This window comes from Balaenoptera physalus (genome assembly GCF_965194825.1).
Source record: "Balaenoptera physalus genome assembly, chromosome: X".
Classification (NCBI taxonomy): domain Eukaryota; kingdom Metazoa; phylum Chordata; class Mammalia; order Artiodactyla; family Balaenopteridae; genus Balaenoptera; species Balaenoptera physalus.
The window spans coordinates 49596208-49667519 of record NC_138903.1 but is presented as its reverse complement, the minus strand read 5'-3'; the positions used below and the strand labels follow the sequence as shown (position 1 = coordinate 49667519).

At 36.8% G+C, this 71312-nt stretch overlaps 1 protein-coding gene across 1 annotated transcript; it reads right to left on the bottom strand.

Moving 5' to 3' along the window:
• Positions 1–11195: 11195 nt before the first annotated feature.
• FOXR2 (forkhead box R2) lies at positions 11196–38320 on the bottom strand. Its single transcript, XM_082445011.1, has one exon. It carries the CDS (start codon positions 15537–15539, stop codon positions 14589–14591), a length of 951 nt encoding a protein of 316 aa, XP_082301137.1. The 5' UTR covers positions 15540–38320; the 3' UTR covers positions 11196–14588.
• Positions 38321–71312: the final 32992 nt, after the last annotated feature.

The window sequence follows — 71312 nt, the reverse complement described above, 5'->3', positions numbered from 1 at the left end:
AGTACTATGTTGAATAGAAGTGGTGAAAGCAGATATCCTTGTCTTGTTCTTTATCTTAGAGGAAAAATTTCAGTCCTTCACTATGGAGTATGATGTTAGCTGTGAGCTTTTTGTATATGGCTTTTATTATGTTGAGGCATTTTCCTTCCATATTTAGTTTGTTAAGTATTTGGGTTTTGTTTATTTTCTCTAATATTTTTCTATTCTCTATTTTGTCTCTGCTATAATCTTTATTGTTTCCTTTCTTTTTCTAGCTTTGAGTTTAGTTTGTTCTTCTTTATTTCCTTAAGGTGTAAATGTTGATCATTAATTTGAGATTATTATTCTATTTTATATAAACATTTACAGCTACACATTCCCCTCTTAGACTGCTTTTGCTCTATCCCATGGGTTTTGGTATGTTGTGTTTTTGTTTTCATTTGTTTCAATATATTTTTAAAATTCCCTTGTGATTTCTTTTTTGACCCATTGATTGGTTTTATTTATTTATTTGTTTGTTTATTTGTTTGTTTGTTTTTGGCTGTGTTGGTTCTTCATTGCTGTGTACAGGCTTTTCTCTAGTTGTGGTGAGCGGGGGCTACTCTTTGTTGTGGTGCATGGGCTTCTCATTGCGGTGGCTTCTCTTGTTCTGGAGCACAGACTCTAGGTGTGTGGGCTTCAGTAGTTGTGGCATGCAGGCTCAGTAGTTGTGGCTCATGAGCTCTAGGGCGCAGGCTCAGTATTTGTGGCGCACAGGCTTAGTTGCTCCGCAGCATGTGGGATCTTCCTGGACCAGGGCTCAAACCCGTGTCCCCTGCATTGACAGGCAGATTCTTAACCACTGCGCCACCAGGGAAGTCCCCATTGATTGTTTAAGAATGTATTAATTTCTACTTATTGTGGATTTTTTCAGTTTTCCTTCTGCTACTGATTTCTAGTTTCAATCCCTTGTAATCTCAAAAGACACTTTGTATGAGGTTAATCTTTTTAAATTCATTAAGACTAGTTCTGTGGCCTAACGTATGGTCTATTCTGGAGACTGTTCCATGGACACTTGAAAAAAAATGTGTCCTGTCCTATCATTGGGTGGAATGGTCTGTATTGTTCATCCATCTTTATACATTAAAAGAATGTCCACTGTTTTCTTTGAAAAGTTAATTCATTTTGTTTTTTGATATTTCACTAAATTTCTTATGGATTGACATTATTATTTTGTTTTGCATTCTGAAGAAAACAGCAAGTTGCCATTTCAGTTGGCAACTGACCTTTTATTTTTGAAAATTATCAGTAATAAATTAACCACAGCCATTTCAAGTTTTTTGTCATCTACAAAAGTTTTTGTATTATTCTGTTGCTTCACCAAAAATGTTTCCAGTCAGATGAGTTTTTTATCTTTAATAAAGAAAATCTGTCTCAGAACACAGGCTTATGATAGCATTGCTTATGTAACTTTGACACTATTCCAGAGGATGTCAGGATTTCCAGAATTCTAGTAGAGAATCAGATGGGTTAATGAGAATGCTAAACCCAAGATCAATCAGAAGAATAATCTACTGCATTGGACTCAATTAACATTGGGATGAGGAATAATTTTGGATTTTGTTTGGAATATTGTTGATATTTAATGTTCTATCTTCTGGATATATAAGAAACTCCTTTCCCTTTTCTTTTTATAACCCATAGCAATTCATTAGACTATACTTTTATAAACAGAAATAAAACATTTGTAAGTGATATCTTTTTCTTTCTGCCTAACTCCTCCAGAATTTGAAAATTATTATTGCCTAGTCTTATTTTCATGGCAATATAATTATGTGCATTATATATTATATATATATAATATGTATATATTATGTATATTATGTATAATATATATATATATATATATATATATATATATATATATTATGTTCAAGAAGAACCTGTCTTCCTTGTAACTAGTATATAATTGGAAACAGTGGTTATGTAACCAAGACATTGACTAGAATGCCATATTTGAGAATGATGTTTATATAATCAGAGATGATCAAATACTTATAGGAATCTAAGGTTGACTTTATTGAGCCAATTCTTACAAAGCTCTCTTTGGAAAACTGACCTGGCATCTGGTTTACATGGTTCCCTGCTTTTCACATAAGAAAGGTCACTTCCTGGCAAGTCTAGGAAAGTTTTAGTGTATTTGGGGAACCATGAAAAGAAGAATTTGCCCCAATTTATAGGTACTACAGTTGAAATCTTGTAGTGAGTTCTTGGTTTGGCTTTCTAGCCTCAGGAGAGTTTTAAAAAAGTCTAATCTGTAATTTTAGCAAAGCAAATCTAAGAAAGCTTATGTGGTATAGTACCAATTCTTGTTCCAGCTATGTAAATAATTAGACTAAATCTAATGTGATAGATCAGTCTTATTTTGTGAGCAAAGATAATCTTTCTTTGAGACTATTTTGATCAAAGAGAGAGGGGTGACACCTTTTGAAAAACATTTTCTGCTTCAGTGAAAAATGATTCATTGTTTATAGAAGGCCCTTGGGTTGTTTATAATCCAGCCATGTTCGCTGCCTTTGAGCTATTTTGCAAATCTTTGTAAATTGTAGGTAACTAATAGATATATGTAAATTGAATACCTTCAGGTTCAGATTTAATTACCTCCCCTCCCAGTTGGAAAACCACTTTGCCTCCTTTTATAATTTACCTCAACATTCCTTTAATCCATATGAATCTGTGTTATATTGACTTTGCCTTTGAACAGGTTATAACGTCTGCCATGTTTCCCCATTGAATGAGTAAAATAAAATACCACTTGTTCATTTTTATATTTGTATGAGAGTCATGATTTTACCTTTTTCCAAAAATTATCTTTTGACAGATTGAATAAATTATAAATAAACCATCAAAAATGGCTCAAAACTAACTTTTCACTAATATATCCTTTCAGACCTTTTGAATTTTTGTACTGTATATGCCTATTTACTGTTCGAATGATAGCATTTCAGAATTTAAAAAATTTATAATTGCCAAAAGAATTTTTCTGTCCCCAATCCAGTAAACCTTCATACATACATACACACACATATATATGTGTGTATATATATAATATTTATATATATTTATATAAATTTAATATATATTTAATATGATTTACTATAACAAAAATAATACAAATAAAAAGTATATATATAAAATTTTCCCTTGGTGAAGCCCATTCATTTGAAAGCAAGTTCCACTGTGGCAGTTAACCACTAACTGCTTCAGCAAGTCTCTTTAAAAGCAAGAACTCAAGGGAACATAGTAAGAGTTCTGCTAGATGTTTAGGAATAATGATTGGGCTAAACTTGTTTCTCTCTATTTTGTCCCTTAACAAGCTAAAGAAAGTGGACTTTGTTGACCTAAAACAAAGAGCCTGCCTGTTATTTCTATAGCAAAAAATGGGTTTATTCAGGATCAGCAAAGAATTACAATTTAGAGTCTGAAACCATGGCTGGCCATGTGCAAGTTTGCCATGACAAGGAGAGATAAACTCTTTTAAAGAACTGGGGGGAGAAAAGAGTACTATAGTAAACACAGTCCATTGGAAGAATTGAGAGGTCGAAGTATAGTGGCTTTTCACTGGTTGAGTTATGACAATCTCTTGCCAGGGAAGAAGAGTACATCCTTCTTCTTCCTGTTGGACTTTGCTATTGTCCTAGGATGTGAGAGCTCCCCCTTCTGTCCTCCTGATTCTATTTTAATTACAGTTCTGTTTACTAATATTCACATTTCCCCCCTTTGATCAAGGTTGTTCCCTGAAGGCATCAATGATCAAGAGTCAGGTTTTCCAGTTTCAGCAGCTTTTTGTCCCTCAATGCCAGGAAGGAACTTCCCTGGGTGTAGTGTCCCATGGCAGAGGGAAAGTGCACAGATTGAAACTTATTGAGGTCACATGTGAGTGACAAGGAGGAGTAGGAGGGAGAACTCACAGACACTTTTTACCTAAAGCTCATATGTTGTCGAGATCATAGACATTGGAGATCATCTGAAACATTATGTCATCATCAAAGATTTGGTGACAAACTTCCAACAGGCCTGGCTGGATATCTTAGGAAAGCTGTCTAATCAGATGTCATCTACTTCAATTCCAGGAAACACTTACTTTCATGTCACCAGATGACGGGAAGTTATAATCAGGTTTGGTGCTATCTTTAGGTGTATCATCTCTATTCCCCGGAGTTTGGTGACACAGAGGTTGGTTAGAAGTACCTGATATAGGCTTTTCCAGTGAGGTTGAAGAGAGTCCTTCTGGAGGTGTCTTTTCCAATAGACAATATCTCCAGTTTACAAGGTATGATGCTAAAGATCTTCATCTCCTGAGAGTGTACTGTGAAAAGATTGATCTACCAAAGCATGATTATTTTTAATAGAAGTAATTGTACCTTTTCAATATTGGAGGCTAGCTCTTTTAATCAGTTGTGGGTCAAAAGAGGCAGGAGCCAAGTGCATTGGGCAGCATGTGACTATCTCAAAGGGTGAGAGTTTATGAGTTCCAAAAGGCATGGATCTAAGATTTAGAAAGACCAACGGCAATGCTTTTGGCCAAAGTATTTGGAAGGTCTCTACCAATTTTTCCAATTGAGTTTTAAAAATGCTGTTACTGCATTCAATTAAACCAGATGATTGAGAGTAGTAAGTAGGTGAAAGTGTTGTAAAGACTGGCCAAACAGCACAGACTTGTTGAAGTACCTGACCAGTCAGATAGGTTCCTCAATCATTATGAAGTTCTTGAGGAGTTCCCCAGGTAGGGATAATCTTTTTCAAAAGGAATTTAACCTCAGAAGAGGCAGTAGCCTATCTGCAAAGAAGGCTTAAGTCCTGTCTGAAAATATATAGACCATGACTAAAACTTATTTATATCAATTAGATGGAGGAAGTTGTATGAAATCCACTTGCCAGACCTCAAATGGCCCATTAGGCAGTTTAAAATTTCCAGGAGCAGTATGAACAGGCTGCCCTGGGTTGTACCTCAAACAAGTGGAACAAGTGAGGTAGGCACATTTTGTGGCCTTGTTAATGTTTTCCCACCAATACTGATTCATGAATGCTATCATTTTGTCAGCAGACCAATGGTTTAATACATGTACAGTGGTGAGGAGTGGAAATTTTAGAGTCTCTGGTGGGATTGGGTTATTATTTTGTCCAAACCAGAGATTCCTCTTTTTATTCAACCAAAAATTGTTGAATTTCCAATCTTGTTTTTCCTCTTCTAAGGTCAATTGTTGGGCTTCTATAGCCATTTTTTGGAAGTTATCATTTGGGAAAATATCACTTTGGACCATAACAGAGGTTTGGCTGCTGTTTGTTCCTTTAAGAGCAGCATTTCTTGTAGAAATGTCAGCAAGGTGATTTCCTTTAGCTTCCAGACAGTCAAGTGTAGAATGCCCCGAAATCTGAATAACTGTGAAGATGGCAGATAAAAGTATTGCATCCAATAATTCCTGAACAAAGGGGCTATTTTTAAGCGTGTTTTCATTGGAAGTAAGGAAGCCATGTTGCTTCCATAACACTCCAAAATCATTAATTACTCCAAAAGAATATCTACTATCAGAATAAATATTGGTAGTTTTGCCTTGGCTAAAGTACAAGCCTGTGTACAAGTGTATAATTCAGTCTGTTGGGCCAAAGTAGCCATAAGTAAAGGTCCTGCCTCAACAATATAAAAAAAGTTGCAAATAGCATACCAAACACAATATTTACCATTGCCACCTTTTAAATAAGAACCATCAGTGAACCATCAGAAGTCAGGATTACTCAAAGAAGTTCCCTGCAGATTATCACTAGGAGTCAGGAGGTGATGTGTCAGCATTAAGCAGTTGTGAGGGACTTTGTTGGTGATGGAGGGGAGAAGAGTAGCAGGGTTAAGGTTATTACAACATGAAAGAGTTATGTGAGGAGCAGTTAACTTAAGGCCTTCAAAATAGGAGGTGAGGTGGCTGACAGAGGAATGTTGAGTGTAATGAGAATTCAGGAGGGCTTCTACTGCATGAGGTACAACAATGGCTAAAGAGGATACCACGATTACTTTTTTGGTGGCCTCAGTCAAAAGGACAGTGGCAGTAATGGCTCTAAAGGAAGGGGGTATCCCTGTGCCACATGGTCTAGTTGCTAGATATAATACTCTATGGGTCAATGGTGGTCCCTTTGTTTTTGGGTAAGTATCCCAAGGGCATTCCCTTCTTTTTCGTATACAAAAAGGAGAAAGAGAATATGATCATTGGGAAGCCCAAGGGTAGGTGGGTTTATTAAACTCTCCTTTAAGGCCTTAAAGGCTATGTTGTCCAGTATTTCCCATAAAATTGGGTCAGTGTTTTTGTTCTTTAGTAAAGCATAAAGAGGTTTGGCCATAACAGAGAAATTTGAAATCCAATTTTGGTAATAATCAACTAGCCCAAGAAAACCTCATAGTTGGTGCTTAGTTTTGGGTTTTGGGAAACCTAGGACACCATGAAGTCTATCTAAATTTAGGTGTAGCCCTTGTTCTGATATCAGATACACTAAATATCAAACCTTGGTTTGAGGAAACTGCAATTTTTCTTTGGTGACATTATGTCCCTTTAAGGCATACCTTTAGTAAGGGGATCCTGTGTTCTTGTGAGGAGGCTTGAGAAGGAGAGCAAGGAAGCAAATCATCCAGATATTGCTACAAGGTAGAACCTGTAGGGAACTTTATATCATCCAGATCATTCCTCAAGATTAGTGAGAAATAAGAAGGACTCTCAGTAAAACCCTGAGGCATTACTGTCCAAGTGAATTGTTTTTCTTCCCAAGTGAAAGCAAAAGGTATTGGCTAGCTTCAACTGGAATACAAGAATGTCTTCCATAAATCAGTTGCAGTAAAGAAATTACATGTGGTGGGAATGAATGTTAGTAAAGTATGAGGATTCAGAACAACAGGGTGTTGAATGATAACAATCATTTTTTTATTGTTCTGAAGTCCTAGATAAACGTCTACCCTTTACACTTTCTCACTGGTAAAATAGGAGAAACATAGGGGTTAGTATAAGAGATAATGTGACCTTGAGCCTTGTAATCTTCTATTATGTGCTTTATACCTTGAAGAGACTTGTTTACTTATAGGGTATTGATTAATTCTGGGGAGAGGTTTTGTGGGATCTATTTGAATCTTGATGGAAGGTGATTTTGCCCGTAAAGAGCATGGTAGCTGATTCAATAGGGATAAATAATCAGTGTTTCTAGAATCAGATCTAGTATCATCAGAGATGAAACAAATATAATATTTCAAAGAACATTTTAATTCACCTGGTTGGCTGCTTTGATGACTACTGTCAAATTCTAGAATTATTTCTCCCTTTCAGGAGAAGGAAATTCTGGCATGTTACTTCTCTAAGAAATCTTGGCCTAATAAATGGATAGAGGTGAGGCAGGGGCTGCTTTATGTTAGTGGGCTGAACACTGAAAGTGTGGCTTCAGTGTCAATTAGGACTGGAAGAGATTTATCCACAAACTGGAGAAATGTTTCTCCAAGTTGATGAGGAGGGAAGATTGGGAAGAGCTCCTGTAGTGCCTCAGTGTCCCATCATTGAGAATTAGGAGGATGTTGGAAAGCTGGTTAGAGGCTGAAGGTGCCTAAAGCACTTACATTTTTAGCAATCTATTTTCCAATGTCTTGGCTCTTTGCAATAATAGCAGAAACTAGGAAGGATTTTGGTTTGTTTGGGAGCCTTCATTTGATGGATCTGAGGAGTAAGAATTTTGGCTGTCTTCCTTTACATGACACATCTAGAGTACAATAGAGCTGGTTTGCAAGATTAACTAAATCTGGAGTGGACATAGTTTCCCATTCCATCCTGGTCCTTTTACACTAGATGGGAAAGATCCATTTTAGCACATTAATAAACATAGAGTTAAAAGTTACCAAGGTTGAATCAACATTTGAAGGAAGACCGAACTTTTCTTTAAAAACAATCTGAAGTCAATTGTAATAGTCACAAACAGATTTTTGTGTGCAAACCTGGAATTTTGTTCCAATCAATAGGCCTTGGAGAAGCCCTAGGTATGGCCCAATGAAGTCACCTAGTGATTGCCCAAGTCTGGTCTCCAGTTGTAATTCTAGAGACCTTTCAGGATTTTCGCAATTAGGGGTCTTCATCCAATGCTGGGCCTGGCCTTCCCTAACAAGCATATGAACTAGCTGATGTAAGTCAGAGAAACCAGGTTGATAAGTTTGAGTGACTATATTAAATTCCTCAGCAAATCTGTGAGGATCTTTGGTTACTTGAGAGCATCTTTGCAGTTCAGCTTTAGTCCATGGAATATAATAAATTAAGGATTTAGCTCCTGTGTCCTCAGAAGGCTTAATTTTAAAGAGACAAGTTCTGATTGGATCAGAGAAAAAGTGTAGATCGGGGGAGAGTTTCAGGGAGAGAGGAAAATTTGGTGAGAGAATTAACATGAGGGAACTAAGGGCATAGAGGAAGTACTGGCAATATAGAAAGAAAGGAGGCAGGGCCTGATCACAAGCAGCTGGGGTAGAGGATGAAGATGGAGCCAGAGTTGGAGCATGAGACAAAAGAGCTGGGGAGGAGGAGCATGAAGCTTTGGAAGCCACCTTATCTTTCTTTAACCATTTATTTGCCTCAGTTAATCTTAAAACCTCATTTTTCAGAGGCAGGTTTTGGCTCCTGGTAATGTTTGGAAGCCTCAAAATACCAATGAAATATGCATACTATTCAATTTTGGAAATTTTAGAGCTATGGTTGCCCAATTCAATTTTAAGGAAAGTAAGTTTGGGGATTTCAAAAGCTCCCCATAATGGCTTTTGATGTTCTAAATTTCTTTTGGTTAGGTCTGTCCATTTAGTTATAAATGTGCATGAGAAAGGACTATGGTTTTAAACATAAAATCGGCCAGGGTCCCTGTAAAGGGGGAGCACCCTCAAAATATTTAGATAACTGGAATCTCATTTCTCACAAGTTTTTCTTTGTTGTAGAGTAAAAGAATAATTTTCAACAGCCTAAACAGATCAAGCAGCTTGAACAGCTTGGAACTCAAACAGCTAAAATAGCTCAAACAGCTTAAACAGCTCAAACAGCATGCAGGCCTAATACCAGCTAGTTCTAAGGGAACAGTCTAGTCCCCAAGGAGTCAGCTGAAGGTTACACAGCAGAGCTGAAATGGAACAGCCCAATTTTGGAAGAGTCAGGCTGAAGGCTTAACAGTGCAGTTCCAGTAGAAAAGCCCCTATTCCAAAAGGAATGAGGTAAAGGTTAGCCAGTTTCTGGAGGACCATCCCCTGTTCCAAAACGAATCAGGTCAATGGTTAGCACAGTTCCAGTTGGAATAGCCTTTTCTTTAATCAATATTTTTTATTGAAGTATAGTTGATTTACAACGTTGTGTTAATTTCTGCTGTACAGCAAAGTAATTCAGTTATACATATATATACATTATTTTTTATATTCTTTCCCATTATGGTTAATCATAGGATATTGAATATAGTTCTCTCTGCTATACAGTAGGACCTTGTTGTTTATCCATTCTATATATAAAAGCTTACATCTGCTAACCCCAACCTCCCACTCCATCTCTCCGCCCTCCCCCATCCCCCTTGGCAACCACAAGTCTCTTCTCTATGTCTGTGTCTATGTCTCTTCCAACCCCCTCCCCCTTGGCAACCACCAGCGGAAGAGCCTGATTTCAAAAAAAAGAAAAAAAGAAAAGAAAAATCAGGCTGAAGTGCCAAATGAGTACTCACATACAGAACAAGTCCTTAACCAGAAAGGATGAAACCTTTAAATAGATCTCAAATAAAACCTGGAGAGCTTCAAAATGCAAAAAGGCAGAAGCTTGGATCTAGGAGAAAGACTTATCCTTAAACCCCAGGGTCAAGGAGAGAAGCAGTGAGCAACAATGGGCTCAATGTTGGTATTGTACCTGTTTGCTCACCAGTCTCGGAGTCATTGGGAGTCTTTTCTGGATCCCCGTATGGACCACCAAAATGTTGACCTAAAACAATTAGACTAACAGTTATTTCTACAGCAAAAATGGTTTTATTTGGGATCAGCAAAGAATTGAAGTTCAGGGTCTGCAACCATGGTGAGCCACATGCAACTTCCCTCAACAAGGAGAGGACAACTCTTTTAAAGAGGGAAAAAGGAAGTTAGGAGGGCTATAGTAAACACAGAGTTCACTGGAGGAATTAAGAGTTCAACGTATAGTGGCTTTTCATTGGCTAAGTCATGAGTCTCTCATTGGCTGAGCTCCTGCCAGGAAAGAAGAGAAAGTGTTTCTTCTTCCTGTTGGGCTCTGTTTTGGTCCTAGGGTGTGAGAGCTCCCCCTTCTGGCCTCTCAACTCTCTTTTAATTGAGGTTTCTGTTTGCTAATTTTTACTTTTTCATTCGCAATAACCCAAAGAGAGAAAAGCCAGCTGGTGGCGCTGTTTGACCTCTAGCCCAGAGTACTTAGTCTTCTGTAATGCAATTAATTCTAAATGGTGAGAGAGAATAAACACATAGCACCTATTATATACAGCAGGCGCTTTCCACATAGATTCTCCCTTGAATTTTATAGCAATCTTTAAAGCCAATATTATTTCTATTTTACAGGTGAGGAGAAAGAAGCTATGAAATAACTTGTTTATGGTAGTAAAATAATGTGCAAAGTTGACCAAGTCTAGGCCCTTTATGTGCTCCTCTCCATTATGCACCCAGCTCTGTCCCTACCAGACTAATCTCTTTAAGGGCATTAACCCTGTTCCGTTTCTCAGTGTTTCTGGGAATGATTTCCCCTCGACTTGGGTGTGGGAACAACTGATCCCATGATTTATTTGGTCATTTGAGAGCTCCTCATCCTAAAGTGGGTGTGGCCATTTGCTTTTTGTTTTTATAATCACAGAGGCTAGTGAAGCTGGGAGCGGTGACAACATGGGGGCAGGGAGGCTGATGAATTGAGTTCCAAGTTTTAAATGCACATTTGTTATCCCCTATTTTCAAAAGCTCCTCCGTGAGTGTACAGTGTGACCTTAGCGGTACTGTCGACAGTGACAGTGGCGCTACGGTTATTGCCAGTATTAAATTCAACAACTAGAAACGCGCAGAAGTCGCCTCAGCCTCCTTCCAGGTGCCGACTGCGGCCATTGGTTCTGGGACGAGGGGGGCTCATCCAAGCCTTCTCCCAGAAAGCTTTAGTTAGCTGCTGCCACTGCCCCAGGCTCCACCGTGTGCGCGGCTAAGCAGCCCCTCCTCGCCCTCTTCCTTCAGTCCTTGCTAAAGAAACCCAGCTCAAGACCAGCAAAACTACCCCCATCGCTGCCAAGGACTAGGAAGCTGGAACCTTCGAGCCCGAATTTGGCCTTGCCCACACTGAACCCCTCTCTGTCCCTACCACCCCTCTTGAACCCTGCATGTCTTCCCCTACCCCGACCCCGTCGTTTTGTTGCTGAACCTGAATCCCGCCATGTTGTCATTCCTGACCCCGGCCCTGGTACCCGCTGCCATCAGCCTTTTGGTCCCTGTAGCTGTCTTTGCCGCCTCTGTCACTTTCCCAGTGGAGTCAGTATTCAAAGATTTGGAATGCGAACTCCTCAAATCCGCAGAAAGAATCCAGCTTTGGCAGAATGTCCTATTAGGTAATTTTGATGTCCTTCAAAAAATATCCCATATTTAGACTGTCTTTACAATGCTATGGTACCATTTGGCCCTCCTGCCTTCATGGCAGGAAGATGTGTCTGTGCTAGTGAAGTAACTTGCACTTTTAGATAACTTATAAGTGCTCTAAAAAGCAAGCTATTTGCTTGATTCAGTATCAGGAGAGAAAAAAAAGTGTTAGGCAAGTATTATATTATTTCAAGAAAATATGAATTTCTGTTTCAAAGATGTAATGACAGAAGAGTTGCCTGAAATTGGCCACAAGCACTTGAAGCCTTTTCCCAAAAAAGATTCTAAAAGTGACACAAAAGTTGGAGAAAAGTGATTAGTAGCGTCCTTCAAACTGATCCCCCCCCCCAGTCAAGTACATAATTTTGAAGCATATTTAGCAGAAGGGATAACAGTTAAAAGGCAGTTTGCCTACTGATACAGAAGAACTGTGGGTTCTTGAAGAATTAGAGAAAGGAAGATTTGATAACTAAGTTTGACAGAAATCCTCATACTGTGTTTAAAGATGAAGAAGAGGATGAAATCTCTTCAAAGGAGAAAGGCAGAGAAAAGAGGCATGTAGACGTTACGTAAAATAACCGACTTTCTTATTCAGACAGTTCTCAAACTGAGGCTACAAATGTAGGGTGCAGGATCAATGGATGATGGCACTAGCTTAGATTAACATAATCCTGTGCCATCCATATATTTTTCTCATTCTGCTCAACCTGAAAGTTTGGGTTCAAATAAATACAGGAAAAAATATCACTTACAAATTCAATGGGAAGGCAGTGGCAAGCAAGCATAAGGGAAAAAACATCTGTATTAACTATATACCAGGTCTGACAAATACCAAAGCACCTACTGACATTTACAAAGCTTTCATTTATGTGGTGAATGGTGAGCATCACCCCACTTCCCCAACACTGATTTTGAAGACTCCCAAAGGAAAGAATAGTTACAACAGTGCAAGCACTGCTGCTGGCATCAGTGAATAAGGATGACCTCTGGAGAGCAGTAACCATGAAGAAGTCACTTTAAGTACCATGATAGTGGTGAAGAGGAAAAGCAAGAGCAAGAAATTCTTCCAAAGGAAGATCTGCCTTCATCTGAATCATCTGAGATAACTGAAGAAGTGAAGTGTCATGCCCAGCCACTGCTTTTTCCAACTAGAGCAGAAAGAAGGTTCAGGAAAAATGGAATAGAGGGTTTCAAAGCTTAAAGGTGCAAAGTTGCAGGAGAAAATTCAGGTTCAGTTCTGAAAATACAAGTCTGTGTTGTTGGAAAAATTAAAAAATAGACATATTACATTATTAGAAATGTAGTTTGTGATAAAATTAGTTTTGTTAATTTCACAAAGGGCTCTTTAACTTATGTGTTAATTTTGAATAAAAAAGAGAAGCAAATGTTGAATACTTATAGCCAGAATATTTTATTAATTCCAAGGTATTCTGTTAACTTTGTTTGCCTAATGATACAGAAATAGCATCTACAATTATTTTTTCAAAGAATACTGTTTAAACATTGATTTTGCAACTCAACCTTAATATACAGTTTTGTATGAGCTATAATATACCATTACAAAAAATGTAAACTTTTCAACTGATTTACAACTCTATTGAATTTATTGCTTTTGTATTTTACAGGCATTTTTGTAACTCCATTATTGAAGGTTTTGCAACTAAATGCATACTTAAAAATCTAATATATTTTCTCCCGGATATTTCTTTAACGATATACTAACATAAAAGGCAGAAAGCAATGCTTGAATCTGATAAAGGAAACTACTTGTATGGAAAAGATGTTAAAAAGAATTTTGAAGTTAGAAAGCCAAATGCTGAAATGCTTATTATTGTTTGTTTTTATTTTTAGTAAACATCACTTATACCTCCTAGTTCCTAATAGCCCACAAGACAAAGTCGAACACCTAAGTAGTACAGGAAAGACCTCTTGCCTACCTTTCTTGTGACTCTTGTCCCTAACATAACTAAGCCGCATTGAACTTCCTACCATTCCCCCAAACACTGCATTTTCTTTGTTCACACTGTTGCTTCTGTAATGTCTTTTCTCTAGTTTATATGCCCATCAAATCCTTATTTGTTCTTCAAAACTAGCTCAAAAGGTATTTCCTTTAAAATGCCTTTCCTAGGAAAAAATATCTCCCCATTTTCATGGCAACCTTGTACATCTATTTCATTACATTTATATTACAAATATCTGTTTATATGTCTGTCTCCCACTAAACTCAGCACCTAAGATGGACCTTGACACACTGATATTTCTTCAATAAAGGTCTGATAACTGAAAGAATGGAAAGCAAAGTTTTGTCCTCAAAAGGCTTGGGCTAATACAGGCTCAATTCAAGGGCTTTCAATATCCAAACTAAAAGTAGCTGCTTGGAATTATTTGTCAGTACTGGAGTTGGATGGCAACAGAACAAGGCTGAGAAGTCCAGGATCATAAAGAGAAAAGTAAGGCCCTGAAGGGTAAAATGGGTCACCAAAAAGGTGATATAGCTGACGAATGGTAGAAGGGGGACATTTGAATCTTCAGGCTTTGAACATCAAACCCAGTTCTCTTTAAGCATATACACCTTCACATGGCATTTGAGACTCTCGAAGGCCTGGATCCATCCTGCATTTGAGGCTTTATACTCCACCATTTGCTTTCATGTGTCAGCATACTCTCCAGTAAACAGAATTCCTTTTTTCATTCAATATGCCCTTCCCTCCTTAACTTCCATGCCGTTGTTCCTAGGATTTCCTACTGTGCTCAAAATGCAGAACAACTGCCACTGCCCTTATGCAACTTTCCATGCTTTTGCCTCCTCTGTATCCACCTCTCACTTTATTTAATACCATCCTTATAGCAGTAGTTAAATACAGGCTTGGCACCTACCAGGTGGGGTAAGCTTAGGGATTAATGAGGGCCAATCAGGGCATAGGTAGGCACAGTAAGGATGGCAGTGTTCCAGAAATGGAGCAGTGGTTGTTCAAAGGTCAAAGAGGGAGGTCATCACATGTGGCTGGCTCATGCACTGTTGAATGCTCTCCCTCCTAGCAGAGGCTAAGGCACGAGTCTCCTCCTGAAAGCGGCGGTGTCCCTCCTCAGTAAGCCTCCAGAGTCCAGACCTTGTCCTTGCATTGGACCCATCCTGAAGGCTGACTGGCGCCTTCTCAAAGCTGCCCAGGAAGCAGAGGTTGTGGCGGATGGTGTTCTTCCAGCCACCTGGAGCTGTCCAGAAAAAGGGAAAATGCTGTTTGGTGAAACTGTAGATCTCTTGCACATTGAGGCCACATGGGGGGCTGTTTCTTAGTGCCAGAGCAATTAGGTGTCTGTAATTGAGGGGTGGCCGGGGCCAGGACTTCCTCTCCTGGCTGTCGCCTTGCCATAGCTTCTGGCTCTGGAAGCACTCCCCTTTGTTTGGGGATTGGAGGGCCACAGAGGAGTTGTTATCTTGTTCCTCAGTCTCCTCTTCTGTGAGCTCCCAGTCACTTGGGGAAGAGGTGAACCGCTTCTGTGGGGGAGACTGCTTGCTGCAGGAAGATGGCAGGGACTCCATCACTGTGGCCTCTGAGCAGTTAGACACTTCATCCTTTGGGAGTAGCTGAGGGGAAGGATGTATGCTTGCCAGATCCTTTTTCTCACTGGGCTTTGGGGCCTCCTGGCTGCCAAGGGGGCACACAATGTTGGGATTCACCCACATCCACAGGTTGAGTTCAGAGTTAGGACTATCTTTTTCAGGACTGAGTCTCCTCTCTTGAGGTACTTTTGGGGTCTCCATTACTCTGAGTCTGTATTTGGCAAGGTTCTGCTCAGCTAAGGGGCACTGGTCTGTGGTGCAAGGCAGGAAGAACTCATTTCCCATGTCCCAGTCCAGCAGCCCTGGGACCTGGCCATGGAGACTGCACCAGAACCCAGGATTTTTTAGTTTTAGATCCATCTTTAGTGGAGAGATAGGTGGAGAGAGACTTCCAAAAGGACAGAGGTCTCTGAGGCACTTCTCAAAGCCCTTGTTGAGCCACCGGTTTTGATGCAGTGTATCTCATCTAGAGAGTTTATCAGAAGGCTGGATAGAAGTACTGGAAAAGGGGGCACCAATGTCTCATTGATTAATGGTTAGACTTGGAGAAACCCCAGTGTTCTGGAACAGAACTCAAAACAAAGAAGTAACTAAAAAAGAGCTTTTTGGCAGGAAAACAGTTCAAGGTGGAATTCCTGAGTTTTCACTGGAAGCAGGGAGTCCCCATATGAGGACCTACAAATTTTGAACTATGTGCAAACTAAGGTGACTTGTATAACAGGTGCTTGTCTGGCATATCTTTCAACTCTTGCTGAGTTCATTTAATGAAGGAACAAACACGTGCACAGATCAAATTATATTTTGAGTCATTCTTAAATGTTTTAAAAAATCATTTCATTTTTAAAGTGCCTTTTGTCAAGTGCTTTCAAATAGATGATCTCAACTGATTCTCATGACAGTCCTGTAAGATAACATAGTGGGTATTATTAACCCCATGTTACAGATAAGGGAACTGAGATCTACATAATAATTCAGACTACGTATCTAAGTAAGTCGCAGAGCTAGATCCACAGCCTATGTCTTCCGACCCTTTTATTATACCCACTTAATCACATTCAAATTACTAAATAAAGGAAGCAGCAAAATGTGTAACCTGAGTTTTAGAGTAAGATGGTATTTATCAGAAGATAATCTCTGTTAGTCTCAAATCCATGCTAGAGATAAACTGTGCCATTTTCAATCTTATTTTGGGAAACAGCTGACTTCCCTCTCTCAGGTCACTTTCTCAGGAACTGAGTTCTGAACTGTACTCTGAAGACAGTAGGCTCAAAGTTTAGCCATGACATGCAAGTTCCTTAAAGCTCCAGAGTTTGACTTTCCAGTAAGTTCATCCCAAGGGCATTCTTAGGAAAAACAAAATGGGACAGCTTAATTTAACTGAGTCTGCACAAAATCCATCTATAAAGTATGTGATTTTATTAAAACCATCACATAGAACTATACCTCAATAATATCCAGCAAATATCAATGGGAGCTCTTGGGGGACACACTAATCCCCCTATTGTTTCCTCCCCACTCTTGTCCTATTCTACCCCAAATCATCCTCCATACAAACAGTCAGATTGATCTTTCTACTGTATAAATATAAAAATTACTAATAATAACAACATCAACTGCTAATACTTATTGAATTCTCTAAGCACTATATGTGATTTAACTCATTAATCCTCAAAACAACCCTATGAAATAGGTACTCTTGTTATTCTCCCTTTATAAAGGAAACAATATAAGATTAAAAAAACGTAAGTCACACAGATTGTAAAAGTCAGAGCTGAGTTTCAAATCCAGGTAGCCTGACAGTGCTTTTACTCACTGTACTATAATCTCTTCTGTTTCTCCACTCCAACATAAAATCCTATGACTTAATGCAGCATAAAAGGCCCTCCAGAATCCCACATCTGTTTACCTTTCCAGGCTAATTAATCACCTCAGCTTCCTTCCTTCATAATCACCTCCCAGAAACACTGAACTTCTGGGATTTTCACCACACCTACCCCCATCTTTTGTCTATGTCCCTTTGCTCAAGTCGCCACCTCTACTTGGAATGGTCTACTCCCAATTGCCTTGGCTTGGCTGATCCCTACTCATCTTTTAAGACTCAGGGACGCTTTCTCTAATAAACATGCTGCTTCCACCTCCCCATAGAGAATTAATGGATCCCCTTCCCAGTTGGGGACTGACCAGGGCAAAGCAGGGGACTAATCCTGAAACATTCAGCTTATTATGACAACCCCAGAGAGCCTGGCAGCATCTTAGCTCTCAGTAGTTCTTTATCCCATAAGTAAGGCCTCTAGTGTTGTACAATTTCTCTTCCATCTTCACCAGGGAACACAGTCTAATCTTAAGACTAGTAAAACTAGGTCATCACTGTGTATTTTATTTCTTTAAGCCTCATTAAAACATTTAATATGTAGGTATTGAGCATCTACCATGTTACAAGCAGTATGTAATATGTCTAGCAGATGAATAAGACACAACTCAAGAGGATATCACAGCTAAATAGAGGAAGACAGACAAGTAAAGAGAAAAAACACAGTGTGATGAGTGCTAGACACTATGCTAGGAGAGCATAGAGAGAGAAAACCTAACCCAAATGATAGGAATTAGAAGGGCTCCCCATAGGAGGAGTTGCTTGAGCTAAAGCTTAAAAGGTATGTTACACAGGGACAGAGACACGGGGAATAGGCTAGCACATGCCAACCAAGGACTTGGTACCTTGTCTCTTAAGTGTGCTCCATAAAAAGAGGCCAGAGCATTTTGCATATGCTGTGGAAAAAATAAACTCATATTTGTGGGTATCCTGTTTTCTAGGCTCCTACCCACCCCAAATGTTGATACAGGCAAAAATGTTAGTGATTGATGAAACTGCATCATACGCAAAGTAGGGTACACACACACACACACACATATTAATGGCCCAACAACAGCAGCAGTGGAAGTAGTACGTTTGCCTGCCATCAATTTTCAAAAGCATTCCTGCACCCAGACTTTGGTCCCCACTAAAAGAACTGGTAAAGAAGGTAGTTGATACATGTTTGGGGGCAGGAAAAAAATCAGATATGTCTAATAAATAAATCCTCTTGTTACAAAGAAGAATGCTTTCAAGCACGTCAGAGGCAGTGTTAAAAGGATGGACAGTCAACTTAAAGGGGCTCCTGCTACCAAACTGTGACTTTTTGATGCATATATTATGATTAATTAAAACTGGTTTAGTCTTTAAAGGGCTATGAGTATATAATGATACCCAAATTTTTAAAAGAGGTAATTGTAATAAAAAAGAGCAAATATTTAAGTTTTCTTGCTTTTACATAAGAAACTCTTCAAATGCATGCATGATTTTTTTTTCATTTTAAGTATATGTCTATTTATAAAGTATAGATATGTACTTGTTTCTATTGGAGTGTAGACAGGAAATAATACATAAGAAAAAATGAGTAAGCCATATGTTGTTCTAGAAAAACAGGTACCATACGAATGGGTAGTGTGTTTGTTTGTATGCTGCCTGAGCTGTTTTCCAAACCATGCACCCTGGTCCTGGGGCTGTGTAAATCCATAGCAAGTACCTCTTTCTAATTCATACAGAGGAGCCATCCAGTCACCATGTGCCCACAAATTATATCCTGTCAGAGACAGCATCTTTTTTATAATTCACACATAGACAAGCAGTCATGTATATCAAGAACTGGTAAGATAGATTAATCTAGCCCTGATGGTCAAACATAATAATAGCTCCAATAGGGTATTGAAAGATGATTAACAATATAATGTTAAGAAGAAAACTTCGCACCAGTCAGAATGGCCATCATCAAAACATCTACAAACAATAAATGCTGGAGAGGGTGTGGAGAAAAGGGAACCCTCTTGCACTGCTGGTGAGAATGTAAATTGATACAGCCATTATGGAGAACAGTATGGAGGTTCCTTAAAAAACTAAAAATAGAGCTACTGTATGACCCAGCAATCTCACTACTGGGCATATACCCTGAGAAAACCATAATTCAAAAAGAGTCATGTACCGCAATGTTCACTGTAGCACTATTTACAGTAGCCAGGACATGGAACCAACCTAAATGTTCATTGATGGATGAATGGATAAAGAAGATGTTGCACATATATACAATGGAATATTACTAAGCCATAAAAAGAAATGAAATTGAGTTATTTGTAACGAGGTGGATGGACCTAGAGTCTGTCATACAGAGTGTAGTAAGTCAGAAAGAGAAAAACAAATACTGTATGCTAATGCATATATATGGAATCTAAAAAAAAATATGGTACTGATGAACCTAGTTGCAGGGCAGGAGTAAAGATGTAGACATAGGGAATAGACTTGAGGACACGGGGTGGGAAGGGGAAGCTGGGGCGAAGTGAGAGTAGCATCGACATATATACACTACCAAATGTAAAATAGATAGCTAGTGGGAAGCAGCCGCATAGCACAGGGAGATCAACTCGGTGCTTTGCGATGACCTAGACGGCTGGAATAGGGAGGATGGGAGGGAGGCTCAAGAGGGAGGGGATATGGGGACATATGTATGCATATGACTGACTCACTTTGCTGTACAACAGAAACTAACACAGTATTGTGAAGCTATTATACTCCAATAAAGGTCTATTAAAAAAAAGTGTACAGGAAATAGTTTCTTAAGGAAGCAAGACTGACAAGACAGTGTCAGGTGGTCTCCTTTGGTCTCCTCGGGCTTAGGTTAAATTCGGCTGGTTGTGTGTACATTGAATGTAACACAGGCAAGAACATTTAAACAACCAGTCTGCAGCCTGAGGAAGTCCTTCTCTGTGAAGCAAAGTCCCAGTCCATGGTGGATGCCGTGAGCAGCTGTGACAGGTCCTCTGGGCTTGAAGTTCTATCAGAACCTGGGTCCCCTCTGAAGTGGGGAGAAGCAGAGCAACAGGAGCAAATCTTGGAACATGCACACCTGGCAGGAGCCACTGGCCTTGCCCTACCTTATGTCCTATTCATACAAGGGGGTTGGGACCTGTTCAATTCTCTATTTTAAGCCACACTGACTTCATTATTATTATTGAGTCTTATGGCAGCTAGCAAACTCTTTTTGTTAATTCAGAAAGAAGATGTCGTGTACAAAAATCACCTTATCTTAAGATGTTTTATTCTAGATTTGGTCAATTCACATTCTATTAACCACCCTATGGGTATAAATTGGAGTTGACATCTAAACATACACAGCACACTTATTATTCTGAAATATTTTAATGTTAATTACCACATGGAAAAAATAATTTTTTCCAGTTCCAAGCTGCTATTGTCTTGAATCTTTGTCTCCTACTTGCTCACTAGAATAAAACACCTTTATTGTACCCTGCAACTTCATCAATTGCCCCTGGTTTCCCTGGTTTCTGTCCAAACCAAGAGGACTAGTAAAATCTCTCATTGTGGTCACATTTCCTATGTAACCTACCTGATTAAGATAACTCGTCTGTGTACATTGAACACTATATATGACCAACTTTGTACAATGTCATTGCTTATTAAATACTCATCTAATAAATGAATGACAGATGGAAAAAAAAATTAAAACTGGTACACACATACACACACACACCATTATAAACAATGGTTAAAAACAAGCCAAAACAGGATGGAGGAAGGTTTATAAGACACACAAACAAAAACACATAAGGAACTCTGACATATCAATAAGAAAAGGACAAACAACCCAGTATAATAGGCAAAGGATATGAAAAGGCCCATTCAGAGAAAAAAATAATCTGAATGGTCAATAAACACAAGAGATGCTCAACCTCACTTGTAATCAGAGAAACGCAAATTAAAACAAAAATAAGATGTTATACACTGTCAGATTAATAGTATTTAGTAAATTTGAAGATACTTAATATTTACTACCTGAGAAATCTACTTTTAGGTATATATTATAGAAAGTCTTAAACATGTGCATACTAAGAAACATAAATGAACAGCACTGTATGAAATGGTAAAACAAACAAAAAATAGGTAACAACCTAAATATCCATAGCAGTTTGAAAAATAATATATAAATTTGGGTATAATCATTATAATGGATTACTCTAATATTAGAATAATGAACCAAAGTTACACATATCAATGTCGATTAATTTCAAGAGTATAATTTTGACTGAAAAAGTTGCAAATAAATATATACTGTATACCATCATTTAAATGAAAATTTTAAAACTGCAACACAACACTACTTAAAGTATCTAGATTCAAAAACATGTAGAGAAAGTTTAAAACTATGCAAACAGAGAAAATAAAATAGGATTAGGGAGGAGTATACAGGGAGTTACAACCGTGTCTGTAATGTGGGAAAAATAAATCAATTATGAGACACCAATTCACACCCATCATTTCAGCAAAATTTTAAAAAATTATATCAAACTTTGACAAGAAGGGTAAGGAAAGGAAACATTCTCATCCACTATGTGTGGGAATGTAAATTCGCGCAGCCGTTTTAAAGGGTAATTTGTCAGTGTTTATTAAAAGTTACGGGCTTCCCTGGTGAGGCAGTGGTTGAGAATCTGCCTGCCAATGCAGGGGACACGGGTTCGAGCCCTGGTATGGGAGGATCCCACATGCCGCGGAGCAACTGGGCCTGTGAGCCACAACTACTGAGCCTGCGCATCTGGAGCCTGTGCTCCGCAACAAGAGAGGCTGCAACAGTGAAAGGCCCGCGCACCGCGATGAAGAGTGGCCCCTGCTCGCTGCAACTAGAGAAAGCCCTCGCACAGAAACGAAGACCCAACACAGCCAAAAATAAATAAATAAATAAATAAATTAATTTTTAAAAAATGTTACAATCTGACTACCTTAAGATTCAGCAATTTTTACTTTTATGTGTGTACCCTAGAAAATACTTGTGTGCTTAAGGAAAACTCATGTAAGAGAGTGCTCCACATAATATCACTTGGAATGCTGAAAAATAGCTAAATGTTCATTAATACAGAAGTAGGTGAATTAAATACCGTAAAAGCCACTCAAAGGAATACTATGCAGCTTTTATGAAGAATAAATTATCTGTAAGAAGACTGAATTCAATCCAGAATTGTTTGATGAAAAAAATCAAGTTGTAGAAGGTTATGGTAAACTACGGTTAACCAGAGGGCTGCCTGTAGTGAGAAGAGGACCCAGGTGTAGATAGTGATGACCAAACGCCTACCTGTAGTGATGAGAAGGACCCTGATGTGGCAGAACTGATCAGAAGACTGCCTATAGAGAAGAGAAATACCTACTATTATAGTGACACTAGCTCGAAAATCAGCCAATGCAAAAACAAACACACGTGTAAGGCGGAGCTCTCCACGCGTCTTTCTGTACAATGAAGAGTTTCACGTGAGCAAACTGTCCCGTGGAAAACAGATGTGGGTGGAACTAACTGGAAGCCTGCCAACAGAGACAGACCCTAGAGTGAGCGAGCTACCCATAAGCCTGCTTGTATGATGAAGAAGACCCTTACATGGGGAAGGCTATCCATAGATTGCCTTTAAAGAGGAGAAAAACACTTACTATGGGCAGGCGTAACGAGAAGTCTTCTGATAGAAAAATAAGACCCTAGTGTTGACAAAGCTGAGCATAGGATTGCCTACATGATATGAAAGGCCCTGGCATGTATTGAGATAAAAGAGAACTGTTTGTAGAGAAGGATCCTGTCATAGTCAGAGGTAAGCCAATTGAGAAGAGAAGAACTTTTGTACGATTGCAACTGCCCAGACACCAGCTTACACAGAAGAGAAGGACCCTGGTTTGCCAGGGTATGACTAGAAGCCTTGCAATAAAGAATAGAAGGAACCTTGGTATGGGTGGGGCTAACGAGAGGTTGCCTATGGTATTAAGAAGGACTTGATGTAGATGGGGCTGTCCAAAGACTTACCTGTAATGATGAGAAGGACACTGCTGTGTTTGGAGCTGGTGGAGGTGTTTGACTATATTGATAATGAGGATTCTAAATTGTCTGACGTATTAGGGGTCTGTTTGAAAAAAAAATGAGGAAAACCCCTGCATGGTGGAATAAAAGAGAAGCCTGACTCTCATAATAAAGAGAATCAAAGATGGTCATGGCAAGAAGCTTACAGATGGAGAGTTATATGCTTCTCTGGGGACTGGGTGTTAAATAATAATGGAGCAGCAGTCTGGACCTGGTTCTATGGAAGGAGCAGCTCTGGAGTGGGTAACCCCAAGGTCTGGTTGGGGAGTTGTCTTCAGGTATACCAGGAAGGTGGGAAGAGGACCCATTGGGTGAGAGACGTAGTTAAGGAGTGTAAATCTCTATGTGTGACTGGGATAGGCATAGAAATGTGCAGAGCAGAAGTGAGGCTCCTTATAGAAGAATGACTAGAGTTTAAGAGAAAATACTCCTGAGTTAAATAAACAGTTCAAATAACAATAACCTAAAATTCCACATGAGGATAATTTCTGTTAAAGTTACAATAAAGACATATAAGTGCTATTTAACATCAACAAATTAACAATAAGATGTCTACTTCCTGTAATAATAGGCATAATGAGAAGATGAGGGGGAAAATCTTATATAAGTGGGGGTTGTCCAGATTATGTGGGGAGCAGTTCAAGGCCAAGTTTGTGTAGGTGGAGACTGGCTTAGGGAGTAAGCATCCTATTTTGGGCAGGATATTATTATTCTTGGTTAACATACTAACCATGAAATCTCCCTGCAGGGCTCTCTTCAGCCCAAGACCACAGCATGTTTCTGAATGAAGATTTATCCCTTACAGAATTGATCCCCTTAATATAATTTTTAGTTATAGAGTTCCCAGATTTTATTTGACTCTGAGGTTCCTCATCAAGACTCTTTTGGAACAGAGACATATCTCAGCCATCCATTAAGCTCAGATGACTGGTTCCCCAAAAGAGGGTGTTGCTTACATCCTGAAGGAATTACCCTCCCTCTGGGAGTGGAGCCACCTACATTCCTTCTGTGAATGTTGTTTACACTCAATCACTGCTTACATCATCCTCCCTTTACAATGGGGATGTAATTACACTCCAGCAAAGAGCGTTCTGATCTTACTCTAACTAATCCCAGTCCCCCACCACCTGACCGCCGACCATCCTTGGTCCTGTATGCGAAGAAAGAATTGAACAGCAGAATCTGGAGGTCACCTTCATATGGTCAAATAAAGATAAAAGGCCAGGGCTGAAAATCATCCCACAACAGGGCATGCCATCCAGCTGAGGGAGGAGGGGTGGGGATGAGGAGGGTGGGCGAGACTTTCCTTCCAACACATTTAGTGTTCTTGATATTGGCAAAAAACCAGGAACCAGCTTCTGGGCTTATTCTGAGAAAAATATATAAACTGGTTTGTGAGGTGATAACCTTGATAGGGCAGAAAATGACTCAGTTTGTTTTGTATTAACTGGATAGTCTTTAAGTATTTTGATGAAAATACTCAAAGGTCAAATTGGTAGAAACTGAATGATTTACATAATTTCTTTATGAATTTGATATAATTTAGAATTAGTAAAGGAAACATTAAAAAAATTTTACACATGTAGTTTGTATTCTGTTTTTACAATTTGGAGACAGTTTGATTTTGTGATTTTAGGGGGCAATTTTATTTCTATCCTATTATAAACCATATATTCTCATTCTTATCTCTTATGATATATACATTAATTTCTTAATTTTAAAAATGGTTGGCAGTGAATTTTACCAACCACCAAATCATTACTTTTTAACGCTTATGCACTTGATGTTGATTAGTACACTATTTTTTCCCTTTTTTGGCAATGTTATACTAAATTTTTCATGTTTCATATAGACATTTCCTAATAACATCATTCTCCCCTTTCAGAATTGACCCAGACCTTGAAGGATAGTTCCCAGCCTTGTTACAGCTGATTCCCTCCCAAGAGTCAGCCTATCAGTTCCCTCATCCCTTTGGATATGTACATGAAGGAGTTTTATGGTAAACAGACAATTGGTAGCAGTCAACAGCCATAGGAAATCAAATACCAAAGCTCACTAGCATCAAATAGCAGGAGATATCAACTATGTCAGGGAACAAGTGGGACTCGCTGAACCCAGAGCATCTGACACTGCACATTAAGTAGTGAGGATATGGCCCTTGCATGTACTAGAGCTATGTCTTTCTGCAGGTATAAAGGTCTGGTCTGGCATGGTTTGAGAGGCCTTCTATGCATAGATTTTAAGTGCTAAGATAGAAGTCTTTTAAGAGGAATATGTCATTAAGTTAAGTAGAAAACTGCTAGGAAATTGTCTTTTAAATATTGTTCTGTGGTTTTTATGAAGTATTTTATAAAATGTGGGAAAGAGTTTCAATTTTTTGTTTATATATCTTTTCTCTTTTCAGAAGTAGGAGATTTTTTGTCTTTGGTCTTTTTGGCACATTTTTATTTGCATTATATTTTAGAAGTTTAATTTCTCGTTTGATATTTTAGTTATATTTTGATATATTTTTATTTGCCTATTAATTTGTTTACTTACTTATTAATTTATAATTGCCACCATAAACCTACTAACCAGCCTGATAATTAGAACATTAACAGAAACTATTATCTGCCTACGATGACCCTCCCCCTCATACACTATGTCCCTTGCCTCCACCAATCCAAGGTATGTTTATCCTGAATTTTGTGTTATCATTCTCTCCCTTTATTTTAAAAATTGAGATGAAATTCACATAACATAAAATGAACAAGTTTAAAATGTACAAGTTAGTGGCATCTAATACATTCACAATGTGTGCAGCAATCATCTCTATCTAGTTCCAAAACATTTTTATCATCACGAGTGGAAACCCTATACCCATTAAGCAGTCACTCCTTAGAGTGACTCATAGCCTTGCCACTCCAACCTCTTTGGCTCATAGCTGTGTCACTCCAACCTCTGTTTCCATCATCACATCTCCTTCTCTCCCTCTGTTTCTGTTGGCACGTCACCTTTTCTGACTCCGAGCCTCCTGTTTCCTTCTTATAAGGACCCTTCTGGTAACAAAAGGCAGAGCTTGATAATCCAGAATAATCTCCTCATCCAAAAATCCTTAATTCAATCACATCTTCAAAGTCTCTTTTGACATGTAAGGTAAGATATTCACAGGTTCCTGGAATTACAATGTGGACATCTCTGGGGGACAATTATTCAAGCCTAACAGAGTTGGCCTTCTGGCCTCCAAAGATTCATGTCTATCTCAAATGCAAAATACATTAATCACACCCCAAGTTTCCCAAAAGTCTCAAAAGCATCAACTCAAGTCTAAAATATCATCCAAGTCTCAACAGCACCTAAATTTGGTATGATTGAGGCTCTGGATATTATCCATCCTAGGGCAGAATTTATCTCCATCTGTGGACCTATGAAACTGGAAAAGAATTTTTATCTGATTCCAAAATACAATGGTGGAAGGGACATAGGACAATAATTATAGACATTCCCATTTAAAACTGAAGAAAATGGAAGGATAAAAGAAATCACCAGTTTTGAGCAATTTTGAAATCCAAATGGGCAATCAATCTACATTAGTTTTCAAGGATGATTCAAGATGGGAATCATTTTCTGTGGCCTCATGGATCTAACTTCTATGTCTATGGCTCCACCCTCTAGGCCTGTGGCTCTGCCCTCATTGCCACATTTTCTTTTACATAAAGGGTCACATGTGTTTTTAGCTGAGTAGTTTTTTCAGCCTGTTTTCTGCCTATCGAATTTTGGGAGTCCAAGACTCCCAAATTTTATCCTGTATCCTATTCAGCCCCGGATGACAATGTGTCTGCTGGTATAACATTATTAATCTCAAGAATTTTGTGATTTACATGTGTATGTCACAGAGAGCCACTGCCTTAGACAAGATGCTCTTTCACAGATTTTTTCCTGGATAATTCCTTCTCTATTCCTGATTTCTGCTGTGATAGCTGAGGGTATTCATGAGTCTGAGGAAAAATTTCTTCAAAGAGCTCTCTGTGTGATTGAATACTCTGACTTTCTGATATTTTTAAGGCATAGAAAAAGGTTTTCCAGCTACACTCTTGGCTTTCTCAACAGTGGACACTTTATCCTAATTGTATCTCCTATTTTTATTGTCCTTTGTAATCTGGATAGGCTGAGAATTTCCAAATCATCAAGCCCTGGTTCCTTGAGGCTGAACTGGTCGCCCCTCAATTTACACTTTCCTCTCTCATTTCACTATAAGCAGCAAGAAGAAACCAAGCCACACCTTGAATAATTTCTTTGGAAATATCCTCAACTAAATGTCCAAGTTTATTGCTTACAAATTTTGATTTCCACATAACTACAGGATGTGATTCAGCTAAGCTCTCTGCCACTGTAAAACAAGAATCACTGAACAAAGTTTCAGGATATAAAATCAATACACAATTGGACAGAAAGCATTTCCTCTAAGATCAGGAACAAGACAAGAATGCCCTATTTCACCACTTCTATTCAGTGTAGTACTGGATATTCCAGCCAGAGTAATTAGACAAGAAAAAGAATTAGAAGACATCCAAATTGGAAAGGAAGAAGTTAAATTATCTTTGTTTGCAGATGACATGATTTTATGTGTAGAAAATCCTAAAGATTCCACAAAAATGTAGAACTAATAAATGAATTCATTAAAGTTATAGGATACAAAATCTGCATGCAAAAAATAGCTGTGTTACTATGTACTAACAGTGAGCAATCTGAAAAAGAAAGTAATTCCATCTACAATAGCATTAAAAAGAAAAAAACTTAAGAATAAACCTAACCAAGGAAGTGAAAGACATGTGCACAGAAAACAAAAAATATTGCTGAAAGAAATTAAAGAGGACATCAAATAATTGAAAGACATCCCTTATTCATGCATCGGAAGATGTCAATAATATCTGTATTAGGGTGCTCCAGAGGAACAGAACCAACAGTGTACATATACTGCCTATCTATCTATCATCTATCTATCTATCTATCTATCTATCTATCTATCTATCTATCTATCTATCTATCTATCTATCTATCATCTATCATCTATCTATCATCTATCTCTCTATCGAGAGAAAGAAGGGGAAAAGATTTAGCTTAAGAAATTGGCTTACACAGTTTTGGAGGTTATGCAAGTCCCAAATCTGCAAGGTAGACCAGCAGGCTGTAGACCGAGAGAAGAGTTTCAGTTCCAGTCCAAAAGGAGTCTTCAGTATAATTCCTTCTTGCTTGGGGTAGGTCAGTCTTTCTCTTTAAGGCCTTCAACTGATTAGGTGAGTCCTGTCCAAATTATGAAGGGTAATCTGTTTAACTCAAAATCTAACAATTTAAGTGTAAATTTCATCTAAAGCATACCTTCACAGAGACATTTAGAATAATTCTTAATCAAATATCTGGGTATTGTGGCCTAGTCAAGTTGACACATAAAAGTAACCATCACATTACCCAAAGTGACCTACAGATTCAACACAATCTTCATCAAAACCCCAGCAATGTTTTTGCAAAAACAGAAAAAATCCATCCTAAGATTCATAGAGAATCTCAAGGGACCCTGAATAGCAAAAATAATCTTGAGAAAGAAAAACAAAGTTGGAAGACACACTTCTGGATTTCAAAACTCATTACAAAGTATGTACCACATTTAGTTTATCTATTTATCCACTGAAGGACATTTGAGTTGTTTTCACCTTTTGGGTACTATGAATAATGCTGCTATGAACATGTGTGTACAAATAACTGTTTGAATCCTTTTTTTTTGAATTTTTTGTGTATATACCCAGAAGTGTCATTGCTAGATTATAAGGTAAGTCTATGTTTAATTTTCTGAACAACTACTATGGAATTTTCCACAGTGGCTGCACCATTTTACTTTCCCACCAGCAAAGCACAAAGAGTCTACTTTCTCCACAACTTCACCAACAATTTTTATGTTCTGCTCTTTTTAGAAAAATAATAACCACCCTACTGGGTATGAAGAGGTACGTCATTGTGATTTTGATTTGCATTTCCCTACTGATTAGTGATGTTAAGCATCTTTTCATGTACTTATTGGCCATCTGTACAACTAAATTGAAGAAATGTTTATTCATGTCCTTTGCCCACTTTAAAAATTGGGCAATTTGTTTTTTGTTCTTAAGTTGTAGGAGTCCTTTATATATCCTGGATATTAATCTATTATCAGATATAGGATTTGTAAACATTTTCTCCAATTCTGTGGTTTGCCTTTTTACTTTGTTGATAGTGTCCTTTGGTGTACAAAGTTTTCCAGTTTGTTGAAGTACTATTTATCTATTTTTTTGGTGTGGCCTATACTTCGTTGTCATATCCAAGAAATTGTTGCTAAATCCAATGTCATGAGGCTTTTCCACTGTTTTCCTCTAAGAGTTTTATAATTTTATCTCTTATGTATAAACCTTTCATCCATTTTGAGTTAATTTTTGTATATGGTGTTAGGTAAGAGTCCAACTCTATGTTTACATGTGGATACTCATTTTCAAAGCATTATTTGAAAAGTCTCTTTCCTCATTTAATTTTCTTGGCACCCTTGTTGAAAAGCATTTGACCGTATATATAAGGGTTTATTTCTGGCTCTCTGTTGTATTCCAAGTTGATGTGTCTGTCTTTATGTCAGTACCACACTCCTTTGATTAGTATAGCTTTGTAGTAAATTTTGAAACCAGGCAGTGTGAGTCCTCCAACATTTTTTTTTCAAGATTGTTTTGGAAATTTAGATTTCCTTGCTCTTTCATATGAATTTTAGGATGGAATTTTTATATTTCTGCAATAAAAGTCATTGGTATTCTGATAGGGATTGCTTAAATCTGAAGACTGCTTTGGTTAGTATGGATTTGATAACAATATTAAAACTTTCAATCCATGAACTTCACCAAGGTTCTGTTTCTCTGAAGAACACTGACTAAGACAGATGCATTACATTGCTTGATTTTCATATGTTAAACCACCCTTGCATTCCATGGATAAATCTCACTTGGTCATGATATATAATCTTTTTGATATGTGGCTGAATTCAGTTTGTTTGTATTCTTTGAGGGTATTTGCTCAATATTCATAAGAAATATTGATCTGTAGTTTTCTTTCTTGCACTATCTGACTTTAGTATCAGAGTAATGCTGGACTCATAGAATGAGTTAGGAAGTGTGCCCTCTTCAATTTTTTGGAAGAGTTTGAGGAGGATTGGTGTTAGTTTTTGTCTAAATGTTTGATATAATTCTCCAGTGAAGCCATATCTGGTCCAGGGCTTTTCTTTTGGGGGAGGGTTTTAGATTACTGTTTCAATCTCCTTACTCATTATAAGTATAGTGAGATTTTCTATTTCTTCTTGATTCAGTCTTGGTAGTTCGTGTGTTTCTATATATCTGTCTATTTAACCTAGATTTTTCAACATTTTGCATAAAATTGTTCATAGTACCTACTTACAGTCCTTTATTTCTGTAAACTTAGTAGTAATGTTCTTACTTACATTTCTGATTTTACTTCTATGAATGTTGTCTGTTTTTTAAGTCAATGTAGCTATTGGTCTTCAATTTTATTGATCTTTTAGAAAAAAACCCAAGTTTTATTTTTATTGATTTTTCTCTAATGTTTTTGATTTTTTTCTATATTTTATACCTCTGTTCTAATCTTTATCATTTTTATCCTTCTGCTAGCCTTGAATTTAGTTTGTTTTTCTTTTTCTTTCTTTTCTTGAGCTGTAAATTTAGACTGTTGATTTGAGATATTTTTCTTTCTTTTGTAAGTATTTATAGCTATAAATCTTCCTCTAACTACTGCTTTGGCTCTATTTTATAAGTTGTCATATGTTGTGTTTCCATTTACATTTGTGTTAAGATATTTCCTAATTCCTTTTGTGACATCTTCTCTGATCCATTTGTTCTTTAAGACTCTGTCATTTAATGTCCACATATTTATGGACTTTCCAGTTTTCCTTCAGCTATTGATTTCTAGTTTCATTCTGTTGTCATCAGAACAGATACTTTGCATGATTTCAATCGTTTTAAATTTATTGAGCTAGTTTGTGGCCTAACAAATGGTCTATCCTGACCAATTCATAGAATGTTCTATATGCTGTTGAGAAAAATGTGTATTCTGCTGTTTTGTGGTGTATTGTTCTATACATGTCTCTTAGCTTCAATTGGTATATAGTGTTGCTCAAATCCTCAATTTCCTTATTGATATTCTATACAGTTGTTTGATTCATTTTGGAAAGTGAAGTATTGAAGTCTCCCATTATTATTTTGAATTGTCTATTTGTCCTTTCAATTTTGTCAATGTTTGTTTCATATGTTTTGGAGCTCTGATGTTTAGTGCATATATGTTTATAATTGTTTTATGTTCATGGTAAACTGATTTTTTCTCAATATATAGTGTCTTTCTTTGTCTCTTTTAACAGTTTTATACTTAAAGTCTATTTTGTCTTTAATTACTATAGCCACTCCAGATCTCTTTTTGTTGCATTGAATATCCATCCTTTCATTTTCAAACTTTATGCGTCCTTATAGCTAAAGTGAGTCTCTTGTAAAATGCATATAACTAGATCATGTTTTTAGTAATCTGTTCTACCTTTTGATTGGACAGTTTAATCCATTCACATTTAAAGAAATTACTTATAGGGAAGGACATACTATTGCCAGATTTGTTAATTATTTTCTGTATATATTATAATTTTCCCCCAGTTTTGCGAGATGAAAGGAGTTTTGGTGATGATAGTGCACAACAATGTAAATGTACTTAATACCACTGAACCATACACTTAAAAATGATTAAGATGGTAAATTTTATGTTATCTGTATTTTACCCTTAGTAAAAAAAGAGAATTATGATAATGCCTGCCTTTTAGGATTGTTGTGATGATTAAATGAGTTTTCTGTATGTCCTATAGCTTTTTTGTCCCTCATTTCCTCCATTATGGCCTCCCTTTGTGCTTGGTTGATTTTTTTTGTAGTGACATTTTGTTTATCTTCTCATTTCCTTTTCTGCATAATTTATAGATATTTTAATTGTGATTGACATGGGAATTACATATAATATCTTGCAGTTACAATAATCAATTTTGAATTTGATACCAACTTGACTTCAATCACATACAAAAACTCCACTCCTTTACAACTATACCATCCAAATTTATGTTATCCCTAATAACATCTTTATTATTGTGTACCTATTAACATAGATTTATATTTATTTTTAATGAATTTGTCTGTGTTTGAATTTGTCTTTTAAGTCCAGTAGAAAATAAAAAGTACAAATCAAAATTATAACAGCCCTTGTTTTTATATTTGCTAGTGTATTTACATTTAACAGAGATATTTATATTTTCACAGGGCTCTGAGTTGCTGTCTTATTCTTAAAGAGGTGTTTTGAGAGATAGAGAGTACTTGGTTGATAGTTTTTCTTTCAGCACTTTAAATATATCATCCCACTGACTTCTGGCCTCCAAGGTTTCTGCTGAGAGATCAGCTTATAATCTTATTTATGATCCCTTGACAAGTCTCCTTTCTCTTGATGCCTTCAAGACTCTCTCTTTGTATTTGTCTTTCAACAATTTGATAATATGTCTCAAAGTGGATCTCTTTGGGTTTTTTCTACTTGGGGTTTCTTGAGACTTGGATTCCTAGCTTCACATCTTTCCTCAAATTTAGGATATTCTCTGCCATTAAATCTTCAAATGGCCTCTCTGCACCTTTCTCTCTTCTCCTTCTGGGACACTCATAGTGCATATATTGATCCATTTGATGATGTTCCATAAGTTCCTTAAGCTCTGTTTCCTTTCTTATTTCTTTTTCTTTCCATTCCTCAGACTCAGTAATTTCAAATGCCCTATTTTCAAGTTGGCTGATTCTTTCTTTTGCCTGTTCAAGGCTGTGATGAACGACTTAGTGAATATTTCAATGCAGTTATTGTATTTTCCAGCTCCAGAATTTCTGTTTTGTTTCTTTTATGATTTCTTTCTCTTTGTTGATATTCTCATTGTATATATATAGTTTTCCTATATCCGTTTAGTTCCTTGTCTGTGTTTTTCTTTAGGTCTTTGAGCATATTTAAGATAGTTGTTTTAAAGTCAAAGACATTAAATCTTATGCCTATGTTTCTTCAGGAACAGTTTGTTGCCACATTATTTTTTTTTATTTGAATGGACCATGTTTTACTGTTTGTATGCTTTGTGATTTTTAAAAGTTGGGCATTTAAAAAACAGCCACCTCTCCCAGTCTTTGCAGACTGGCTCTGTGCCAGGGCAATCCCTCACTAATTAGCTGAATGTGTTCTGAGTCTTTGCATCAGCCTAAGGGGAAAGCTTACAGTCTTCTCAGGTCTTTTCTGAGCATGTGTCTTTCTTGAGCCTCTATGTGGCTTTTTTGACTCCCGCCATATACATAGATGCTTTTAAATGTCTTGATTCCCCAAAGAGTTTCCCCTACCTTGGTTTCTCCTTGGAGGCTTAGATGATCTATTGTATGTCGCTACATATAATCTCTTGCCCCAGGTGTTTGCAGATCTTAGTCTCCATGTAGCTTTCCCACGCATTTACTGCATCTCCCTACCTGATATCCAAATTAGACAAAACAGAGACAAGTCCTTCAGGCAACCCCAAAACAGGTTAGAACATAGCAAATGAAGTCTGCTCTGCTCACCAATCTGGTTTAAGGGAATGAATTGGGAATTGTTCTGCAGCTTTCTCCACCCCACACCAGGGAGGGGTGGGGCAAGTGTGAACAAAAATACTGTAATTTTGAATATAGCTTTTCCTTGATTGACTAGTCCCTTGCTTGTTTCCCTTGACTATTTTCCAGAGCTCCTATAAATTACGTCTTTTTTGTTTGTCTCCATGGGAGAACAAGAGCTTGGAGCTTCCTACTGTGCTCTCTTCTGACATCACTGTCCATAATTATTTAAAAAAATCATTTTATGTTTAGTCAATTGTAGATTCCCATGCAGCTGTAGGAAATCATAAAGACCCTCTGTATACTTTGCTAAGTTTCCCCAAAAGGTAACATCTTATGAAACTATAATACATTATCACAACCAGAATAATGCCATCACACGGATCCCTCATGTTTTTCTCTTATATCCAAACATACTTTTCTCTTACCCCCCACCCCATCCTTAACCGCTGGCTACCACAAACTGTCCACCATCTTTATAATTTTGTCATTTCAACAATGTTATAGAAATGTCTTCAAACAGTATGTAGCCTTTTGGTATTGGCTTTTTTCATTCAGCAAAATTCCCTTGAGTTATATCCAAGTTGTTGTACCAATTAATAACTTATTTCTATGTATTCTGAGTAGTATTCAATAGTTTGAGTATACCAGCATTTGTTTAACCATTCGCCTTGTTTCCAAGTTTTGACTATTACAAATAAAGCTGCTATACATATTTGTGTATGTTTTTGTGTGAAAATCAGTTTTCATTTCTCTGGAATAAATGCCTAGGCATGAAATAGTGGGTCCTATGGTAGTTTCCTGGTCAACTTAATAAGAAACTGCCAGACTGTTTTCCAGCATAATTCCAACATTTAAATTTTCATCAATAATATTTGAGTTGTACTGCTTCTCTGTATCATTATCACCATTTAGTGTTGGCATTATTTTCTTTATAGCTATCTGATAGGTATATAGTAACCCCTCATTGTCAGCTTTTTAAATAACACATATATTGAGACATAATTCACATACTATACAATTCACCCATTTAAAGTGTATGATTCAATGGTTTTTAGTATATTCACAAAGTTTTGCAACCATTACCACAATCAATTTTGGAATATATTCAACAACACAAAAAGAAATTTCATACACATTAGCAGTCACACCTCCCCCCCCCCCATTTCCACCACTCACCCTCACTCCAGTTCTAAGCACTTTCTTTCTGTCTCCATGGATTTGGAGAATTCTGAACATTTCTTATAAATGGAAGCATATGAAATGTGGTCTTGTGTGTCTGTTTCTTTCATTTAGTATAACGTTTTAAGGTTCATACATGTTTTAGCATGTATGAGTACTTCATTGCATTTTATTGTTGTAAAATACAAATAACATCAAATTTACCATTTTATTCATTTTAAAATATACATTTCAGTGTCATTAACAGCAATCACAAGGTTGTGCAACTATCACCATCACCTAGTTTCAGAACTTTTCATCAACCCAAATGGAAGCCCTGTAACCATTAAGTAGTCATTGCCCATTCTCCTTTCTCCTCAGCCTATGGCAACCACTAATCTACTTTCTGATGGGTTTGCCAATTCTGGATATTTCATATAAATGAAATTATTCAATATGTCGTCTTTCCAGTGTCTGGTTCTTTCACTTAGCATGTTTTCAAGGTTCATCCATGTTTTAGCATATACCTTGTTGCTTTATATGGCGGAATAATATTGCATTAAATGGATATACCATATTGTGTTTATCCATTCTTCCAATAATGGACATTTAGGATGTTTCCACCTTTTGGCCATTGTGAGTAGTGCTGCTATGAATATCTGTGTACAAGTTTCGTTCAAACACTTGTGCTAAATTATTTTGGGTAAAAACTTAGGAGCAAAATTACTGAGTATAAGGAAATTCCAAGTTTAATTTACTGAGGAAGAGCTGTTTGCACAGTGGTTGCACCATTTTACATTCCCATCAGCAATATAGGAAGGTTCCAATTTCTCCATATCCTCACCAGCACTTATTTTCTGATTTTTAAAATAATAGCCATCTTAGTGAATGTGAAGTGGTATTTCATTGTGGTTTTGATTGCATTTTCCTTAATGAATAACAATGTTGCATTTTTTCATGTATTTATTGGTTATTTGTATATCTTCTTAGGAGAAATATCTGTTTAAGTCCTTTCCCTATTTTTTAATTGGATTGTTTCCATTTTGTTCTCTTTTGCAGCTTATGCTTTTAGTGTCATATGTAAGAATCCATTGCTAAATCCATAAGTATTTACCCTTATGTTTTCTCTTGAGTTGTATGTTATGTTTCTCCCTCATATTTATAATTCTGATTCATTTTGAGTTACTTTTTTTATATGGTGTGAGGTAGCAGTCCAACTTCATTGTTAAGTTTTGCATGTGCCTATGCATTTGTGAAGAGACTCTACTTTCCCCATTGAATGTTCTTGGAAGCCTTATCAAAAATCAATTGATCATATGGGACTTCCCTGGTGGTCCAGTGGTTAAGACTCCATACTGCCAATGCAGTGGGTGTGAGTTCAACCCCTGGTCAGGGAACTAAGATCCCATGTGCAGTGTGGTGTGGCCAAAAAAAACACAAAAAACAAAAACAAAAACAAAAAATCAATTGATCATAGACATATGGGTTTATTTCTGGAATCTCAATTGTATTCCATTGGTCTATATGTTTATTTTTACGTCAGTACCACACTTTTTTTTATTACTGTAACTTTGTAGTAGGTTTTGAAATGGGAATTTTGATCCTCTAGTTTTGTTCTTTGCCAAATTGTTTTGGCTACTTGAGATCCCTTGCAATTCAATCAGAATGTTAATATCAGCTTTTTTATTTCTGTAAAGAAGCCATTGTGATTTTGATAGAGATAGCATTAAATATGTAGATTACTTTGGGACGTATGACCATCTTAACAATATTAAGTCTTCCCATCCACGAACATGGGATATATTTCCATTTACTTAAATATTTTATTTCTTTCAGCACATTGTGTAGTTTTTAGTGTATAAATCTTTCATCTCCTTGGTTAAATTTATTCCTAAATATTTTATTATTTCTGATGGTATTGTAAATGGAATTGTTCTCTTAATTTAATTTTCTGATTGTTCACTTCTAGTGTACAGAAATACAACATATTTTTGCTTGTTGATCTCATGTCTTGTAACTTTGTTGAATTTATTAGTGTTAATAATTTTTCATGGATTATTTAGTATTTTCTGCATATGAGGTTATGTCATCTGCAAATAGATATTTTCTTACTTTTTTCTTTTCAATTTGGATATTTGGATGGCATTTATCCCAGGAATGTTAGGTATAGCATTGTTGCTCTTTATCATGGTGAAGAAGTTCCCTTCTCTTCCTGGTTTGTTGGGTGTTTTCATCAAGAAGTGGTGTTGGATTTTGCCAAATGCTTCTTCTGCATCTATTGAGATGATCATATGGATATCCTCCTTCATTCTGCAAATGTGGTGCATTACATTGATTGCTTTTCATATGTTAAACCACTAGCATCTACATGCTGGGCCTCTCAAAAATGCTATACTTAACTTCTTGGGATAAGTCTCATTTGGTCGTGGTTGAACAAACCTTTCATTTTGATACTGGATTTAATTTTCTAGTGTTTTGTTGAATATTTTTGCATGTGTATTCATCTGTCTTTAATTCTTTCTTTTATAATATCTTTGTATTTAGTATCAAGGTAATGCTGGCTTCATAGACTGAGTTAGGAAGTGTTCATATCTTTAATTATTTTTTTGAGTTTGAGAAGGATTGATAATACTTCTTTTTAAATGGTTGATACAGGCTGTGTCAATTTACATTCCCACCAACAGCCTCTATCAACCTTTTTTTTTTTAACATCTTTATTGGAGTATAATTGCTTTACAATGGTGTGTTAGTTTTTGCTTTATAACAAAGTGAATCAGTTATACATATACATATGTTGTCATATCTCTTCCCTCTTGCATCTCCCTCCCTCCCTCTATCAACCTTTTAAAAAGAAGTATTTTCAATCTGTCTCAACTTAGAGTCTGTCATACAGAGTGAAGTAAGTCAGAAAGAGAAAAACAAATACTGTATGCTAACACATATATATGGAATTAAAAAAAATGGTTCTGAAGAACCTAGGGGCAGGACAGGAATAAAGATGCAGATGTAGAGAATGGACTTGAGAACACAGGGAGGGGGAAGGGTAAGCTGGGACAAAGTGAGAGAGTGGCATGTACATATATACACTACCAAATGTAAACTAGATAGCTAGTGGGAAGCAGGTGCATAGCACAGGGAGATCAGCTTGGTGCTTTGTGACCACCTAGGGGATGGGATAGGGAGGGTGGGAGGGAGATGCAAGAGGGAGGGGATATGGTGATATATGTATATGTAGAGCTGATTCACTTAGTTATACAGCAGCAACTAACACAACAACGTAAAACAATTATACTCCAATAAAGATGTTAAAAAAAAAGGTTGATAGAATTAGCCATATGAAGCCATATGGTCCTGGGCTTTTCTTTTTGGGGAGGTTTTTGATTACTAATTCAATCTCCTTGCTAGTAGTAGGTCTATTCAAAATTTCTATTTATTTTTGAATCATTTTTGGTATTGTACGTTTCTTGAAATTCGCCCATTTCCTCTAAGTTATCAAATTTCTTGGTGTACAAGTGTTCATAGTATTCTTTACAATCCTATTCCTTTCTTTAAGGTTGATAGTAATGTCCCCACATTCATTTCTTATGTTAAAACTTGAGCATTCTTTTTTCTTAATCAGTCGAGCTTAAGGTTGATCAATTTTGTTGATCTTTTCAAAGAATCAAGCTTTGGTTTCATTTTTCCCCTAATTTTAAAAAGTTTTATATTTTATTTATCTCTGTTGCAATCTTTATTATTTCCTTCCTTACAGTATCTATTATGACTGCTAATTTATTCTTCTTTTTCTAGTTTCTTTAATTATAAGTGTAGTATATTATCTTGAAATCTTTTTCTCTTTTTTAATTATTTTTTTATTTTTTTTTTAACATCTTTATTGGAGTATAATTGTTTTACAATTGTGTGTTAGTTTCTGCTTTATAACAAAGTGAATCAGCTATACATATACATATATCCCCATATGTCCTTCTTTTTCTCTTTTAATGTAGGCATTTACAACTATAAATTTTCCTCTGAGCACTCCTTCTGCTGTATCCCATAAGCTTTAGTACATTGTGTTTTGGTTTTTATTCATCTCAAAGTATTTTCTAATTTACCTTGTGATTTCTTCTTTGAATCATTGGTTGCTGAAGTGTTGTTTAAATTCTAAAAATTTCTGAATTTTACAGTTTTCCTTCTCTTGTCAATATCTAGCTTCATTCAGAGAACACATTTTGTATAATATCAATCTTTTTAAAATTTACTGAGATTTGTTATGTAGTCTAACGTACAATTTATTCTGGAGAATGCTCCATATGCCCTTGAGAAGAACGTGTAGTTGGCTATCGTTGGGTGCAATGTTCTCTGTACGTCTGTTAGGTGTAGTTGGCTTATAGTGTTATTCAAGTCGTCTATTCCCTTATTGGTCCTCTGTCATGTTGTTTTATACATTATTCAATATGATGTATTTATGTCTTCCATTATTTTAGAATTGTCTAATTCTTCCTTCAATTTCTTCAATTTTTTGCTTCATATATTTTAGGTGTGTGCAAATTTATAATTGCTGTATCTTCTTCATAGATTGACCAGTTTATCAGAATATAATATCATTTTTTGTCTCTTTTAACATTATTTTACTAAAGTCTACTTTGTTTGAATAATAGTGTATACATCACAACTCTCTTTCAGTTACTACTTCCATGGAATATCTTCTGCCATTCTTTATGTTTCAACCTATATGTGTCTTTGGATCTAATATGAGTCTCTTGTAGAAAGCATACAGATGAACCACGTATTATTTTTCTTCGTTTTTTTCTTTCTTTTTTTTTGCTACACTGCACGGCATGTGGGATCTTTGTTCCCTGACCAGGGATCGATTGAACCCATGCCCCGTGCAGTGGAAGCACAGAGTCTTAACCACTGGACCACCAGGGAAGTCCCGAACCATGTTCGTTTTAAAAAATCCGGTCTGCCAGTCTCTGTGTTTTATGTAAAGACTTTAATCCATCTAAATTTACAGTGATTACTGATAAGAAAGGACCTATATTTGCCATTTTGCTAGGTGTTTTCTATATTTCTTATATCTTTCTTATTCCTCAATTCTATTATTGCTTTGATTTGTATTTGATTTTTTCTAGTGTACCACTTTGATTCCCTCCTTATTTTCTTTTTGCATTTGTTGTTGTTATTTTCTTAGTGGTTACCAGGGTATTGCAATTAACATCTTAAATGATAGCAATCTAGTTGAATTTGTACCAGCTTCTCCCTGTCCTATTTTTTCCTTTTCTTTTCTTTTTAACATTTTTATTGGACTATAACTGCTTTACAGTGGTGTGTTAGTTTCTGCTTTATAACAATGTGAATCAGTTATACATATATATATATCCCCATATCACTTCCCTCTTGCGTCTCCTTCTATCCCACCCTCCCTATCCCACCGTTCTAGCTGGTCACAAAGCACCAAGCTGATCTCCCTGGGCTATGTGGTTACTTCCTGCTAGCTAAGTATTTTACATTTGGTAGTGTATATATGTGCATATATACACTACCACTCTCTCAGCTTGTCCCAGCTTACACTTCCCTCTCCCCGTGTCCTCAAGTTCATTCTCTAGTAGGTCTGTGTCTTTACTCCCGTCTTGCCCCTACATTCTTCATGATCTATTTTTTTTAGATTCCATATATATGAGTTAGCATACGGTATTTGCTTTTCTCTTTCTGACTTATTTCACTCTGTATGACAGACAATTGGTACACCCAGCTCACTACAAATAACTCAATTTCATTCTTTTTTAGAGCTGAGTAATATTCCATTGTATATATGTGCCACATATCCTTTATCCATTCATCTGTCGATGGACTCTTAGGCTGCTTCCATGTCCTGGATATTGTAAATAGAGCTGCAGTGAACATTGTGGTACATGACTCTTTTTGAATGATGGTTTTCTCAGGGTATATGCCCAGTAGTGGGATTGCTGGGTCGTATGGTAGTTCTATTTTTAGTTTTTTAAGGAACCTGCATACTGTTCTCCATAGTGGCTGTATCAATTTACATTCCCACCAACAGTGTATGAGGGTTCCCTTTTCTCCACACCCTCTCCAGCATTTATTGTTTCTAGATTTCTTGATGATGGCAATTCTGACCAGTGTGAGATGATATCTCATTGTAGTTTTGATTTGCATTTCTCTAATGATTAATGATGTTGAGCATTCTTTCAGTGTTTGTTGGCAATCTGTATATCTTCTTTGGAGAAATGTCTATTTAGGTCTTCTGCCCATTTTTGGATTGGGTTGTTTGTTTGTTTTTTGATATTGAGCTGCATGAGCTGCTTGTAAATTTTGGAGATTAATCCTTTGTCAGTTGCTTCATTTGCAAATATTTTCCCCCATTCTGAGGGTTGTCTTTTTGTCTAATTTATGGTTACCTTTGCTGTGCAAAAGCTTTTAAGTTTCATTAGGTCACATTTGTTTATTTCTGTTTTTATTTCCATTTCTCTAGGAGGTGGGTCAAAAAGGATCTTGCTGTGATTTATGTCATAGAGTGTTCTGCCTATGTTTTCCTCTAAAAGTTTGATGGTGTGTGGCCTTACATTTAGGTCTTTAATCCATTTTGAGTTCACTTTTGTGTATGGTGTTAGGGAGTGTTCTAATTTCATTCTTTTACATGTAGCTATCCAGTTTTCCCAGCACCACTTACTGAAGAGGCTGTCTTTTCTCCATTGTATATTCTTGCCTCCTTTATCAAAGATAGGTGACCATATGTGCATGGGTTTATCTCCTGGCTTCCTATCCTGTTCCACTGATCTATATATCTGTTTTTGTGCCATTACCATACTGTCTTGATTCCTGTAGCTTTGTAGTATAGTCTGAAGTCCAGGCACCTGATTCCTCCAGCTCCGTTTTTCTTTCTCAAGATTGCTTTGGCTTTTCGGGATCTTTTGTGCTTCCAACAATTGTGAAATTTCTTATTCTAGTTCTGTGAAAAATGCTAGTGGTACTTTGATAGGGATTGCATTAAATCTGTAGATTGCTTTGGGTAGTAGAGTCATTTTCACAATGTTGATTCTTCCAATCCAAGAACATGGTATATCTCTCCATCTATTTGTATAATCTTTAATATCTTTCATCAGTGTCTTATAATTATCTGCATACAGGTCTTTTGTATCCTTAAGTAGGTTTATTCCTAGATATTTTATTCTTTTGTTGCAATGGTAAATGGGAGTGTTTTCTTAATTTCACTTTCAGATTTTTCATCATTAGTGTATAGGAATTCAAGAGATTTCTGTGCATTAATTTTGTGTCCTGCTAGTTTACCAAGTTCATTGATTAGCACTAGTAGTTTTCTGGTAGCATCTTTAGGATTCTCTATGTATAGTATCCTGTCATCTGCAAACAGTGACAGCTTTACTTCTTCTTTTCCGATTTGGATTCCTTTTATTTCTTTTTCTTCTCTGATTGCTGTGGCTAAAACTTTCAGAAGTATGTTGAATGATAGTGGTGAGAGTGGGCAACCTTGTCTTGTTCCTGATCTTAGTGGAAATGGTTTCAGTTTTTCACCATTGAGGACGATGTTGGCTGTGGGTTTATCATATATGGCCTTTATTATGTTGAGTTAAGTTCCCTCTATGCCTACTTTCTGGAGGGTTTTTTTAATCATAAATGGGTGTTGAATTTTGTCAAAAGCTTTCTCTGCATCTATTGATATGATCATATGGTTTTTCTCCTTCAATTTGTTAATATGGTATATCACGTTGATTGATTTGCCTATATTGAAAAATCCTTGCATTCCTCAGAGAAACCGCACTTGGTCATAGTGTATGATCCTTTTAATGTGCTGTTGGATTCTGTTTGCTAGTATTTTGTTGAGGATTTTTGCATCTATGTTCATCAGTGATATTGGTCTGTAGTTTTCTTTTTTTGTGACATCTTTGTCTGGTTTTAGTATCAGGGTGATGGCGGCCTCATAGAATGAGTTTGGGAGTGTTTTTCCCTCTGCTATATTTTGGAAGAGTTTGAGAAGGATACGTGTTAGTTCTTTTCTAAATGTTTGATAGAATTCGCCTGTGAAGCCATCTGGTCCTGGGCTTTTGTTTGTTTGAAAATATTTAATCACAGATTCAATTTCAGTGCTTGTGATTGGTCTGGTCATATTTTCTATTTCTTCCTAGTTCAGTCTCAGAACGTTGTGCCTTTCTAATAATTTGTCCATTTCTTCCAGGTTGTCCATTTTATTGGCATATAGTTGCTTGTAGTCATCTCTCGTGATCCTTTGTATTTCTGCAGTGTCAGTTGTTACTTCTCCTTTTTCACTTCGAATTCTATTGATTTGAGGCTTCTCCCTTTTTTTCTGGATGAGTCTCACTAATAGTTCATCAGTTTTGTTTATTTTCTCAAAGAACAAGCTTCTAGTTTTATTGATCTTTGCTATCGTTTCCTTCATTTCTTTTTCATTTTTTTCTGATCTGATCTTTATGATTTCTTTCCTTCTGCTAACTTTGGGGCTTTTTTGTTCTTCTTTTTCTAATTGCTTTAGTTGTAAGGTTAGGTTGTTTATTGAGATGTTTCTTGTTTCTTAAGGTAGGTTTGTACTGCTATAAACTTCCCTCTTAGAACTGCTTTTGCTGCATCCCCCAGGTTTTTGGTCGTCGTGTTTTCATTGTCATTTGTTTCTAGGTACTTTTTGATTTCCAGTTTAATTTCTTCAGTTATCTCTTGGTTATTAAGTAGTGTATTGTTTAATCTCCATGTATTTGTATTTTTTATCGATTTTTTTCCTGTAATTGATATGTAGTCTCATAGTGTTGTGGTCGGAAAAGATACTTGATACGATTTCAATTTTCTTAAATTTACCAAGGCTTGAGTTGTGACCCAAAATATGATCTATCCTGGAGAATGTTCCATGAGCACTTGAGAAGAAAGTGTATTCTGTTGTTTTTGGGTGGAATGTCCTATAAATGCCAATTAAGTCCATCTTGTTTAATGTATCATTTAATGCTTGTGTTTCCTTGTTTATTTTCATTTTTGATGTTCTGTCCATTGGTGAAAATGGGGTGTTAAAGTCCCCTACTATGATTGTATTTCTGTCGATTTCCCCTTTTATGGTTGTTAGTATTTGCCTTCTGTATTCAGGTGCTCCTATGTTGGGTGCATAAATATTTACAATTGTTATATCTTCTTCTTGGATTGATCCCTTGATCATTATGTAGTGTCCTTCTTTGTCTCTTGTAATAGTCTTTCTTTTAAAGTCTATTTTGTCTGATATGAGAATTGCTACTCCAGGTTTCTTTTGATTTCTATTTTCATGGAATATCATTTTCCATCCCCTCACTTTCAGTCTGTATGTGTCTCTAGGTCTGAAGTGGGTCTATTGTAGACAGCATATATATACGGGTTTTGCTTTTGTATCTATTCAGCCAGTCTACGTCTTTTGGTTGGAGCATTTAATCTATTTACATTTAAGGTAATTATAGATATGTTCGTTCCTATTACCCTTTTCTTAATTGTTTTGGGTTTGTTATTGTAGGTCTTTTCCTTCTCTTGTGTTTCCTACCTAGAGAAGTTCCTTTAGCATTTGTTGTAAAGCTGGTTTGGAGGTGCTGAATTCTCGTAGCTTTTGCTTGTCTGTAAAGATTTTAATTTCTCCATCAAATCTGAATGAGATCATTGCCGGGTAGTGTAATCTTGGTTGTGGTTTTTTCCCTTTCATCACTTTAAATATGTCCTGCCACTCCCTTCTGGCTTGCAGAGTTTCTGTTGAAAGATCAGCTCTTAACCTTGTGGGGATTCCCTTGTATGTTATTTGTTGTTTTTCCCTTGCTACTTTTAATATTTTTTCTTCGTATTTAATTTTTGATTGTTTGATTAATATGTGTCTTGGCGTGTTTCTCCTTGGATTTATCCTGTATGGGACTCTCTGTGCTTCCTGGGCTTGATTGACTATTTCCTTTCCCATATTAGGGAAGTTTTCAACTATAATCTTTTCAAATATTTTCTCAGTTCCTTTCTTTTTCTCTTCTTCCTCTGGGACCCCTATATTTCGAATGTTGTTATGTTTAGTATTGTCCCAGAGGTCTCTGCGACTGTCCTCAATTCTTTTCATCCTTTTTTCTTTATCCTGCTCTGCAGTAGTTATTTCCACTATTTTCTCTTCCAAGTCGCTTATCCATTTTTCTGCCTCAGTAATTCTGCTATTGATCCCTTCTAGAGAATTTTTAATTTGATTTATTGTGTTGTTCATGATTGCTTGCTTGCTCTTTAGTTCTTCTAGGTCCTTGTTAAACGTTTCTTATATTTTCTCCATTCTATTTCCAAGATTTTGGATCATCTTTACTCTCATTATTCTGAATTCTTTTTCATGTAGACTGCCTATTTCCTCTTCATTTGTTAGGTCTGGTGGTTTTTTCCTTGCTCCTTCATCTGCTGTGTGTTTCTCAGTCTTCTCATTTTGCTTAACTTACTGTGTTTGGGGGTCTCCTTTTCACAGGCTGCAGGTTCATAATTCCCATTGTTTTTGGTGTCTGCCCCCAGTGGGTATGGTTGGTTTAGTGAATTGTGTAGCCTTCCTGGTAGAGAGGAGTAGTGCCTGTGTTCTGGTGGATGAGGTTGGATCTTTTCTTTTTGGTGGGCGCTGCCACGTCCAGTCGTATGTTTTTGGATGTCTGTGACCTTATTATGATTTTAGGCAGCCTCTCTTCTAATGGGTGGGGTTGTGTTCCTGTCTTGCTAGTTCTTTGGCATACGGTTTCCAGCACTGGAGCTTGCTGGTCATTGAGTGGAGCTGGGTCTTGACGTTGAGATGGTGATCTCTGGGAGATTTTCACCGTTTGATATTACATGGAGCTGGGAAGTCTCTTGTGGACCAGTTTCCTGAACCTGGCTCTCCCATCTCAGAGACACAGCCCTGATACCTGGCTGGAGCACCAAGAGCCTGTCATCCACACGGCTCAGAAGAAAAGGGAGAAAGAAAGAAAGAAAGAAAGAAAATGATAAAATGAAATAAAATTTAAAAGTTAGTAAAATAAAAAACAAAAAGTAATTTTTAAAAAATATTTTTAAAGTAATTAAAAAGAGAGAAAGAAAGAAAGATAGAAGAGCACAACCAAACGAAAAAACAAATCCACCAATGGTAACAAGTGCTGAAATCTATACGAAAAAGAAAATCGAAAAAACAAACAAAAAAACCGGATAGACAGAACCCTAGGACAATTGGAAGAAGCAAAGCTATACAGACAAAATCACACAGAGAAGCATAGACATACACACACACACACAAAGAGAAAAAGGGAAAAATATATATATATCGTTATTCCCAAATCCATCTCCTCAATTTGGGATGATTCATTGTCTATTCAGGTATTCCACATATGCAGGTACATCAAGTTGACTGTGGAGATTTAATCCACTGCTCCTGAGGCTGCTGGGAGAGATTTCCCTTTCTCTTCTTTGTTCGCACAGCTCCTGGGATTCAGCTTTGCATTTTGCCGTGCCTCTGCATGTAGGTCGCCTGAGGGCGTCTGTTGTTCGTTCTGACAGGATAGGGTTAAAGGAGCAGCTGCTCGGGGGTTCTGGCTCACTCAGGCCTTGGGGAGGGAGGGGTACGGAGTGCTGGGCGAGCCTCCAGCGGCAGAGGCCAGCGTGATGTTGCACCAGCCTGAGGTGCGCCCTGTGTTCTCCTAGGGAATTTGTCCCTGGATCACGGGACCCTGGCAATGGCGGGCTCCACAGGCTCCTGGGAGGGGAGGTGTGGATAGTGACCTGTGCTTGCACACAGGCTACTTGGTGGCTGCAGCAGAAGCCTTAGTGTCTCATACCCATCTCTGGGGTCCATGCTGATAGCCGCGGCTCGTGCCCGTCTGTGGAGTTCCTTTAAGCAGTGCTCTTAATCCCCCCTCCTCTCGCACCAGGAAACAAAGAGGCAAGAAAAAGTCTCTTTGGCAGTTCCAGATTTTTTCCCGGACTCCCTCCCGGCTAGGCGTTGTGCACTAGCCTCCTTCAGGCTGTGTTCATGCAGCCGACCCCAGTCCTCTCTCTGGGATCCGAGCGAAGCGGATGCCTCAGCTCCCAGCCCCGACCCATCCCGGCGGGTGAGCAGACAAGCCTCTTGGGCTGGTGAGTGCTGGTTGGCACCGATCCTCTGTGCGGGAATCTCTCTGCTTTGCCCTCCGCACCCCTGTTGCTGCGCTCTCCTCCATGGCTCCGAAGCTTCCCCCCCTCTGCCACTCGCCGTCTCCGCCCACGAAGGGGCTTCCTAGTGTGTGGAAACTGTTCCTCCTTCACAGCTCCCTCCCAGTGGTGCAGGTCCCGTCCCTATTCTTTTGTCTCTGTTTTTTCTTTTTTCTTTTGCCCTACCCAGGTACGTGGGGGAGTTTCTTGCCTTTTGGGAGGTCTGAGGTCTTCTGCCAGCGTTCAGTAGATTTTCTGTAGGAGTCGTTCCACATGTAGATGTATTTCTGATGTGTTTATGGGGAGGAAGGTGATCTCCACGTCTTACTCTTTTGCCATCTTGAAGCTCCTCTGTCCTATTTTTTCTTTTCTTTCCTTCTGGGAATCCCATATGCTCAATGGTGTACCATGTGTACCTTAAAGTCTCTTTTTCTTCATTAATTTTATTTCTGCACCTCAGACTAAATAATTTCAATTGACCTATTTTCACATTTGCATATTGTTTCTTCTCCTTGATCAAATACGCTATTGAACCCCATAGTGAATTTTTCATTTCAGTTATTATACTTTTCAGCTTCAGAATTTCTATTGGGTTCCTTTTTGTAATTTCTATCTCTTTATTGCTATTTTTTTGCCAAAACATCATTCCCCTGGATTATATTACTTATTTATGCCAGCTTTCCTTTAGCTCTTTGAGCATATATAAGACAGTTGATTTAAAGTCTTTTTCTAATAAGTTCAATGCCAGGGCTTCCTCTGAAACTGTTTCTGTTAATTTTATTTTTTTAAATGAGTCAGACTTTCTCATTTGTTTGCCTACTTTGTCATTTATGTTGTTTGAAACTGGACATTTTGAATATTATAATATGATAACTCTGGAAAACAGATTCTCTTCCCTCTCTAAGGTTTGTTTTTATTGCTTGTTTAGGGTTAATTGTTTATTTATGCAGATTGGCTCTGAGTTGGGGCACTCCTTCAAAGCTTAGCCAGACAACTTATAACTCTGCTTTAGACTTCACTTTCTGCTACTGGAAGCCTAAAGATCAGCCTGAGGTGAAAACGTCGGGTTTTCTCTGGTATTTTCTTAGCATACATCTAACTGTGGGCATACACATGGCCTTCTGGACTTCTTGGTATATGCAGGATCCTTTCCAAGCCCTTATTCCCCCATCTGTCTCATTACCCAAACTTCTTCCTTCCTAAATTTTCAGTCTGTTTGCTGTTTGCCCCCTTACCACAGACAGCTGCAACTAGTATATTTTACTTTAAATGATTTTTAAAAATGCTTCCCAGGAGGCTCCTCCAGTTCTGAGAGAGTTCTGTGGGGAGGGGGGCAGGGGTTGGTTAAAACCTAGTCACGCCCCTGAGTCAATCTCTCAGGGCACCACCAGACAGAAAAGTGCACAACTGCAATCTTTTAAGAACTGCATCCATATTGCCCCCTTTGACACCAGTAAGCCACACCAAGAAAGTAGGCCACTGTTCCCATGTTCAGTGCTGGACTGGGGAGTGCAGGATAGCAGGTCGGTGAGTGAAAATGTTCTAAGGCTCTCTTATGATGTTTTTACAGCCTCTTCATTAAGCATTCCCCTTGTTTTAAGTTTTTTCTTGTATTTTAGAGTTCTGAAAAAGTTGATTCTGATAGTTTTTACTAGCTTATTGGTAGCTTCTATGATGGTTCAGATCTTTGGAACTCCCTGCTCCACAATTATTCTCAGTGACATCACTTGCTCATTTGTTTTTAAGAGGTGTTCACATTATTCAGAAAAAAAAAATTGCTTCTGCAGATAGAGCCCTATGCAGCTATATTAAATACCTGTTTGTTTGTTTATTTGTATTTTCCAGAAGTGCATGTAGTCTTTCCAAATGTAGAGTGTCCATCAACTGGTAGCCATGAAGTATTTGAAGTCACAGTTGCAAATTGGCAACTAAGCTAAGTTATTCCTGATCCTGTTTTTAAGTCTCCACCTTTAGAGGCTCAGGCTTATCTGACTGTCTCCACCTTGAAGATTTCCTACGCAGTGATTCAAGAAAACTTATAATTGTGTGAATCTTTTGCTGAGAATTGTTAAAACAACCCAGAAGCTTTTTACAAGGGCAAAAATCACAGGATGTTATCGGAACACTATGACCCTTGACCCCATTCTTAAGTTCCAGGATATGTCAGTACTACTCTAGTCATTGGATCAGCAGCATCATTATCAACTGAAAATAAGAAATGGATATTTATGGACCCCACTTCAGACCTACTGGAGAAGGGGACCAGGAATTTATGTTTTAACAAGCTCTCCATGTTTTTCTTATGAACAGTAAATTTGAGAAGCATTGTAAACTATAGTATCATTTGCATGTTTTCATTATTTGACCACCTACTGCCTTCCCAATCCCACCAAGCAGGTAATAATCCAGGCAGAAATGTTATCCTGGCATTAAATAGTTAATATAATTTCCATTTGTTTACTTTCTTTATATATGTTATTAGTCAGAAAATATTGGACAACTGTAGGAATTTGGGTTTCCATCTAATGTAGATGAATTTCATTTAGCTCTCTCTAAACAGGCACTCACTTATTTTCTTGGTTAGTACCTATTGTTGGTATTTGTTAATACCCCATAATTCCAAAAGTAATTTTATTAGTAGGATGGTAATTGTTACTTTGAAAATATATCAGACAATTTCTTTTAATTTTCTAATCTGTAAACTTCCCTAACAAAATTCCCAAAGAAGTCACTATTAGCCATAAGTTGGGCCATTGAAATTTAATATTATATAGTTTTTTTCCTAAATGATTCCAACATTATATGGCCCACGTAGTGATCTTATGCAGTTTTCTATGATATTCCCTATATCTGTGGAGACCGTTCATGGGGGAAAAAACGCATCTCAAGCAGAACTATACTGGTTCCTTTTTATATTAAATCTATTGTATGCATTGTATTTAATTAAAATCAATTTGAATCAGACACGGACTTGTGTATTTCATTGTGTATTCCATCATACGATTTCGTCTTTGTCTTTACATCTTACATACCCTGGGAAGGATTTTACCCCTTTTCACTTAGGTAATAAAGGCTTTTTTTTTGGTGATAAAAGCATCTAAAAGGACAGATTGGATTTAGCACTAGTGATATTCTAACAGCATGAGGAACTGGCAGGGATGCTTAGCTGAAGCAGCAAAACCTGTGTTTGTAAAGTAACTTACCAAAGCTGATCAAGAATCTCTGTGGGTATTTTATCTTCTTGGAAGAGTCTTTGCCAGTCTTCCATAAAAGCTGTTCCCTGTCCTTGGATACTGATGAATGACCAGGTAATAAAGCATGAAGTTAAAGCCAAGAGTCCAACTACTTATCCATTTAGAGTGGGATGGCCTGAAAGGAAATAGTGACCTCAGGAGGATCAATTATAGAATGATTAAAGATAATTTGACATGCTGAGGGGTCCTGGGACTTTTTCTTTTTCTGGTTGACTATGGATGACCTAAAGGCCATTCTCTGTGATGTATAGCTTCTCCATGTACTGCTCTATGATTTGTGAGATGGGAGAGGAGTTAGTGGGGAGGGAATAGGGCAGGTTAAGGATGAGTTCAGTGGACTAGGGTCACCTAATTTCCTGTAGGAAGAAGTGTACTCTGTATTAGTTATCTATAGCTGCATAATAAATTACCCCAAAACTTAGAAGCTTAAAACGATAAACATTTATTTATTTATTTATTTATTTATTTATTTATTTATTAACTGTTTCCATGCTTTGCTTTAATAATACTCATAGTGGGGAGACTAGTCTTACAGGGGTATTTTGACAGAATGGAAGAAGAAATTTCAGCATAATTTGAGCAAGCTTAGGTTTCTCACTGAAGATTTTTATGCAAAATTCATCTCAGTCCTTCATCAGGAGCCAGTTCTAATGACTTATCCTCTGAAATCATAATGAAATTTAAATTATCTTCTATGAAAGACAGGGATTTCAGATCCACGAATTTTTTAGTTCAGCTGACTTTTGTAGTGAAACTTTTCAAGGAAGCAGTATGTTTATTTACATTCTGGAACCAGTTCCTTAAATGGGGTAACTAATCCAGAATGTTTTCCAGTCATCACAACTGTGCCATCAGAATGTAATCCTACACAAATCCTAACTCCATTTATTAACTTACAATTTGTCAGTCAGGAATCTAGGCATGGATTAATGGGTTTCATACAAGACCACACTGGTTCTGGATAAGGTGTTATTCTTCTCTCAAGGTTTGACTAGGGAGGATCTGCTTCCAAGCTCACTCAAGTGGTTTTTGGAAAGATTCAATTTGTTGCAAGCTGTTCCTTGCAGTTCCTTGCTGATTATTGGTTAGAGACTGCCCTCATTACCTTACAACATGGGTCTCTCCATAGGGCAACTGACATCATGGCAGATGACCTCCATTAAAATGAGAAAATTTAAGTAAGAGAGAATGAGCAAGACAGAAGTCAGAGTCTTTTTATAATCTAATATTGGAAGTGACATCCCATTACTTCTGCCATATTTTATTCATTAGAAGTAATTTACTAGGTCCAACCCATACCCAGCAGAAGGATATTACACAGGGCATGACTATCAAGAAGCAGTGTCATCGTGGACCATCTTAGAGGCTGCCTACCACAACCCACATAGTATAAGATTCTCCATCCATTTGCTTAACTTCCTGGGATTCACTGGCAGTGAAGAGGAGATCTACACTAGACATGCCTTAAGGGATACAATTCTAGATCAATACATAATGCCAGAACTTCTGATATGAAAGCCTGTTATTACATAGTCAACAAAAGGGAAAGACATCACCTGGAGATAGGGCCATGATACCCCCCAGGCAGAAAGCATCTTACAAGAGGAACTAAGCTCTCTTAATCAGTATATTACAGATTATTATCTTCTCACAGTAGGCCAACCCTAATACAGAAAAGGGAGAATCCCTTCACGACCCCATATCATCTTGTGTGGCCTCAACCTTTGTATCCCTATTCCATAAGTTAGCTTTCACTCAGATCAGAGACCAATGCCCTCATATCTCCAAGTGACAACCACTATGCCTGGATGGAATTTTACCTTCCGTATTCATATCATGAAATGGTGCCTTCTTAAATCAGTATCCTTATTCCTATTCTAAGGAAATCCAGGTAACCCCCACACTGAGAAGATTGCAATGTGCCTTTAACAAGAGGCAGAATATGCCAGACAAGAGTAACATTGTACTATGACTATATAAAAATTTCCCTAAGTTAAAGGAAACTGAGTGTAAGACAAATTTAACTTGAAAATAAGAACAAATGGATAAATTAATTTTTGGCTGAGAATGACTTAACATCTACAAAAGCAAATATAATCCTGGAGCCAACAAAACTAAAACAAGTGAGTTAAAAAAATAAATTATATTTTGATGGGCTTCCCTGGTGGCGCAGTGGTTAAGAATTGGCCTGTCAATACAGGGGACATGGGTTCGAGCCCTGGTCCAGGAAGATCCCACACGCTGCAGAGCAACTAAGCCCGTGTGCCATAACTACTGAGCCTGCATGCCACAACTACTGAAGCCCGCATGCCTAGAGTCCATGCTCCACAACAAGAGAAGCCACCGCAATGAGAAACCCATCACCACAACAAAGAGTAGCACCTGCTCCCTGCAACTAGAGAAAGCCCGCACGCAGGAACGAAGACCCAACACAGCCAAAAATAAATAAATTAAATAAATAAATAAATAAATAATGTTTTGAATAAAATTTATATAAATATACACTGGTGTATCACTTTTAAACAATTAAAAATAAACATGAAAACATTGGCAAATGAGCAGAATATGCATAATGGGCTAAAATGAGTCAGAAATAAATAGAAAAACATCACAAATCATTCAAAGAATCCCAAATGATGATGTCTAATCAAAGTTTAGAAACTTTGTCCTACAATACAGAGAAGTTAACTATGACTAACAAACCAACCACAAGGAGTATTTATATTCTATATACTGAATGTGTTGACCAAACAGTTTCTTTTAAATCATATTTTTCTTTCCTAGTAATTCATATTGCTTGGAATACAGAAGAACCCAGTTCACTGTGTCACACAGAACAGAAAGAGTCTACTTCTACATACACCATTCAATCATCATACTTCAGTAGGAGCTGGGGAGGCAGATTCAGTGGGGACTAAAGCTTTCCTACAATTTGGAAAACCTCTTTAAGAAAAAAATACAAAGTTACGAATGCAAAATTGTTATGAAAGTGAATATTTATTTAGAATGATGCTATGGACTGAATACTTGTGCCCCCACCCCCCAAAATTCATATGCTGAAATCCCAATCCTCAATGTGATGGTATTAGGAGGTGAGGCTTTGGGGAGATGATTAGTTCATGAGGGTGTAACCCTCATGAATAGGATTAGTGTTTTTTTTTTTAATCAATCATCAATTTTATACACATCAGTGTATACATGTCAATCCCAATCACCCAATTCAGCACACCACCATCCCCACCCCACCGCGGTTTTCCCCCCTTGGTGTCCATACGTTTGTTCTCTACATCTGTGTCTCAACTTCTGCCCTGCAAACTGGTTCATCTGTACCATTTTTCTAGATTCCACATACATGCATTAATATACGATATTTGTTTTTCTCTTTCTGACTTACTTCACTCTGTATGACAGTCTCTAGATCCATCCACGTCTCAACAAATGACTCAATTTCGTTCCTTTTTATGGCTGAGTAATATTCCATTGTATATATGTACCACAACTTCTTTATCCATTCGTCTGTCAATGGGCATTAGGTTGCTTCCATGACCTGGCTATTGTAAACAGTGCTGCAATGAACATTGGGGTGCATGTGTCTTTTTGAATTATGGTTTTCTCTGGGTATATGCCCAGTAGTGGGATTGCTGGATCATATGGTAATTCTATTTTTAGTTCTTTAAGGAACCTCCATATTGTTCTCCATAGTGGCTGTATCCATTTACATTCCCACCAACAGTGCAAGAGGGTTCCCTTTTCTCCACACCCTCTCCAGCATTTGTTGTTTGTAGATTTTCTGATGATGCCCATTCTAACTGCTGTGAGGTGATACCTCAGTGTAGTTTTGATTTGCATTTCTCTAATAATTAGTGATGTTGAGCATCTTTTCATGTGCTTCTTGGCCATCTGTATGTCTTCTTTGGAGAAATGTCTATTTAGGTCTTCTACCCATTTTTGGATTGGGTTGTTTGTTTCTTTAATATTGAGCTGAATGAGCTGTTTATATATTTTGGAGATTAATCCTTTGTCCGTTGATTCATTTGCACATATTTTCTCCCATTCTGAGGGTTGTCTTTTCGTCTTGTTTATGGTTTCCTTTGCTATGTAAAAGCTTTGAAGTTTCATTAGGTCCCATTTGTTTATTTTTGTTTTTATTTCCATTACTCTAGGAGGTGGATCAAAAAAGATCTTGCTGTGATTTATGTCAAAGAGTGTTCTTCCTATGTTTTTCTCTAAGAGTTTTATAGTGTCTGGTCTTACATTTAGGTCTCGAATCCATTTTGAATTTATTTTTGTGTATGGTGTTAGGGAGTATTCTAATTTCATTCTTTTACATGTAGCTGTCCAGTTTTCCCAGCACCACTTATTGAAGAGACTGTCCTTTCTCCATTGTATATCTTTGCCTCATTTGTCATAGATTAGTTGACCATAGGTGCATGGGTTTATCTCTGGGCTTTCTATCTTCTCAATGTGATGGTATTAGGAGGTGAGGCTTTGGGGAGATGATTAGTTCATGAGGGTGTAACCCTCATGAATAGGATTAGTTTTTTTATAAGAGATCCATAGAGCTCTCTCACCCCTTCTGCCATGTGAGGACACTGTGAGAAGATAGCCATCTGTGAACCAGGAAGCAGGTCCTTACCAGACACCAAATCTGTCAGCACCTTGTTCTTGGACTTCCCAGACTCCAGAACTATGAGAAATAATGTTTGTTGTTTAAACCACTTTGTCTGTGGTGTTTTTGTTATAGCAGACCAAATGAACTAAGACTGATGAGAAACTGACATCACAACACTTTACATTTTTTAAAGCTGACAAACAATGTAAATGTCACAAAATATAGAAAAAATAACTATATTTTTATTACCTGACTCATCTCTATAATCTTTTACCCTGCATTCGTTAGCTGCCTGCTCTTTCATTGCTTCTTCGTATGACAAGGGATCTGTAATATCATTTGTTTAATCAAATTTATTTTTTAGTTATCAATAGTTGGGATATGTAAATAATGTAAATTCATACATATGCAAAATAGAGTTTAAAGCAAAGGCTATAAAGAAAGATAAAGAAGGACACACATATGTACTTGCTGTCTGCTATAGGTCTACACCCTATGAACCCAGGGATTTTCATGAATTCCTTTTCACGCAATTCTTATTAAAAGTAAAAGAAAATGTGCAGTGGATGCAAAACTGAATGTGCTGCATTATTAGCATAGTACTTTCAGATGAGTCCTTCTGTTTTGTCTAGGCATAGATGAGAACCAAACTTTCCACTTATAATTTTACACATCTGATAATTTGAAAACTTTTTACAGACTTTCATTTCACTTAACTCCTTTCAAATCTTGTTTCTCCTCCTTTACCCACATATTTCTCAAGCCAAACACATTTACATCAGAATATCAGATGAGTTGGCACAACTAGAAGTCAGAATATTCCGGAAAGCCATTTCTATATCAGGGCAGTTAGCAATAAATTAAAAACATGGAAACAACTTCAAACCACATGAACATATCCTACTAAACTTCAACTAAATGTATCTGAAACTCCCTTTGCTCTTAGCAGATCTCAAATATGCTTGAAGTCACTCCAGTGTCCCCTGACAGAAAAGGTAGTATGATGGAGGGAAAGCTGAAGTGGAAAGAGACAACAGTCTTAATCAAATGCTGTAAAAATATCTTACCTTTAAAATTTTGCAAATAAGATCATATGAACATGTCTCTAAGGTGTCTCCCAAGGTTTTAGAAGAAGCCTGTGAAAATGACAGACTCTAAAGCTTAAGATGTCTTAGTTCCAGAGTAAATCCACCTCTGCATCACACCTGATAACTTAGGTCTAGAGCACATAATGTCAGCAAGTGCTAAGAACAGAACTCTCGCATCTATTTTTCAAACCTCTTAGCAGCCTTCTTTAGAAAAATTGAATCACTTCTCCTCAAAGGAAAATTTTGTGAATTTGTCATTTAACATGAGAAAGATGTTTATGTCTCCTTCTTCTCTTGGGAATTTCAAACCGAACAGAAAGGAAAATGAGACACAGAAATGTAAATTATGATATCAAGGAGACAAGGATACATTTATAATCTTGACCCACAATATATGTAGGAACAATGAGGACAGAGGAATGGTAGCTTACTTAGTAGAACAATGGAAGGTAAAATGTGTTTTCAGGGAAGCACAGAAAAAATGAGGAAAGCTCATTTTCTTCAAAGACTTTCATTTACTTTCAAGTAAATGTGTTAAAATTGTGGGAGCAGGGGACCAGGGACTATAAAAGATGGAGGTATGGTATGGGAATGAAAACTGGAGTGTTGCTAGAAAATCCAACAGTTAGACATTCTTCACTATCCTCTAGTCATACATGGACTTTCAGGGTGATCTTAGTTCCACAGCTTCTGTCCCTATTGCCCCTGTAACTGCTCCAATGAGTAGAGCCTTAGGCCACAGAGACCGATGACTAGGCACTCTGTAACCTTTTTGATAGTGACATCTGGCTTACCAAGGCTTGAGTGTCTTTCATCAAAATAGAAGTACGATGGGTGCCTGGACGTAGCTCTCAGACCCTTTATATCATACTATCCTTAACAATTTACTTTCCCATTGTTCTTTGATTAGTGAGATCAGCTATTGTGGGAGAGATCTGTACCACTGTCTGTCTCAATTAGTTTCCAAGGTTCATTAAACTTAACAGGAATTTCCAAGTGTGAGCCTCCAATTATAACCATAGTGATGCCATTTGACCCCTGTAGTGCCAAGGAGTCACATTTTATATAGATATTAGTTTCAGAAATCAGCTAGTAATATGAAACAAGGATAGCCAAAATAATGTTATCTATCCATTGAGTGGTCAGTAAGCAAAATATACAAGATTTTATGTATAAAAACATGCACAGTATGTTATAATATATATAATATATTATATAATTGAATAATATATAATATGTAATAGAAAGAATACATTCAATATATAGTTTAAAGGTATTTTAATTCATAAAGGAAAGAAAACTATGCAATGTCATGTCATGTGAGCATTTATATTTGAAATCATTTAAGATATATGTTTGAGGGTAGAGTTTTATTGGTTTTGGTGAAGACAATAGCTAGAACTAGAGGCAGTAAATGTTCTAAGGCCCAGAGAGATTAACCAAGTTGTAGTCTCAGGAAACCTATTAGTTATGCAAACACCAGGAAACCTATTCCAAAGAGCTAAAGCAATCTCAAAAGTCAGTGATGCAGATACATCCAAAAGTTTTGAATCAGTAAGAGATGGTAGTTTGAGTGGGAGAAGGTCAAGTGAAAGTGAGAATGGCCTGAGGTAGCTGCTGAGTATGAAATTTGTGTCTAGATCTCACCTTTACCAGTCTCTAGATGAGTTAATGTATCTTTGTCTTACAAGGATATCTTAAAGGGACCAAAGAAGGGAAGAGGGTAAGCCACCACCTCTACCATTTTCCCCTTCAGTCTCTATTTAGAGGCAGGGTGTTATGTCCTTAGTTCATCTGGTCAAAAAGCCCTGTTTTACTCTGAGATGCAATTTAGCAGGAGACAGGTTTTTCTGACAAATCTCTTGTTCTTGCCCTTACCAGGCATCAGGCATGGGGTCTCCTGGGTGCCAGGACCAGTTTCTTTTCATGCGTAATTTAGGTCTTCAGCTAAAGGTTTCCTTCCATAAAATTTTGAATTGGTTGCATAAACTACATAAGGATCATTGTCATTGGAAAAATTAAAGAACGCTGTGCTAGCCTCCCTTGCCTATTACACATAGGCAGCCTGTTACGTAGATGTAGCCTCACTCCCCTATGATATTTTGGGAGCCAAAATGGTGATTAAGGTCTCAGGTGAGCACAGCCAAGTGTATGGATCAAATTGGTTTTGTTCACGACTCAGTTACTTCCAACTAAGGCTGAATAGGCAGTTTCTAGGCTAGAGGGACTCTGAGGGCAGAGCGACACTTAGGCTCCGCATATTTCATATTGTCCAACACAATAATTAATAGCTCTGCCATAGGTAAGTAAAGCATTTTAAAATGGAATAACAAGATTAACAACCAGCATGTCTTCCACAGTGAGCTGAATTTTGATTTCCCTACATTCCTCCAGGATGCACTGATCAAAGTCAGCAGGTGCTGGGCTTTTCAAACTTGGAAGTTCAATATATATAATCTGAAATGTGATGGTCTAGCCTTGCCATAAATAGACACTTTGGCAAAAGACAGAAGAGTAAGTAATGTTACCAACTCTGGGATTACCTTGTGATATGACAGTCAATATTTCTCTTTTGAAGATGCTTGTTGACTTATATTTGTGGAGAGTTCATGTAGTCTGAGTCAGGGTAAGCCAAGTGAGTATGGTTTTAAGTACACTGAATAGCATTGTTATAGTTAGAGTTCAGCTAAATACCTCCATATCTGGGACTAGATCTGTAAGACAGGCACTTCAAAGGTAAATATGAGGACTGAAACATACATGTGGTACCTGACAAAAACCAGGGAGGTGATGCAGACATCAAATAGGACAAAACCCCAATACTCAAATTGGCCCAGCTATGTCTGGAAAGCTGATTTTTCTTCACTGTCGTACTGAAATCTGAACGAGTATGTGAGTATCCTTCTCCACAGGGGCCTGGTTTCCTTTGAACTATTCCAGAAAGTCAAGGATTGGTGGATGAGGAGAAGACTCCCACATGCCCTGCGTCCTGGTAGAGTTGGAGCTCTCGATTCCTATTGAGAAAGAGCATAGGGTCTCTGCAAGGGAGATGGAAAGTGTAGCCTATGGGAAGTAGCTGAAAAAGGATTTGGAAAGAAAAGGTGGTATGAAAGTTCAACAGAAAGACCACAGTCCAGCTCATTTGACACCTGTAAGGGCAGGAGTAACGTGGATGATAAGTTATAGTCCCAGCTATCTCTGTTTCCTTCTAAGAGATACAGTATCCAAGCTCTCCACAAAACCAAGATGCTGCAGCGCTTGCTAGGTGGTTTCTAGGTGAATTAATGATATAGTCATAAGGTCCCCTGACAGCACAGATGACTCTTACCAGCACTTCACAAGTAGACAAAATGCCCATCCCACCCAGATGGATTCACAGAACTATTTGCTGTGGAACAAGTTGTTTATAGTAATCACCATATCTCTGCTCTTTCCTTTCCCTGTATTTCTGGTAAGGAGTAGCTTTTGAGCTTCTTTTAAACCGAATTTATTATAAATGCGTGTAAGCATCTATTTCATTGTAATGACTTCTAGGTCTGAATCAGTGAGAATAAAAACTGAAATAAATATTATTTGATTTGATTGTAAATTATGTTTCTTTTATTAAACATTCTTAATAGAGGTAAGGGAGATATTGACTAGAAATTTAGGTAGGCAGGTAAATTATATTATTCATGAATTTCATTTCAAGATTACAACAGGCTATATCAGTATAAATTAGGTTGTTCTCTGATATCAAATGACTCTAAAATCTCAGTGGGTTTCAACTACTCAGTTTATTTCCTGCTCATGTTATATGACCAGTGCTTGTCAGTTATAGCTCTGCTTAGTTATTGCCTTAACTCTGGAACTGAAACTGAAAAAGCAAACTTCATCTGAGAGATTGCCAAATTAGTGGCAGAGGAAATAAGGGAACATGAAAAACTACATCCTGGCTCTCAAAACTTCTGCCCAGAAGAGAAACTTTTCCCTTCTACTCACATATATTTGGCTAAAGCATATCACATGACCAAGCCTGCCATAAATGGTAAGAGGAAATATAATACTTTGTCAGGAAGGAATACTAAATCTTTTTTGAATAATAAAAGAAAACAATAATACCATGATGGGCATTACAAAACTTTTTTATATAGACAGAGCACTGGGTCTGAGAACATTGAAAACTACTGAACCACAGAAACCAGCATATTATAATATGGTCCTTTACCTTCAGAGGTAGATGAATAAAAGTGCTTTTGATCACTAAGAACCTTAGTTAAAATCGACATCACTGATGGGGCCTGAAATATCAAGGCAGACTTTGCACTCCCTTAAAGCATATGGAAAATATTGTATACAATGTGTATATGCATATGGGCTGAATTGTGTCCCCCCAGATTCATATGAAGAAGCCCTAACTGCCAATGTGGCTGTATTTGAATATAGGGCCCTTAAGGAGATGACTAAGATTATATGAGGTCTTCAGGGTCGAGCCTTAATCCAATAGGACTGGAGTCCTTACAAGAAGTTAAAGAGATAACAGGAGTACACATGCACAGAGAAAAAGGCCATGTGAGGACATAGTGAGAAGGCAGCCAGCTGCAAACCAACAAAAGACACCTCAGGAGAAAACAAGTCTTCTGGCACCTTGATCTCGGGCTTCCAGCATCCAGAACTGTGAGAAAATAAATTTCTGTTGTTTAAGCCACCTAGTCTGTGGTATTTTGTTATGGCAACCCTAGAAGATTAATACAATATATACATTTTCTATGAAGAGTGGAACTATTGCATTTGGCAAAGTCTCACAGAGATCTGTGAAATGGTAAAGGCATTCATTAACCTCAAAAGAACAGAGTAGGAGTCCTGAAATTGTCAGTTACCCTGAACCCTTGAGTAAGGCACCTAACTTCTAAACCATAGTTTCACTGAATGTGAAATAGGAAAGATAATACCTCCTTGACAGAATTATTGTGACTTAGTAGCTAGAGTGATACGTTTAGAAAGTGAGATCATGTCACTCATCTCTGTGCAAAACCATGTGGTGGCTCTCCATTTCACTCAGAGCTAATTCTTACAAGATCCTACATGATGTGTTTCTCATACTAGTTGACCTTTTTCTATTATTTGTTCCTTGGCTCCTTCTGTTCCTTCCATGCCAGCTTCCATCTTTTCTCCATAGTACGTCCCAGGCACATTCCTTCTTCAGGCCTTTTTCTTCTTTTTTTTAAATTTATTTTTTATTAAGGTAACTTTAGTTTATAAAATTTTATAAGTTTCATGTGTACAACATTATATTTCTACTTCTGTAAACACTACAGCATACTCACCACCAAAAGTTGAGCTTCCATCTGTCACCATACAGTTGATCCCCTTTACCCAATCCACCCTACCCACTGCCTCTTCCCCTCTGATAACCACTATTCTGTTCTCTATATCTTGCTTTGGTTTGGTTTGTCGATTTATTTTGTTTTTGTTCATTTGTTTCTTTGCTTTTTATATTCTACATATAAGTGAAAACATACTATATTTATCTTTCATTGTCTGACTTATTTAACTTAGCATAATACCCTCGAAATCCATCCATGTTGCCACAAATGGCAAGATTTCATATTTTTTATGGCTGAGTAGTATTCCAGTGAATATAGATATAGATATCTCACACCTTCTTTATCTATTCATCTGCTAATAGACACTTAGGTTGTGTCCATATCTTGGTTATTGTAAGTAATGCTGCAATGAAGATAGGGATGCATATACTTTTTGAATTAATGTTTTCATATTCTGTTGGGTAAATACCCAGAAGTGGGATAGCTGGATTATATGGTAGTTCTATTCTTAATTTTTTGAGGAATCTCCATACTGTCTTCCATAGTGGCTGCACCAATTTATATTCCCATCCACAATGTATGAGGGTTCCTTTTTCTCCACATCCTGTCCAACACTTGTTATTTCTTGCCTTTTGGATAATAGCCATTCTAACAGGCTTGAAGTGATAGCTCATTGTGGTTTTGATTTGCATTTCCCTAATAATTAGTACTGTTGAACATCTTTTCATGTGTTTGTTGGATATCTGTATATCTTCTTTGGAAAAATGTCTGTTCATCTCCTCTGCCCATTTTTTAATTGGGTTGCTTGTTTTTTTTGCTGTTGTTGTTCAGTTGTATAATTCTTTATATATTTTGGATATTAACCCCTTATCAGATATTCAATTTGCAAATATCTCCTCCCATTTGGTAGGTTGTCTTTTCCTTTTGTTGATGATTTCCTTTGCTGTGCAAAAGCTTTTTAGTTTGATGTAGTCAAATTTGTTTATTTTTGCTTTTGTTTCCCTTGTCTGATGAGATATTTAGAAAGATATTGATAAGACCAATGTCAAGGAGCCTACTGGTGATATTTTATTCTGGGATATTTATGGTTTTGGAGCTTATATTCAAGTATTTAATCTATTTTGCATTGAATTTGGTGTATGATCTGAGATAGTGGTCTAGATTTATCTTTTGCATGTGGCTGTCCAGTTTTCACAAAACCATCTACTGAAGACACCATCCTTTCTCCATTGTTCTTTGCTCCTTTGTTGTAAATTAATTGTCCATATATATGTGGGTTTATTTCTGGGCTCTCAATTGTGTACAATTGATCTATGTATCATTTTTTTTGCCAGTATTATGCTGTTCTGATTACTATAGCTATGTAATACAGTTTGAAATTAGGGAGTGTGGTACCTCCAGCTTTGTTTTATTACAGATTCAATTTCATTACTGGTAATCGGTCTGTTCATATTTTCTATTTCTTGCTGGTTCAGTCTTGGGAGATTATACATTTCTAGGAATTTGTCCATTTCTTCTAGGTTGCCTATCTTATTGACATAAAATTGTTTGTAATAATCTTTTATAATCCTTTGTATTTCTGTGGTGTCAGTTGTAACTCCTTCTTTTTCATTTCTGATTTTATAGATTTGGGCCCTCTCTCTTTTTTCCTTGATGAGTCTGGCTAAAGGTTTATCAATTTTATCTTTTTGAAGAGCCAGCTCCTAGTTTCATTGATTTTTTCTATTGTTTTTCTAGTCTCTATTTCACTTATTTCTACTCTAACCTTTATGATTTCTTTCCTCTACTAACTTTGGGTTTGTTTGTTCTTCTTTTTTAGTTCCTTTAGGTGTAAGGTTAGGCTGTTTATTTGATATTTTTCTTGTTTCCTTAGGTAGGCTTGTATCACTATAAATGTCCCATTTAGAATTGCTTTTGCTTGCATCCCTTAGATTTTGGATTGTTGTGTTTCCTTTTCATTTGTCTTCAGGTATTTTTTTTTTTTTATTTCTTCAGTGACCTATTGGTTGTTTAGTAGCATATTGTTTAGCCTCCATATGTTTGTGTTTTTGCAGGGTTGTTTTTTCTTCTTGTAGTTGATTTCTAGTCTCATAGTGCTGTGGTCAGAAAAGATGCTTGATATTATTTCAATTTTCTTAAATTTACCAAGGCTTGTTTTGTGGCCTAGCCTGTGATCTATCCTGGAGAATGTTCCATGTGCACTTGAGAATAATGTGTATTCTGCTCCTTTTGGATACAATGTTTCATATATATATAATATATCTGGTCTAACATTTCATTTAAGGACAGTGTTTCCTTATTGATTTTCTGTCTGGATGACCTGTCCATTGATGTAAATAGGGTGTTAAAGTCCCCTACTATTATTGTGTTAGTGTTGACTTATCCCTTTATGTCTGTTAATATTTGCTTTATGTATTTAGTTGTTCTTATATTGAGTACATATATATTTACAATTGTTATATCTTCTTGGATTGATACCTTGATTATTATGTAATGTCCTTTTTTGTCTTTTGTAACACTCTTTATTTTAAATATAAGTATTGCTACCTTGGCTTACTTTTCATTTCCATTTGCATGGAATACCTTTTTCTATCCCCTCACTTTCAGTCCGTGTGTGTCTGTAGATCTGAAATGAGTCTCTTGTAGGCAGCACATACGCAGGTCATGATTTGTATCCATTCAGCCACTCTAGGATGTAGGGCTGCAGTTCTCCCTGGGCTGATGTCCACCTACTGGTGAGTGAGCCTGGTCCCAAAGCTAGAGCAGGCTTGCTGATGTGCAATATCCACAAATCTATCAACGTGATACACCACATCAACAAAATCTTTTAAAATTGTACAATCATCTCAGTAGATGCAGAAAAAGCATTTAGCAAAATCCCAACATCCACTCATGATAAAAAAAAAAAAAAAACTTCTAGTACTATTTCGAATAAAAGTGGTGAGAGTGGACATCTTTATCTTGTTCCTCATGTTGGAGGAAATGCTTTCAGTTTTTTTACCATTGAGTATGATATTAGCAGTGGGCTTGTCATATATGGCATTTATTTTTTTGAGCTACATTCCTCCATACCCAATTTTTCCAAAGTTTTTTTGATTAGTTAGTTGAATCCATTTACGTGTAGGGTGATTATTGATAGATGAGGACTTAATTTTGCCATTTTATCTTTTGTTTTCTGGTTGCTTTATATCTCCATTGTTTCTTTTTCCTTGTTTGTCTGTCTGCCACTTTGGTTTGGTAGTTTTCTGTGCTATTTTTCTCAGTTTCCCCTTTTGTTGTTTCATTTCTCCACTCTAGATTAATGTTTTGTGGTTACCACAAGGTTTGTATCAAACAACTCATAGACAAAATAATCCTTTTTCTGCTGATAGCATCTTATCTTCATTTATCTATATGGGTTTTGTCCTTTTCCTCTTCCCCTTTTCTGTTTTTGTTATCTCAAATTTTGCTTTTGATGCTGTGTGTTTGTTACCAAATTGAGGCAGCTATAGTTTTTTTGTTTGTTTTCTTTGCCTTTCTCTCCATTTTTAACCTTTATGCTATAATAAAGTGTTTAAAATATATTCTGGTTAAAAATTGTATTTTTAAAAATTCTGTCATTCCATTTATCAACTTAAAGTTTTGTGTACTTTGGCCTCTTTGTTTCTAGAGAAAGAGATCCTTGCAACATTCCTTGTAAGACAAGTCTAGTGTTGATGAACTCTGTCAGTTTTTGTTTGTCTGGGAAAGCCTTTATTTCTCCTTCATATCTGCGAGATAACTTTGCTGACTAGAGTATTCTTAGCTGACAGATTTTACCTTTCAGTATTGTGTAAATGTCATTCCACTTCTTCTTGGCCTGTAGTGGTTCTGCTGAGAAATCTGATGATAGCCTAATGTGGGTTTCTTTGTAGGTTACCATCCTATTCCCCTGGCTGCCTTTAAAATTCTTTCATTGTCATTGACTTTTTTTTTTAAACATCTTTATTGGACTACAATTGTTTTTACAATGGTGTGTTAGTTTCTACTGTATAACAAAGTGAATCAGCTATACATATACATATATCCCCTTATCTCCTCCCTCTTGCATCTCCCTCCCACCCTCCATATCCCACACCTCTAGGTGGACAGAAAGCACCAAGCTGATCTCTCTGTGTTATGTGGCTGCTTCCCACTAGCTATCTATTTTACATTTGGTAGTGTATGTATGTATATGCCACTCTCTCACTTCATCCCAGCTTACCCTTCCCCCTCTCCATGTCCTCAAGTCCATTCTCTACATCTGCGTCTTTATTCCTGTCCTGCCCCTGGTTCTTCATAACTTTTTTTTTTTTTTAGATTCCATATATATGTGTTAGAATACAGTATTTGTTTTTCTCTTTCTGACTTACTTCACTCTGTATGACAGACTCTAGGTCAATCCACCTCACGACAAATAACTCATTTTCATTTCTTTTTATGGCTGAGTAATATTCCATTGTATATATGTGCCATATCTTCTTTATCCATTCATCTCTCGATGGACACTTAGGTTGCTTCCATGTCCTGGCTATTGTAAACAGAGCTGCAATGAACATTTTGGTACATGACTCTTCTTGAATTATGGTTTTCTCAGGGTGTATGCCCAGTAGTGGGATTGCTGAGTTGTATGGTGGTTCTATTTTTAGTCTTTTAAGGAACCTCCATACTGTTCGCCATAGTGGCTGTATCAATTTACATTCCCACCAACAGTGCAAGAGGGTTCCTTTTTCTCCACCACCTTTCCAGCATTTACTGTTTGTAGATTTTTTGATGAGGGCCACTCTGACTGGTGTGAGATGATATCTCATTGTAGTTTTGATTTGCATTTCTCTAATGATTAGTGATGTTGAGCATTCTTTCATGTGTTTGTTGGCAATCTGTATATCTTCTTTGGAGAAATGTCTATTTAGGTCTTCTGCCCATTTTTGGATTGGGTTGTTTGTTTTTTGATATTGAGCTGCATAAGCTGCTTGTATATTTTTGGAGATTACTTCTTTGTCAGTTGCTTCATTTGCAAATATTTTCTCCCATTCTGAAGGGTGTGTTTTCGTCTTGTTTATGGTTTCCTTTGCTGTGCAAAAGCTTTTAAGTTTCATTAGGTCCCATTTGTTTATTTTTATTTCCATTTCTCTAAGAGGTGGGTCAAAAAGGATCTTGCTGTGATTTATGTCATAGAGTGTTCTGCCTATGTTTTCCTCTAAGAGTTTGATAGTGTCTGGCCTTACATTTAGGTCTTTAATCCATTTTGAGTTTTTTTGTGTGTATGGTGTTGTTAGGGAGTGTTCTAATTTCATTCTTTTACATGTAGCTGTCCAGTTTACCCAGCACAACTCATTGAAGACGCTGTCTTTTCTCCATTGTATATTCTTGCCTCCTTTATTAAAAATAAGGTGACCATATGTACATGGGTTTATCTTCATGTGTTGGGCAGAGGCACCTTTATTGATTTGTGGATGTTTTACTGGTTGTATATTGAAGAAGAGGCACAAAGGGTGTATCTCACTTTGCCATGATGCTGATGTCACTTCTGTAGGATCTTTTCTTCTGCACTCTAGTTTTTCCCACTACTTGGAATGCCATTCATCAAGATAAGTTTCTTTTCTTTTCTTTTTTTTTTAAGTGAATTCTCTTTGAGGTCAAGGACTTCTTTTTTTTAATATAAATCTATTTATTTATTTATTTATTTATTTATTTATTTATTTATGGCTGTGTTGGGTCTTTGTTGCTGCACGTGGTCTTTCTCTATTTGCGGTGAGTGGAGGCTACTCTTTGTTGCGGTGCAGGGGTTTCTCCTTGCTGTGGTTTCTCTTGTTGTGGAGCACAGGCTCTAGGGCACGCGGGCTTCAGTAGTTGCAAGATAAGTTTCTTAATTCATTGAGTCTTTGCTTCAATTTCACTTTCTCAATGAAGTCTAGTCTGACTATTGTATTTAATACTGATCTTTTCATTCATCCAAAGAATCTCATATTCCCATTACTCATTGTACAGTTACTTATTTTTTTATACCATGAGTCACTTCCTAACATACCATATACCTTGCTGTTTATAATGTTTATGATTGTTCAACTTTGCATTTTCCAAGTTTTCAGAATATTAAACTATTCATAATATACTTTGTATATTAAATTCACAGCTTGTTATACATATTAGATATTATTTCCACATGTAAATTGAATTGCATGAAAACTAATTAGGATGAAGGTGACTGTAAAGGGTAATAAGATATTTTCAGCAAGTGTTGGTATCCTGGGAAAACCTCCATCCCTCCCCATTACCCAACTTTATAAAACACATATTTTAATTAAACTTTTTATTTCTACATAATTGTATTAATATGCATTTCTAAAAAATAATTCAGATATAACCCATGTACACTATACCCAATTCCCTCAATGATAACATCTTGCAAAATTGTAGTATAAAATCACCACCAAGAAAATTTTAGCAAATTGAATTCAACAGTATGTTAAAATGATCATACACCACGATAAAATGGGATTTATTCCAGGGATACAATATCCACAAATCTATCAATGTGATACACCACATCAACAAAATCCTTTAAAATTGTACAATCATCTCAGTAGATGCAGAAAAAGCATTTAGCAAAATCCCAACATCCACTCATGATAAAAAAAAAAAAAAAACTTTGGAAAAAGTGAGTATGGAGGAATGTAGCTCAACAAAATAAATGCCATATATGACAAGCCCACTGCTAATATCATACTCAATGGTAAAAAAACTGAAAGCATTTCCTCCAACATGAGGAACAAGATAAAGATTCCCACTCTCACCACTTTTATTTGAAATAGTACTGGAAGTTCTAGCCAGAGCAATCAAGCAAAAATAAATAAATAAATAAGTAAATAAATAAATATAAATAAATAGCATCCAAATTGGAAATGAAGAAATAAAACCATCTCTATTTTCACATTACATGATATTATATGCAGAAAATCCTAAAGACTCCACACAAAAAAAACCTGTTAGAACTAATCAACAAATTCAGTAAATTTGCAGAATAGAAATTCAATATACAAAAATCTGTTGCACTTCTCTACACTAATAAAAAAATTACCTGAAAGAGAGATCAAGAAAACAATGCCTTTTGCAACTGCACAAAAAAGAATAAAATATGTAGGAATAAATTTAACCTAGGAAGCGAGAGACCTATACACTAAAGACTCTAAGACATTGATGCAAATTGAAGAAGACACAAATAAATGGAAAGATATTCTATGCTAAAGGATTGGAAGAATTAATATTGTTAATGTCCATACTATTCAGAGCAATCTATAGATTCAGTGTAATCCTTGTCAAATTCCCACTGGCATTTTTCACAGAAGTAGAACAAATAATCTGAAAATCTGTATGGAAAGAAAAAAGACCTGAATGGTCAAAGTAATCTTGAGAAAGAACAAAGCTGGAGGCATAACAGTTCCTAACTATAACACTTCTTAACTATAACTATAACACTTCCTGATTTCTAACTATATACCAAAACCATAGTAATCAAAGCAATGTGGTATTGGCAAGAAAAAAAAAAAAGACACATAGATCAATGAAACAGAAAAAAAACAGCTCAGAAATAAACCCATGCATATGTGACCAGTTAATTTACGACAAAGGAACTAAGAATATACAATGGGGAAAGGATAAATAAATAATGTTGGGAAAACGGGGCAGCCACATGCAAAGGAATGAAACTGGACAACCACAAGATAATACCATATACAAAATATACCAAAAATAGAATAAAAACTTGAATTAAAGACCTGAAACTATAAAACTCCTAGAAGAAAATATAATGGGTTAGCTCCTTGACATCTGTCTTGGCAATTTCTTGCATTTGACACCAAAAGCAAAGGCAACAAAAGCAAAAATAATCAAGTGGGACTATATCAAACTAAAAAACTTCTATACAACAAAGGAAATCATCAACAAAATGAAATGGCAACCTATGGAATTGGAGAAAATATTTGAAGAACATATATTTGATAAGGGGTTAATATTCAAAAAATATAAAGAACTCATACAACTCAACAGCAAAAAACCCAAACAATCCAATTAAAAAATGATCAGAGGATCTGAATAGACATTTTTCCAAAGAAGACATTCAAATAGTCAACAGGTACATGAAAATGTGCTCAGCATCACTAATCATCAGGAGAATGTAAATCAAAACCATAATGAGATATTACCTCACACCTGTTAGGATGACTATTGGCAAAAAGACAAGGAATAACATGTGTTCGTGAGGATGTGGGGAAAAGGGAGCCCTTGTGCACTGTTGTTAGGAATGTCATTTGGTACATTCACTATGGAAAAGAGTATGGAGGTTTCTCAAAAAATTAAAAATACAACTACCATTTGATACAGCAATTCTACCTCTGGGAAGTGAAATCACTATCTTGAAAAGATACCTACACCCCCATGTTCACTGCAACATTATTTACAATAGCTAAGATATGGAAACAACCTATGTGCCCCTCAACAGATGAATGAATAATTTGAGAAATATATATTATATATTTATTAAATGGAATATTATTCAGCCATAAAAAATAAAGAAGTTCTGTCTTTTGCAACAACATGAATGGACATTGAGGGCATTATGCTAAGTGAAATAAGTCAGACAGAAAGACAAATACTGTATGATCTCACTTATGGGTAGAATCTTTCAAAAAGCCAGACTCATAGATACCAAGAAGAGATTGGTGGTTGCCAGAGAAGGCAGCTAGAGGGGTGGGCAAACTGGGTGAAGGAGGTCAAAAGGTACATACTTCCAGTTTTGAGATAAATAAGTCCTGGGGATGTAATGTACAGCATGGTGACTATAGTTAACAATATTTTATTGTGTATTTGAAAGTTGCTAAGAGCATAGATCTTAAAATTTTTCACTACAAGAAAAAAGTTTGTAACTATGTGTGGTGATGGATGTTGACTAAACTTATTGTGGGAATCATCTTGCAATATACACATATATGAAATCATTTTGTTGTACACCTAAAACTAATACAATAGTATTATATTTCAATAATAGCTCAATAAAAACTGTTTAAGTATAGTTAAAAACCCAACCCTATAGTATAATACCACAAAATGTTAGACATTGATATAACCCATCAATCTTACTCAGATTTCCCCAGTTTTATCTGTACTTGTGTGTGTGTGTATTTAGTTTTATGTAATGTTATTGCATGCGTAGATTCATGTAGTCACTGCCACAGTCAAGATAAAAAACCAGTGCCTTCACCGCAAGGATCCCTTGTGTTGCCCTTTTATATCTGCAATGTCCTCCCTCCTGCCCTGCCCTGCTCTTAATCCCTGGCAACTACAAATCAGTTCTCCATTTCTATAATTTTGTCTTTTCAAAAATGTTATATAAATGAAATCATATAGTATATAACATTTTTTGATTTATTTCTCACTCAAAATAATTCCCTGGAGATTTATCCAAGTTGCTTTGTGTATCAGTAGTTCATTCCATTTTATTGCATTTTATTGCATTTTATTGCTGAGTCCATGGCATGAATGCCCACGGTTTGTTTAAACATTAACCCACTGAAAGAAATATAGGTTTTAACCAGTTTGGAGCTATTATGAATAAAACTGCTATAAACATTCATATATATATTTTTTAATACAAGGAACATAAAATTCATTTCTCTGAGATAAAGTCGCAAGAATGCAATTGCTGGGTCATACAACAATTGCATATTTAGTTTAATAAGGAACTTCCAAACTGTTTTCTGGTGTAGCTCTAAGGTATTGTATTCCCACCAGCAAAGTATGAGTGACCAGTTTGCATTGTCACCAGCATGTGGTGTTAATATTGTTTACCTTAGCTGTTCCAGGAGGTATGTAATATCTCATTGTGATTTTAATTTGCATTTCCCTAATTGATATGCTATCAAACATATCTTTTCATGGATTTTTTTTTGCTGTCTATCTATCT

Coding starts and splice junctions, on each gene's coding strand:
- FOXR2 (XM_082445011.1), bottom strand. CDS start 15,539: ATGGATCTAAAACTAAAAAATCCTGGGTTCTGGTGCAGTCTCCATGGC.